This window comes from Pipistrellus hanaki (assembly GCF_964339955.1).
Source record: "Pipistrellus hanaki genome assembly, chromosome: 12".
Lineage (NCBI taxonomy): Eukaryota > Metazoa > Chordata > Mammalia > Chiroptera > Vespertilionidae > Pipistrellus > Pipistrellus hanaki.
This window is the reverse complement of record NC_140514.1, coordinates 60,187,702-60,259,790: the sequence shown is the minus strand read 5'-3', so window position 1 is coordinate 60,259,790 and position 72,089 is coordinate 60,187,702.

Genomic DNA, 72,089 nt, shown 5'->3' with positions numbered 1-72,089 from the left:
TTCTGCCTTCTGGTCCAAGTACAAGCTTTGCCCACTTTATCAAACAACTTCTTACACACTGTTATGAACTGAGGCAGCTTGAGAACTTTGTCTCTCAACTGTGTTATAGATTGTAGTACCCATTTCAGTGAAGTGTAAGGCTTTCCAAAGCTGCCCAACCTGTTTCTTTCTCTATTTCAATGGTATTCTGACTTGTATAACACACATTTACCACTCTAGAGTCCTTTAAGTAAAGAATATAGGATTCATACAGTGTTTCAGTTGATCTTAACTCGAATTAAGGATTTCCCTTATCTTAGCTACCTTTCCTACACTTAGAACCTACTTGGAGAATCTCTTTCAGCTGTTCTAAACGAGTTCTCCTCTGTTTACAGTCATTTTCTCTGAATTATCCATGTTTTCATGTAGTTTCCCATATTCTGCCTTCTGGTCCAAGTATATACTTTGCCCACTGCATCAAACAACTTCCTACACACTGTTATGAACTGAGGCAGCTCGGGAACATTGTCTCTCAACTGTGTTATAGATTGTAGTACTACATTTCAGTGAAGTGTAAGGCTTTCCAAAGCTTCCCAACCTGTTTCTTTCTCTATTTCAATGGTGTTCTGCCTTGTATACCCCACATTTACCACTGTAGAGTCCTTTAAGTAAAGAATATAGGATTCATACAGTGTTTCATGTGATCTTAACTCGAATGAAGGATTTCCCTTATCTTAGCTACCTTTTCTACACTAAGAACTGACTTGGAGAATCTCTTTCAGCTGTTCTAAACGAGTTCTCATCTTTTTACAGTCATTTTCTCTCAATTATCCATATTTTCATGTAGTTTCCTATATTCTGCCTTCTGGTCCAAGTATATGCTTTGCCCACTGCATTAAACAACTTCCTACACAGTGTTATGAACTGAGGCAGCTCGGGACCATTGTCTCTCAACTGTGTTATAGAGTGTAGTACTACATTTCAGTGAAGTGTAACGCTTTCCAAAGCTGCCGAACGTGTTCCTTTCTCTATTTCAATTGTATTCTGACTTGTATAACACACATTTACCACTCTAGAGTCCTTTAAGTAAAGAATATAGGATTCATACAGTGTTTCAGTTGATCTTAACTCGAATTAAGGATTTCCCTTATCTTAGCTACCTTTCCTACACTTAGAACTTACTTGGAGAATCTCTTTCAGCTGTTCTAAACGAGTTCTCCTCTGTTTACAGTCATTTTCTCTGAATTATCCATGTTTACATGTAGTTTCCCATATTCTGCCTTCTGGTCCAAGTATAAGCTTTGCCCACTTTATCAAACAACTTCCTACACACTGTTATGATATTAGGCAGCTTGGGAACATTGTCTCTCAACTGTGTTATAGAGTGTAGTACTCCATTTCAGTGAAGTTTAAGGCTTTCAAAAGCTGCCCAACCTGTTTCTTTCTCTATTTCAATGGTGTTCTGCCTTGTATACCCCACATTTACCACTGTAGAGTCCTTTAAGTAAAGAATATAGGATTCATACAGTGTTTCAGTTGATCTTAACTCGAATTAAGGATTTCCCTTATCTTAGCTACCTTTCCTACACTTAGAACCTACTTGGAGAATCTCTTTCAGCTGTTCTAAACGAGTTCTCCTCTGTTTACAGTCATTTTCTCTGAATTATCCATGTTTTCATGTAGTTTCCCATATTCTGCCTTCTGGTCCAAGTATATACTTTGCCCACTGCATCAAACAACTTCCTACACACTGTTATGAACTGAGGCAGCTCGGGAACATTGTCTCTCAACTGTGTTATAGATTGTAGTACTACATTTCAGTGAAGTGTAAGGCTTTCCAAAGCTGCCCAACCTGTTTCTTTCTCTATTTCAATGGTGTTCTGCCTTGTATACCCCACATTTACCACTGTAGAGTCCTTTAAGTAAAGAATATAGGATTCATACAGTGTTTCATGTGATCTTAACTCGAATGAAGGATTTCCCTTATCTTAGCTACCTTTTCTACACTAAGAACTGACTTGGAGAATCTCTTTCAGCTGTTCTAAACGAGTTCTCATCTTTTTACAGTCATTTTCTCTGAATTATCCATGTTTTCATGTAGTTTCCCATATTCTGCCTTCTGGTCCAAGTATAAGCTTTGCCCACTTTATCAAACAACTTCCTACACACTGTTATGATATTAGGCAGCTTGGGAACATTGTCTCTCAACTGTGTTATAGAGTGTAGTACTCCATTTCAGTGAAGTGTAAGGCTTTCCAAAGCTGCCCAACCTGTTTCTTTCTCTATTTCAATGGTGTTCTGCCTTGTATACCCCACATTTACCACTGTAGAGTCCTTTAAGTAAAGAATATAGGATTCATACAGTGTTTCATGTGATCTTAACTCGAATGAAGGATTTCCCTTATCTTAGCTACCTTTTCTACACTAAGAACTGACTTGGAGAATCTCTTTCAGCTGTTCTAAATGATTTCTCATCTTTTTAGAGTCATTTTCTCTCAATTATCCATATTTTCATGTAGTTTCCTATATTCTGCCTTCTGGTCCAAGTATATGCTTTGCCCACTGCATCAAACAACTTCCTACACAGTGTTATGAACTGAGGCAGCTCGGGACCATTGTCTCTCAACTGTGTTATAGAGTGTAGTACTACATTTCAGTGAAGTGTAACGCTTTCCAAAGCTGCCGAACGTGTTCCTTTCTCTATTTCAATTGTATTCTGACTTGTATAACACACATTTACCACTCTAGAGTCCTTTAAGTAAAGAATATAGGATTCATACAGTGTTTCATGTGATCTTAACTCGAATTAAGAATTTCCCTTATCTTAGCTACCTTTTCTACACTAAGAACTGACTTGGAGAATCTCTTTCAGCTGTTCTAAACGAGTTCTCATCTGTTTACAGTCATTTTCTCTGAATTATCCATGTTTTCATGTAGTTTCCTATATTCTGCCTTCTGGTCCAAGTACAAGCTTTGCCCACTTTATCAAACAACTTCTTACACACTGTTATGAACTGAGGCAGCTTGGGAACTTTGTCTCTCAACTGTGTTATAGATTGTAGTACCCATTTCAGTGAAGTGTAAGGCTTTCCAAAGCTGCCCAACCTGTTTCTTTCTCTATTTCAATGGTATTCTGACTTGTATAACACACATTTACCACTCTAGAGTCCTTTAAGTAAAGAATATAGGATTCATACAGTGTTTCAGTTGATCTTAACTCGAATTAAGGATTTCCCTTATCTTAGCTACCTTTCCTACACTTAGAACCTACTTGGAGAATCTCTTTCAGCTGTTCTAAACGAGTTCTCCTCTGTTTACAGTCATTTTCTCTGAATTATCCATGTTTTCATGTAGTTTCCCATATTCTGCCTTCTGGTCCAAGTATATACTTTGCCCACTGCATCAAACAACTTCCTACACACTGTTATGAACTGAGGCAGCTCGGGAACATTGTCTCTCAACTGTGTTATAGATTGTAGTACTACATTTCAGTGAAGTGTAAGGCTTTCCAAAGCTTCCCAACCTGTTTCTTTCTCTATTTCAATGGTGTTCTGCCTTGTATACCCCACATTTACCACTGTAGAGTCCTTTAAGTAAAGAATATAGGATTCATACAGTGTTTCATGTGATCTTAACTCGAATGAAGGATTTCCCTTATCTTAGCTACCTTTTCTACACTAAGAACTGACTTGGAGAATCTCTTTCAGCTGTTCTAAACGAGTTCTCATCTTTTTACAGTCATTTTCTCTCAATTATCCATATTTTCATGTAGTTTCCTATATTCTGCCTTCTGGTCCAAGTATATGCTTTGCCCACTGCATTAAACAACTTCCTACACAGTGTTATGAACTGAGGCAGCTCGGGACCATTGTCTCTCAACTGTGTTATAGAGTGTAGTACTACATTTCAGTGAAGTGTAACGCTTTCCAAAGCTGCCGAACGTGTTCCTTTCTCTATTTCAATTGTATTCTGACTTGTATAACACACATTTACCACTCTAGAGTCCTTTAAGTAAAGAATATAGGATTCATACAGTGTTTCAGTTGATCTTAACTCGAATTAAGGATTTCCCTTATCTTAGCTACCTTTCCTACACTTAGAACTTACTTGGAGAATCTCTTTCAGCTGTTCTAAACGAGTTCTCCTCTGTTTACAGTCATTTTCTCTGAATTATCCATGTTTACATGTAGTTTCCCATATTCTGCCTTCTGGTCCAAGTATAAGCTTTGCCCACTTTATCAAACAACTTCCTACACACTGTTATGATATTAGGCAGCTTGGGAACATTGTCTCTCAACTGTGTTATAGAGTGTAGTACTCCATTTCAGTGAAGTTTAAGGCTTTCCAAAGCTGCCCAACCTGTTTCTTTCTCTATTTCAATGGTGTTCTGCCTTGTATACCCCACATTTACCACTGTAGAGTCCTTTAAGTAAAGAATATAGGATTCATACAGTGTTTCAGTTGATCTTAACTCGAATTAAGGATTTCCCTTATCTTAGCTACCTTTCCTACACTTAGAACCTACTTGGAGAATCTCTTTCAGCTGTTCTAAACGAGTTCTCCTCTGTTTACAGTCATTTTCTCTGAATTATCCATGTTTTCATGTAGTTTCCCATATTCTGCCTTCTGGTCCAAGTATATACTTTGCCCACTGCATCAAACAACTTCCTACACACTGTTATGAACTGAGGCAGCTCGGGAACATTGTCTCTCAACTGTGTTATAGATTGTAGTACTACATTTCAGTGAAGTGTAAGGCTTTCCAAAGCTGCCCAACCTGTTTCTTTCTCTATTTCAATGGTGTTCTGCCTTGTATACCCCACATTTACCACTGTAGAGTCCTTTAAGTAAAGAATATAGGATTCATACAGTGTTTCATGTGATCTTAACTCGAATGAAGGATTTCCCTTATCTTAGCTACCTTTTCTACACTAAGAACTGACTTGGAGAATCTCTTTCAGCTGTTCTAAACGAGTTCTCATCTTTTTACAGTCATTTTCTCTCAATTATCCATATTTTCATGTAGTTTCCTATATTCTGCCTTCTGGTCCAAGTATATGCTTTGCCCACTGCATTAAACAACTTCCTACACAGTGTTATGAACTGAGGCAGCTCGGGACCATTGTCTCTCAACTGTGTTATAGAGTGTAGTACTACATTTCAGTGAAGTGTAACGCTTTCCAAACCTGCCGAACGTGTTCCTTTCTCTATTTCAATTGTATTCTGACTTGTATAACACACATTTACCACTCTAGAGTCCTTTAAGTAAAGAATATAGGATTCATACAGTGTTTCAGTTGATCTTAACTCGAATTAAGGATTTCCCTTATCTTAGCTACCTTTCCTACACTTAGAACTTACTTGGAGAATCTCTTTCAGCTGTTCTAAACGAGTTCTCCTCTGTTTACAGTCATTTTCTCTGAATTATCCATGTTTACATGTAGTTTCCCATATTCTGCCTTCTGGTCCAAGTATAAGCTTTGCCCACTTTATCAAACAACTTCCTACACACTGTTATGATATTAGGCAGCTTGGGAACATTGTCTCTCAACTGTGTTATAGAGTGTAGTACTCCATTTCAGTGAAGTTTAAGGCTTTCCAAAGCTGCCCAACCTGTTTCTTTCTCTATTTCAATGGTGTTCTGCCTTGTATACCCCACATTTACCACTGTAGAGTCCTTTAAGTAAAGAATATAGGATTCATACAGTGTTTCATGTGATCTTAACTCTAATGAAGGATTTCCCTTATCTTAGCTACCTTTTCTACACTAAGAACTGACTTGGAGAATCTCTTTCAGCTGTTCTAAACGAGTTCTCATCTTTTTACAATCATTTTCTCTCAATTATCCATATTTTCATGTAGTTTCCTATATTCTGCCTTCTGGTCCAAGTATATGCTTTGCCCACTGCATCAAACAACTTCCTACACAGTGTTATGAACTGAGGCAGCTCGGGACCATTGTCTCTCAACTGTGTTACAGAGTGTAGTACTACATTTCAGTGAAGTGTAACGCTTTCCAAAGCTGCCGAACGTGTTCCTTTCTCTATTTCAATTGTATTCTGACTTGTATAACACACCTTTACCACTCTAGAGTCCTTTAAGTAAAGAATATAGGATTCATACAGTGTTTCATGTGATCTTAACTCGAATTAAGGATTTCCCTTATCTTAGCTACCTTTTCTACACTAAGAACTGACTTGGAGAATCTCTTTCAGCTGTTCTAAACGAGTTCTCATCTGTTTACAGTCATTTTCTCTGAATTATCCATGTTTTCATGTAGTTTCCTATATTCTGCCTTCTGGTCCAAGTACAAGCTTTGCCCACTTTATCAAACAACTTCTTACACACTGTTATGAACTGAGGCAGCTTGGGAACATTGTCTCTCAACTGTGTTATAGAGTGTAGTACTACATTTCAGTGAAGTGTAAGGCTTTCCAAAGCTGCCGAACGTGTTCCTTTCTCTATTTCAATGATATTCTGACTTGTATAACACACATTTACCACTCTAGAGTCCTTTAGGGAAAGGATATAGGATTCATACAGTGTTTCATGTGATCTTAACTCGAATTAAGGATTTCCCTTATCTTAGCCACCTTTCCTACACTTAGAACTTACTTGGAGAATCTCTTTCAGCTGTTCTAAACGAGTTCTCCTCTGTTTACAGTCATTTTCTCTGAATTATCCATGTTTTCATGTAGTTTCCTATATTCTGCCTTCTGGTCCAAGTATAAGCTATGCCCACTGCATCAAACAACTTCCTACACACTGTTATGAACTGAGGCAGCTTAGGAAGTTTCTCTCTCAACTTTGTTATAGAGTGTAGTACTACATTTCAGTGAAGTGTAAGGCTTTCCAAAGCTGCCGAACGTGTTTCTTTCTCTATTTCAATGATATTCCGAATTGTATAATACACATTTACACACTCTAGAGTCCTTTAAGTAAAGAATAATGGATTCATACAGTATTTCATATGATCTTAACTCGAATGAAGGATTTCCCTTATCTTAGCTACCTTTTCTACACTAAGAAAAGACTTGGAGAATCTCTTTCAGCTGTTCTAAACGAGTTCTCATCTTTTTACAGTCATTTTCTCTGAATTATCCATATTTTCATGTAGTTTCCTATATTCTGCCTTCTGGTCCAAGTATATACTTTGCCCACTGCATCAAACAACTTCCTACACACTGTTATGAACTGAGGCAGCTCGGGAACATTGTCTCTCAACTGTGTTATAGATTGTAGTACTACATTTCAGTGAAGTGTAAGGCTTTCCAAAGCTGCCCAACCTGTTTCTTTCTCTATTTCAATGGTGTTCTGCCTTGTATACCCCACATTTACCACTGTAGAGTCCTTTAAGTAAAGAATATAGGATTCATACAGTGTTTCATGTGATCTTAACTGGAATGAAGGATTTCCCTTATCTTAGCTACCTTTTCTACACTAAGAACTGACTTGGAGAATCTCTTTCAGCTGTTCTAAACGAGTTCTCCTCTTTTTACAGTCATTTTCTCTCAATTATCCATATTTTCATGTAGTTTCCTATATTCTGCCTTCTGGTCCAAGTATAAGCTTTGCCCACTTTATCAAACAACTTCCTACACACTGTTATGATATTAGGCAGCTTGGGAACATTGTCTCTCAACTGTGTTATAGAGTGTAGTACTCCATTTCAGTGAAGTGTAAGGCTTTCCAAAGCTGCCCAACCTGTTTCTTTCTCTATTTCAATGGTGTTCTGCCTTGTATACCCCACATTTACCACTGTAGAGTCCTTTAAGTAAAGAATATAGGATTCATACAGTGTTTCATGTGATCTTAACTCGAATTAAGGATTTCCCTTATCTTAGCTACCTTTTATACACTGAGAACTGACAGGAGAATATCTTTCAGCTGTTCTAAACGAGTTCTCTCTGTTTACAGTCATTCTCTCTGAATTATCTATGTTTTCAAGTAGTTTCCTATATTCTGCCTTCTGGTCCAATTATAAGCTTTGCCCACTTTATCAAACAACTTCCTACACACTGTTATGAACTGAGGCAGCTTGGGAACATTGTCTCTCAACTGTGTTATAGAGTGTAGTACTACATTTCAGTGAAGTGTAAGGCTTTCCAAAGCTGCCGAACGTGTTCCTTTCTCTATTTCAATGATATTCTAACTTGTATAACACACATTTACCACTCTAGAGTCCTTTAGGGAAAGAATATAGGATTCATACAGTGTTTCAGTTGATCTTAACTCGAATTAAGGATTTCCCTTATCTTAGCCACCTTTCCTACACTTAGAACTTACTTGGAGAATCTCTTTCAGCTGTTCTAAACGAGTTCTCCTCTGTTTACAGTCATTTTCTCTGAATTATCCATGTTTTCATGTAGTTTCCTATATTCTGCCTTCTGGTCCAAGTATAAGCTATGCCCACTGCATCAAACAACTTCCTACACACTGTTATGAACTGAGGCAGCTTGGGAAGTTTCTCTCTCAACTTTGTTATAGAGTGTAGTACTACATTTCAGTGAAGTGTAAGGCTTTCCAAAGCTGCCGAACGTGTTCTATTCTCTATTTCAATGGTATTCTGACTTGTATAACATACATTTACCACTCTAGAGTCTTTAAGTAAAGAATATAGGATTCTACAGTGTTTCAGGTGATCTTAACTCGAATTAAGGATTTCCCTTATCTTAGCTACCTTTTCTACACTAAGAACTGACTTGGAGAATCTCTTTCAGCTGTTCTAAATGAGTTCTCATCTGTTTACAGTCATTTTCTCTGAATTATCCATGTTTTCATGTAGTTTCCTATATTCTGCCTTCTGGTCCAAGTATAAGCTTTGCCCACTTTATCAAACAACTTCCTACACACTGTTATGAACTGAGGCAGCTTGGGAACATTGTCTCTCAACTGTATTATAGAGTGTAGTACTACATTTCAGTGAAGTGTAAGGCTTTCCAAAGCTGCCGAACGTGTTTCTTTCTCTATTTCAATGATATTCTGAATTGTATAACACACATTTACCACTCTAGAGTCCTTTAAGTAAAGAATATAGGATTCATACAGTGTTTCAGTTGATCTTAACTCGAATTAAGGATTTCCCTTATCTTAGCTACCTTTCCTACACTTAGAACTTACTTGGAGAATCTCTTTCAGCTGTTCTAAACGAGTTCTCCTCTGTTTACAGTCATTTTCTCTGAATTATCCATGTTTTCATGTAGTTTCCCATATTCTGCCTTCTGGTCCAAGTATAAGCTTTGCCCACTTTATCAAACAACTTCCTACACACTGTTATGATATTAGGCAGCTTGGGAACATTGTCTCTCAACTGTGTTATAGAGTGTAGTACTCCATTTCAGTGAAGTGTAAGGCTTTCCAAAGCTGCCCAACCTGTTTCTTTCTCTATTTCAATGGTGTTCTGCCTTGTATACCCCACATTTACCACTGTAGAGTCCTTTAAGTAAAGAATATAGGATTCATACAGTGTTTCATGTGATCTTAACTCGAATGAAGGATTTCCCTTATCTTAGCTACCTTTTCTACACTAAGAACTGACTTGGAGAATCTCTTTCAGCTGTTCTAAATGATTTCTCATCTTTTTAGAGTCATTTTCTCTCAATTATCCATATTTTCATGTAGTTTCCTATATTCTGCCTTCTGGTCCAAGTATATGCTTTGCCCACTGCATCAAACAACTTCCTACACAGTGTTATGAACTGAGGCAGCTCGGGACCATTGTCTCTCAACTGTGTTATAGAGTGTAGTACTACATTTCAGTGAAGTGTAACGCTTTCCAAAGCTGCCGAACGTGTTCCTTTCTCTATTTCAATTGTATTCTGACTTGTATAACACACATTTACCACTCTAGAGTCCTTTAAGTAAAGAATATAGGATTCATACAGTGTTTCATGTGATCTTAACTCGAATTAAGAATTTCCCTTATCTTAGCTACCTTTTCTACACTAAGAACTGACTTGGAGAATCTCTTTCAGCTGTTCTAAACGAGTTCTCATCTGTTTACAGTCATTTTCTCTGAATTATCCATGTTTTCATGTAGTTTCCTATATTCTGCCTTCTGGTCCAAGTACAAGCTTTGCCCACTTTATCAAACAACTTCTTACACACTGTTATGAACTGAGGCAGCTTGGGAACTTTGTCTCTCAACTGTGTTATAGATTGTAGTACCCATTTCAGTGAAGTGTAAGGCTTTCCAAAGCTGCCCAACCTGTTTCTTTCTCTATTTCAATGGTATTCTGACTTGTATAACACACATTTACCACTCTAGAGTCCTTTAAGTAAAGAATATAGGATTCATACAGTGTTTCAGTTGATCTTAACTCGAATTAAGGATTTCCCTTATCTTAGCTACCTTTCCTACACTTAGAACCTACTTGGAGAATCTCTTTCAGCTGTTCTAAACGAGTTCTCCTCTGTTTACAGTCATTTTCTCTGAATTATCCATGTTTTCATGTAGTTTCCCATATTCTGCCTTCTGGTCCAAGTATAAGCTTTGCCCACTTTATCAAACAACTTCCTACACACTGTTATGATATTAGGCAGCTTGGGAACATTGTCTCTCAACTGTGTTATAGAGTGTAGTACTCCATTTCAGTGAAGTGTAAGGCTTTCCAAAGCTGCCCAACCTGTTTCTTTCTCTATTTCAATGGTGTTCTGCCTTGTATACCCCACATTTACCACTGTAGTGTCCTTTAAGTAAAGAATATAGGATTCATACAGTGTTTCATGTGATCTTAACTCGAATTAAGGATTTCCCTTATCTTAGCTACCTTTTCTACACTGAGAACTGACTTGGAGAATCTCTTTCAGCTGTTCTAAACGAGTTCTCATCTGTTTACAGTCATTTTCTCTGAATTATCCATGTTTTCATGTAGTTTCCTATATTCTGCCTTCTGGTCCAAGTATAAGCTTTGCCCACTTTATCAAACAACTTCCTACACACTGTAATGAACTGAGGCAGCTCGGGACCATTGTCTCTCAACTGTGTTATAGAGTGTAGTACTACATTTCAGTGAAGTGTAACGCTTTCCAAAGCTGCCGAACGTGTTCCTTTCTCTATTTCAATTGTATTCGGACTTGTATAACACACATTTACCACTCTAGAGTCCTTTAAGTAAAGAATATAGGATTCATACAGTGTTTCAGTTGATCTTAACTCGAATTAAGGATTTCCCTTATCTTAGCTACCTTTCCTACACTTAGAACTTACTTGGAGAATCTCTTTCAGCTGTTCTAAACGAGTTCTCCTCTGTTTACAGTCATTTTCTCTGAATTATCCATGTTTTCATGTAGTTTCCCATATTCTGCCTTCTGGTCCAAGTATAAGCTTTGCCCACTTTATCCAACAACTTCCTACACACTGTTATGATATTAGGCAGCTTGGGAACATTGTCTCTCAACTGTGTTATAGAGTGTAGTACTCCATTTCAGTGAAGTTTAAGGCTTTCCAAAGCTGCCCAACCTGTTTCTTTCTCTATTTCAATGGTGTTCTGCCTTGTATACCCCACATTTACCACTGTAGAGTCCTTTAAGTAAAGAATATAGGATTCATACAGTGTTTCATGTGATCTTAACTCGAATGAAGGATTTCCCTTATCTTAGCTACCTTTTCTACACTAAGAACTGACTTGGAGAATCTCTTTCAGCTGTTCTAAACGAGTTCTCATCTTTTTACAGTCATTTTCTCTGAATTATCCATGTTTTCATGTAGTTTCCTATATTCTGCCTTCTGGTCCAAGTACAAGCTTTGCCCACTTTATCAAACAACTTCTTACACACTGTTATGAACTGAGGCAGCTTGGGAACTTTGTCTCTCAACTGTGTTATAGATTGTAGTACCCATTTCAGTGAAGTGTAAGGCTTTCCAAAGCTGCCCAACCTGTTTCTTTCTCTATTTCAATGGTATTCTGACTTGTATAACACACATTTACCACTCTAGAGTCCTTTAAGTAAAGAATATAGGATTCATACAGTGTTTCAGTTGATCTTAACTCGAATTAAGGATTTCCCTTATCTTAGCTACCTTTCCTACACTTAGAACCTACTTGGAGAATCTCTTTCAGCTGTTCTAAACGAGTTCTCCTCTGTTTACAGTCATTTTCTCTGAATTATCCATGTTTTCATGTAGTTTCCCATATTCTGCCTTCTGGTCCAAGTATAAGCTTTGCCCACTTTATCAAACAACTTCCTACACACTGTTATGATATTAGGCAGCTTGGGAACATTGTCTCTCAACTGTGTTATAGAGTGTAGTACTCCATTTCAGTGAAGTGTAAGGCTTTCCAAAGCTGCCCAACCTGTTTCTTTCTCTATTTCAATGGTGTTCTGCCTTGTATACCCCACATTTACCACTGTAGTGTCCTTTAAGTAAAGAATATAGGATTCATACAGTGTTTCATGTGATCTTAACTCGAATTAAGGATTTCCCTTATCTTAGCTACCTTTTCTACACTAAGAACTGACTTGGAGAATCTCTTTCAGCTGTTCTAAACGAGTTCTCATCTGTTTACAGTCATTTTCTCTGAATTATCCATGTTTTCATGTAGTTTCCTATATTCTGCCTTCTGGTCCAAGTATAAGCTTTGCCCACTTTATCAAACAACTTCCTACACACTGTAATGAACTGAGGCAGCTCAGGACCATTGTCTCTCAAGTGTGTTATAGAGTGTAGTACTACATTTCAGTGAAGTGTAACGCTTTCCAAAGCTGCCGAACGTGTTCCTTTCTCTATTTCAATTGTATTCTGACTTGTATAACACACATTTACCACTCTAGAGTCCTTTAAGTAAAGAATATAGGATTCATACAGTGTTTCATGTGATCTTAACTCGAATTAAGGATTTCCCTTATCTTAGCTACCTTTTCTACACTAAGAACTGACTTGGAGAATCTCTTTCAGCTGTTCTAAACGAGTTCTCATCTGTTTACAGTCATTTTCTCTGAATTATCCATGTTTTCATGTAGTTTCCTATATTCTGCCTTCTGGTCCAAGTATAAGCTTTGCCCACTTTATCAAACAACTTCTTACACACTGTTATGAACTGAGGCAGCTTGGGAACTTTGTCTCTCAACTGTGTTATAGATTGTAGTACCCATTTCAGTGAAGTGTAAGGCTTTCCAAAGCTGCCCAACCTGTTTCTTTCTCTATTTCAATGGTATTCTGACTTGTATAACACACATTTACCACTCTAGAGTCCTTTAAGTAAAGAATATAGGATTCATACAGTGTTTCAGTTGATCTTAACTCGAATTAAGGATTTCCCTTATCTTAGCTACCTTTCCTACACTTAGAACCTACTTGGAGAATCTCTTTCAGCTGTTCTAAACGAGTTCTCCTCTGTTTACAGTCATTTTCTCTGAATTATCCATGTTTTCATGTAGTTTCCCATATTCTGCCTTCTGGTCCAAGTATATACTTTGCCCACTGCATCAAACAACTTCCTACACACTGTTATGAACTGAGGCAGCTCGGGAACATTGTCTCTCAACTGTGTTATAGATTGTAGTACTACATTTCAGTGAAGTGTAAGGCTTTCCAAAGCTGCCCAACCTGTTTCTTTCTCTATTTCAATGGTGTTCTGCCTTGTATACCCCACATTTACCACTGTAGAGTCCTTTAAGTAAAGAATATAGGATTCATACAGTGTTTCATGTGATCTTAACTCGAATGAAGGATTTCCCTTATCTTAGCTACCTTTTCTACACTAAGAACTGACTTGGAGAATCTCTTTCAGCTGTTCTAAACGAGTTCTCATCTTTTTACAGTCATTTTCTCTCAATTATCCATATTTTCATGTAGTTTCCTATATTCTGCCTTCTGGTCCAAGTATATGCTTTGCCCACTGCATTAAACAACTTCCTACACAGTGTTATGAACTGAGGCAGCTCGGGACCATTGTCTCTCAACTGTGTTATAGAGTGTAGTACTACATTTCAGTGAAGTGTAACGCTTTCCAAAGCTGCCGAACGTGTTCCTTTCTCTATTTCAATTGTATTCTGACTTGTATAACACACATTTACCACTCTAGAGTCCTTTAAGTAAAGAATATAGGATTCATACAGTGTTTCAGTTGATCTTAACTCGAATTAAGGATTTCCCTTATCTTAGCTACCTTTCCTACACTTAGAACTTACTTGGAGAATCTCTTTCAGCTGTTCTAAACGAGTTCTCCTCTGTTTACAGTCATTTTCTCTGAATTATCCATGTTTACATGTAGTTTCCCATATTCTGCCTTCTGGTCCAAGTATAAGCTTTGCCCACTTTATCAAACAACTTCCTACACACTGTTATGATATTAGGCAGCTTGGGAACATTGTCTCTCAACTGTGTTATAGAGTGTAGTAGTCCATTTCAGTGAAGTTTAAGGCTTTCCAAAGCTGCCCAACCTGTTTCTTTCTCTATTTCAATGGTGTTCTGCCTTGTATACCCCACATTTACCACTGTAGAGTCCTTTAAGTAAAGAATATAGGATTCATACAGTGTTTCATGTGATCTTAACTCGAATGAAGGATTTCCCTTATCTTAGCTACCTTTTCTACACTAAGAACTGACTTGGAGAATCTCTTTCAGCTGTTCTAAACGAGTTCTCATCTTTTTACAATCATTTTCTCTCAATTATCCATATTTTCATGTAGTTTCCTATATTCTGCCTTCTGGTCCAAGTATATGCTTTGCCCACTGCATCAAACAACTTCCTACACAGTGTTATGAACTGAGGCAGCTCGGGACCATTGTCTCTCAACTGTGTTACAGAGTGTAGTACTACATTTCAGTGAAGTGTAACGCTTTCCAAAGCTGCCGAACGTGTTCCTTTCTCTATTTCAATTGTATTCTGACTTGTATAACACACATTTACCACTCTAGAGTCCTTTAAGTAAAGAATATAGGATTCATACAGTGTTTCATGTGATCTTAACTCGAATTAAGGATTTCCCTTATCTTAGCTACCTTTTCTACACTAAGAACTGACTTGGAGAATCTCTTTCAGCTGTTCTAAACGAGTTCTCATCTGTTTACAGTCATTTTCTCTGAATTATCCATGTTTTCATGTAGTTTCCTATATTCTGCCTTCTGGTCCAAGTACAAGCTTTGCCCACTTTATCAAACAACTTCTTACACACTGTTATGAACTGAGGCAGCTTGGGAACATTGTCTCTCAACTGTGTTATAGAGTGTAGTACTACATTTCAGTGAAGTGTAAGGCTTTCCAAAGCTGCCGAACGTGTTCCTTTCTCTATTTCAATGATATTCTGACTTGTATAACACACATTTACCACTCTAGAGTCCTTTAGGGAAAGGATATAGGATTCATACAGTGTTTCATGTGATCTTAACTCGAATTAAGGATTTCCCTTATCTTAGCCACCTTTCCTACACTTAGAACCTACTTGGAGAATCTCAGCTGTTCTAAACGAGTTCTCCTCTGTTTACAGTCATTTTCTCTGAATTATCCATGTTTTCATGTAGTTTCCTATATTCTGCCTTCTGGTCCAAGTATAAGCTATGCCCACTGCATCAAACAACTTCCTACACACTGTTATGAACTGAGGCAGCTTGGGAAGTTTCTCTCTCAACTTTGTTATAGAGTGTAGTACTACATTTCAGTGAAGTGTAAGGCTTTCCAAAGCTGCCGAACGTGTTTCTTTCTCTATTTCAATTATATTCTGATATGTATAACACACATTTACCACTCTAGAGTCCTTTAAGTAAAGAATAATGGATTCATACAGTATTTCATATGATCTTAACTCGAATGAAGGATTTCCCTTATCTTAGCTACCTTTTCTACACTAAGAAAAGACTTGGAGAATCTCTTTCAGCTGTTCTAAACGAGTTCTCATCTTTTTACAGTCATTTTCTCTGAATTATCCATATTTTCATGTAGTTTCCTATATTCTGCCTTCTGGTCCAAGTATATACTTTGCCCACTGCATCAAACAACTTCCTACACACTGTTATGAACTGAGGCAGCTCGGGAACATTGTCTCTCAACTGTGTTATAGATTGTAGTACTACATTTCAGTGAAGTGTAAGGCTTTCCAAAGCTGCCGAACGTGTTCTATTCTCTATTTCAATGGTATTCTGACTTGTATAACATACATTTACCACTCTAGAGTCTTTAAGTAAAGAATATAGGATTCTACAGTGTTTCAGGTGATCTTAACTCGAATTAAGGATTTCCCTTATCTTAGCTACCTTTTCTACACTAAGAACTGACTTGGAGAATCTCTTTCAGCTGTTCTAAATGAGTTCTCATCTGTTTACAGTCATTTTCTCTGAATTATCCATGTTTTCATGTAGTTTCCTATATTCTGCCTTCTGGTCCAAGTATAAGCTTTGCCCACTTTATCAAACAACTTCCTACACACTGTTATGAACTGAGGCAGCTTGGGAACATTGTCTCTCAACTGTATTATAGAGTGTAGTACTACATTTCAGTGAAGTGTAAGGCTTTCCAAAGCTGCCCAACCTGTTTCTTTCTCTATTTCAATGGTATTCTGACTTGTATAACACACATTTACCACTCTAGAGTCCTTTAAGTAAAGAATATAGGATTCATACAGTGTTTCAGTTGATCTTAACTCGAATTAAGGATTTCCCTTATCTTAGCTACCTTTCCTACACTTAGAACCTACTTGGAGAATCTCTTTCAGCTGTTCTAAACGAGTTCTCCTCTGTTTACAGTCATTTTCTCTGAATTATCCATGTTTTCATGTAGTTTCCTATATTCTGCCTTCTGGTCCAAGTATAAGCTATGCCCACTGCATCAAACAACTTCCTACACACTGTTATGAACTGAGGCAGCTTGGGAAGTTTCTCTCTCAACTTTGTTATAGAGTGTAGTACTACATTTCAGTGAAGTGTAAGGCTTTCCAAAGCTGCCGAACGTGTTTCTTTCTCTATTTCAATTATATTCTGACATGTATAACACACATTTACCACTCTAGAGTCCTTTAAGTAAAGAATAATGGATTCATACAGTATTTCATATGATCTTAACTCGAATGAAGGATTTCCCTTATCTTAGCTACCTTTTCTACACTAAGAAAAGACTTGGAGAATCTCTTTCAGCTGTTCTAAACGAGTTCTCATCTTTTTACAGTCATTTTCTCTGAATTATCCATATTTTCATGTATTTTCCTATATTCTGCCTTCTGGTCCAAGTATATACTTTGCCCACTGCATCAAACAACTTCCTACACACTGTTATGAACTGAGGCAGCTCGGGAACATTGTCTCTCAACTGTGTTATAGATTGTAGTACTACATTTCAGTGAAGTGTAAGGCTTTCCAAAGCTGCCGAACGTGTTCTATTCTCTATTTCAATGGTATTCTGACTTGTATAACATACATTTACCACTCTAGAGTCTTTAAGTAAAGAATATAGGATTCTACAGTGTTTCAGGTGATCTTAACTCGAATTAAGGATTTCCCTTATCTTAGCTACCTTTTCTACACTAAGAACTGACTTGGAGAATCTCTTTCAGCTGTTCTAAATGAGTTCTCATCTGTTTACAGTCATTTTCTCTGAATTATCCATGTTTTCATGTAGTTTCCTATATTCTGCCTTCTGGTCCAAGTATAAGCTTTGCCCACTTTATCAAACAACTTCCTACACACTGTTATGAACTGAGGCAGCTTGGGAACATTGTCTCTCAACTGTATTATAGAGTGTAGTACTACATTTCAGTGAAGTGTAAGGCTTTCCAAAGCTGCCCAACCTGTTTCTTTCTCTATTTCAATGGTATTCTGACTTGTATAACACACATTTACCACTCTAGAGTCCTTTAAGTAAAGAATATAGGATTCATACAGTGTTTCAGTTGATCTTAACTCGAATTAAGGATTTCCCTTATCTTAGCTACCTTTCCTACACTTAGAACCTACTTGGAGAATCTCTTTCAGCTGTTCTAAACGAGTTCTCCTCTGTTTACAGTCATTTTCTCTGAATTATCCATGTTTTCATGTAGTTTCCCATATTCTGCCTTCTGGTCCAAGTATATACTTTGCCCACTGCATCAAACAACTTCCTACACACTGTTATGAACTGAGGCAGCTCGGGAACATTGTCTCTCAACTGTGTTATAGATTGTAGTACTACATTTCAGTGAAGTGTAAGGCTTTCCAAAGCTGCCCAACCTGTTTCTTTCTCTATTTCAATGGTGTTCTGCCTTGTATACCCCACATTTACCACTGTAGAGTCCTTTAAGTAAAGAATATAGGATTCATACAGTGTTTCATGTGATCTTAACTCGAATGAAGGATTTCCCTTATCTTAGCTACCTTTTCTACACTAAGAACTGACTTGGAGAATCTCTTTCAGCAGTTCTAAACGAGTTCTCATCTTTTTACAGTCATTTTCTCTCAATTATCCATATTTTCATGTAGTTTCCTATATTCTGCCTTCTGGTCCAAGTATATGCTTTGCCCACTGCATTAAACAACTTCCTACACAGTGTTATGAACTGAGGCAGCTCGGGACCATTGTCTCTCAACTGTGTTATAGATTGTAGTACTACATTTCAGTGAAGTGTAACGCTTTCCAAAGCTGCCGAACGTGTTCCTTTCTCTATTTCAGTTGTATTCTGACTTGTATAACACACATTTACCACTCTAGAGTCCTTTAAGTAAAGAATATAGGATTCATACAGTGTTTCAGTTGATCTTAACTCGAATTAAGGATTTCCCTTATCTTAGCTACCTTTCCTACACTTAGAACTTACTTGGAGAATCTCTTTCAGCTGTTCTAAACGAGTTCTCCTCTGTTTACAGTCATTTTCTCTGAATTATCCATGTTTTCATGTAGTTTCCCATATTCTGCCTTCTGGTCCAAGTATAAGCTTTGCCCACTTTATCAAACAACTTCCTACACACTGTTATGATATTAGGCAGCTTGGGAACATTGTCTCTCAACTGTGTTATAGAGTGTAGTACTCCATTTCAGTGAAGTTTAAGGCTTTCCAAAGCTGCCCAACCTGTTTCTTTCTCTATTTCAATGGTGTTCTGCCTTGTATACCCCACATTTACCACTGTAGAGTCCTTTAAGTAAAGAATATAGGATTCATACAGTGTTTCATGTGATCTTAACTCGAATGAAGGATTTCCCTTATCTTAGCTACCTTTTCTACACTAAGAACTGACTTGGAGAATCTCTTTCAGCTGTTCTAAACGAGTTCTCATCTTTTTACAATCATTTTCTCTCAATTATCCATATTTTCATGTAGTTTCCTATATTCTGCCTTCTGGTCCAAGTATATGCTTTGCCCACTGCATCAAACAACTTCCTACACAGTGTTATGAACTGAGGCAGCTCGGGACCATTGTCTCTCAACTGTGTTACAGAGTGTAGTACTACATTTCAGTGAAGTGTAACGCTTTCCAAAGCTGCCGAACGTGTTCCTTTCTCTATTTCAATTGTATTCTGACTTGTATAACACACATTTACCACTCTAGAGTCCTTTAAGTAAAGAATATAGGATTCGTACAGTGTTTCATGTGATCTTAACTCGAATTAAGGATTTCCCTTATCTTAGCTACCTTTTCTACACTAAGAACTGACTTGGAGAATCTCTTTCAGCTTTTCTAAACGAGTTCTCATCTGTTTACAGTCATTTTCTCTGAATTATCCATGTTTTCATGTAGTTTCCCATATTCTGCCTTCTGGTCCAAGTATAAGCTTTGCCCACTTTATCAAACAACTTCCTACACACTGTTATGATATTAGGCAGCTTGGGAACATTGTCTCTCAACTGTGTTATAGAGTGTAGTACTCCATTTCAGTGAAGTGTAAGGCTTTCCAAAGCTGCCCAACCTGTTTCTTTCTCTATTTCAATGGTGTTCTGCCTTGTATACCCCACATTTACCACTGTAGTGTCCTTTAAGTAAAGAATATAGGATTCATACAGTGTTTCATGTGATCTTAACTCGAATTAAGGATTTCCCTTATCTTAGCTACCTTTTCTACACTGAGAACTGACTTGGAGAATATCTTTCAGCTGTTCTAAACGATTTCTCTCTGTTTACAGTCATTCTCTCTGAATTATCTATGTTTTCAAGTAGTTTCCTGTATTCTGCCTTCTGGTCCAAGTATAAGCTCTGCCCACTTTATCAAACAACTTCCTACACACGGTTATGAACTGAGGCAGCTTGGGAACATTGTCTCTCAACTGTGTTATAGAGTGTAGTACTACATTTCAGTGAAGTGTAAGGCTTTCCAAAGCTGCCGAACGTGTTCCTTTCTCTATTTCAATGATATTCTGACTTGTATAACACACATTTACCACTCTAGAGTCCTTTAGGGAAAGGATATAGGATTCATACAGTGTTTCATGTGATCTTAACTCGAATTAAGGATTTCCCTTATCTTAGCCACCTTTCCTACACTTAGAACTTACTTGGAGAATCTCTTTCAGCTGTTCTAAACGAGTTCTCCTCTGTTTACAGTCATTTTCTCTGAATTATCCATGTTTTCATGTAGTTTCCTATATTCTGCCTTCTGGTCCAAGTATAAGCTATGCCCACTGCATCAAACAACTTCCTACACACTGTTATGAACTGAGGCAGCTCGGGACCATTGTCTCTCAACTGTGTTATAGAGTGTAGTACTACATTTCAGTGAAGTGTAACGCTTTCCAAAGCTACCGAACGTGTTCTTTTCTCTATTTCAATTGTATTCTGACTTGTATAACACACATTTACCACTCTAGAGTCCTTTAAGTAAAGAATATAGGATTCATACAGTGTTTCATGTGATCTTAACTCGAATTAAGGATTTCCCTTATCTTAGCTACCTTTTCTACACTAAGAACTGACTTGGAGAATCTCTTTCAGCTGTTCTAAACGAGTTCTCATCTGTTTACAGTCATTTTCTCTGAATTATCCATGTTTTCATGTAGTTTCCTATATTCTGCCTTCTGGTCCAAGTATAAGCTTTGCCCACTTTATCAAACAACTTCCTACACACTGTAATGAACTGAGGCAGCTCGGGACCATTGTCTCTCAACTGTGTTATAGAGTGTAGTACTACATTTCAGTGAAGTGTAACGCTTTCCAAAGCTGCCGAACGTGTTCCTTTCTCTATTTCAATTGTATTCTGACTTGTATAACACACATTTACCACTCTAGAGTCCTTTAAGTAAAGAATATAGGATTCATACAGTGTTTCATGTGATCTTAACTCGAATTAAGGATTTCCCTTATCTTAGCTACCTTTTCTACACTAAGAACTGACTTGGAGAATCTCTTTCAGCTGTTCTAAACGAGTTCTCATCTGTTTACAGTCATTTTCTCTGAATTATCCATGTTTTCATGTATTTTCCTATATTCTGCCTTCTGGTCCAAGTATAAGCTTTGCCCACTTTATCAAACAACTTCTTACACACTGTTATGAACTGAGGCAGCTTGGGAACTTTGTCTCTCAACTGTGTTATAGATTGTAGTACCCATTTCAGTGAAGTGTAAGGCTTTCCAAAGCTGCCCAACCTGTTTCTTTCTCTATTTCAATGGTATTCTGACTTGTATAACACACATTTACCACTCTAGAGTCCTTTAAGTAAAGAATATAGGATTCATACAGTGTTTCAGTTGATCTTAACTCGAATTAAGGATTTCCCTTATCTTAGCTACCTTTCCTACACTTAGAACCTACTTGGAGAATCTCTTTCAGCTGTTCTAAACGAGTTCTCCTCTGTTTACAGTCATTTTCTCTGAATTATCCATGTTTTCATGTAGTTTCCCATATTCTGCCTTCTGGTCCAAGTATATACTTTGCCCACTGCATCAAACAACTTCCTACACACTGTTATGAACTGAGGCAGCTCGGGAACATTGTCTCTCAACTGTGTTATAGATTGTAGTACTACATTTCAGTGAAGTGTAAGGCTTTCCAAAGCTGCCCAACCTGTTTCTTTCTCTATTTCAATGGTGTTCTGCCTTGTATACCCCACATTTACCACTGTAGAGTCCTTTAAGTAAAGAATATAGGATTCATACAGTGTTTCATGTGATCTTAACTCGAATGAAGGATTTCCCTTATCTTAGCTACCTTTTCTACACTAAGAACTGACTTGGAGAATCTCTTTCAGCTGTTCTAAACGAGTTCTCATCTTTTTACAGTCATTTTCTCTCAATTATCCATATTTTCATGTAATTTCCTATATTCTGCCTTCTGGTCCAAGTATATGCTTTGCCCACTGCATTAAACAACTTCCTACACAGTGTTATGAACTGAGGCAGCTCGGGACCATTGTCTCTCAACTGTGTTATAGAGTGTAGTACTACATTTCAGTGAAGTGTAACGCTTTCCAAAGCTGCCGAACGTGTTCCTTTCTCTATTTCAATTGTATTCTGACTTGTATAACACACATTTACCACTCTAGAGTCCTTTAAGTAAAGAATATAGGATTCATACAGTGTTTCAGTTGATCTTAACTCGAATTAAGGATTTCCCTTATCTTAGCTACCTTTCCTACACTTAGAACTTACTTGGAGAATCTCTTTCAGCTGTTCTAAACGAGTTCTCCTCTGTTTACAGTCATTTTCTCTGAATTATCCATGTTTTCATGTAGTTTCCCATATTCTGCCTTCTGGTCCAAGTATAAGCTTTGCCCACTTTATCAAACAACTTCCTACACACTCTTATGATATTAGGCAGCTTGGGAACATTGTCTCTCAACTGTGTTATAGAGTGTAGTACTCCATTTCAGTGAAGTTTAAGGCTTTCCAAAGCTGCCCAACCTGTTTCTTTCTCTATTTCAATGGTGTTCTGCCTTGTATACCCCACATTTACCACTGTAGAGTCCTTTAAGTAAAGAATATAGGATTCATACAGTGTTTCATGTGATCTTAACTCGAATGAAGGATTTCCCTTATCTTAGCTACCTTTTCTACACTAAGAACTGACTTGGAGAATCTCTTTCAGCTGTTCTAAACGAGTTCTCATCTTTTTACAATCATTTTCTCTCAATTATCCATATTTTCATGTAGTTTCCTATATTCTGCCTTCTGGTCCAAGTATATGCTTTGCCCACTGCATCAAACAACTTCCTACACAGTGTTATGAACTGAGGCAGCTCGGGACCATTGTCTCTCAACTGTGTTTCAGAGTGTAGTACTACATTTCAGTGAAGTGTAACGCTTTCCAAAGCTGCCGAACGTGTTCCTTTCTCTATTTCAATTGTATTATGACTTGTATAACACACATTTACCACTCTAGAGTCCTTTAAGTAAAGAATATAGGATTCATACAGTGTTTCATGTGATCTTAACTCGAATTAAGGATTTCCCTTATCTTAGCTACCTTTTCTACACTAAGAACTGACTTGGAGAATCTCTTTCAGCTGTTCTAAACGAGTTCTCATCTGTTTACAGTCATTTTCTCTGAATTATCCATGTTTTCATGTAGTTTCCTATATTCTGCCTTCTGGTCCAAGTATAAGCTTTGCCCACTTTATCAAACAACTTCTTACACACTGTTATGAACTGAGGCAACTTGGGAACTTTGTCTCTCAACTGTGTTATAGATTGTAGTACCCATTTCAGTGAAGTGTAAGGCTTTCCAAAGCTGCCCAACCTGTTTCTTTCTCTATTTCAATGGTATTCTGACTTGTATAACACACATTTACCACTCTAGAGTCCTTTAAGTAAAGAATATAGGATTCATACAGTGTTTCAGTTGATCTTAACTCGAATTAAGGATTTCCCTTATCTTAGCTACCTTTCCTACACTTAGAACTTACTTGGAGAATCTCTTTCAGCTGTTCTAAACGAGTTCTCCTCTGTTTACAGTCATTTTCTCTGAATTATCCATGTTTTCATGTAGTTTCCCATATTCTGCCTTCTGGTCCAAGTATAAGCTTTGCCCACTTTATCAAACAACTTCCTACACACTGTTATGATATTAGGCAGCTTGGGAACATTGTCTCTCAACTGTGTTATAGAGTGTAGTACTCCATTTCAGTGAAGTTTAAGGCTTTCCAAAGCTGCCCAACCTGTTTCTTTCTCTATTTCAATGGTGTTCTGCCTTGTATACCCCACATTTACCACTGTAGAGTCCTTTAAGTAAAGAATATAGGATTCATACAGTGTTTCATGTGATCTTAACTCGAATGAAGGATTTCCCTTATCTTAGCTACCTTTTCTACACTAAGAACTGACTTGGAGAATCTCTTTCAGCTGTTCTAAACGAGTTCTCATCTTTTTACAATCATTTTCTCTCAATTATCCATATTTTCATGTAGTTTCCTATATTCTGCCTTCTGGTCCAAGTATATGCTTTGCCCACTGCATCAAACAACTTCCTACACAGTGTTATGAACTGAGGCAGCTCGGGACCATTGTCTCTCAACTGTGTTACAGAGTGTAGTACTACATTTCAGTGAAGTGTAACGCTTTCCAAAGCTGCCGAACGTGTTCCTTTCTCTATTTCAATTGTATTCTGACTTGTATAACACACATTTACCACTCTAGAGTCCTTTAAGTAAAGAATATAGGATTCATACAGTGTTTCATGTGATCTTAACTCGAATTAAGGATTTCCCTTATCTTAGCTACCTTTTCTACACTAAGAACTGACTTGGAGAATCTCTTTCAGCTGTTCTAAACGAGTTCTCATCTGTTTACAGTCATTTTCTCTGAATTATCCATGTTTTCATGTAGTTTCCCATATTCTGCCTTCTGGTCCAAGTATAAGCTTTGCCCACTTTATCAAACAACTTCCTACACACTGTTATGATATTAGGCAGCTTGGGAACATTGTCTCTCAACTGTGTTATAGAGTGTAGTACTCCATTTCAGTGAAGTGTAAGGCTTTCCAAAGCTGCCCAACCTGTTTCTTTCTCTATTTCAATGGTGTTCTGCCTTGTATACCCCACATTTACCACTGTAGTGTCCTTTAAGTAAAGAATATAGGATTCATACAGTGTTTCATGTGATCTTAACTCGAATTAAGGATTTCCCTTATCTTAGCTACCTTTTCTACACTAAGAACTGACTTGGAGAATCTCTTTCAGCTGTTCTAAACGAGTTCTCATCTGTTTACAGTCATTTTCTCTGAATTATCCATGTTTTCATGTAGTTTCCTATATTCTGCCTTCTGGTCCAAGTATAAGCTTTGCCCACTTTATCAAACAACTTCCTACACACTGTAATGAACTGAGGCAGCTCGGGACCATTGTCTCTCAACTGTGTTATAGAGTGTAGTACTACATTTCAGTGAAGTGTAACGCTTTCCAAAGCTGCCGAACGTGTTCCTTTCTCTATTTCAATTGTATTCTGACTTGTATAACACACATTTACCACTCTAGAGTCCTTTAAGTAAAGAATATAGGATTCATACAGTGTTTCAGTTGATCTTAACTCGAATTAAGGATTTCCCTTATCTTAGCTACCTTTCCTACACTTAGAACTTACTTGGAGAATCTCTTTCAGCTGTTCTAAACGAGTTCTCCTCTGTTTACAGTCATTTTCTCTGAATTATCCATGTTTTCATGTAGTTTCCCATATTCTGCCTTCTGGTCCAAGTATAAGCTTTGCCCACTTTATCAAACAACTTCCTACACACTGTTATGATATTAGGCAGCTTGGGAACATTGTCTCTCAACTGTGTTATAGAGTGTAGTACTCCATTTCAGTGAAGTTTAAGGCTTTCCAAAGCTGCCCAACCTGTTTCTTTCTCTATTTCAATGGTGTTCTGCCTTGTATACCCCACATTTACCACTGTAGAGTCCTTTAAGTAAAGAATATAGGATTCATACAGTGTTTCATGTGATCTTAACTCGAATGAAGGATTTCCCTTATCTTAGCTACCTTTTCTACACTAAGAACTGACTTGGAGAATCTCTTTCAGCTGTTCTAAACGAGTTCTCATCTTTTTACAATCATTTTCTCTCAATTATCCATATTTTCATGTAGTTTCCTATATTCTGCCTTCTGGTCCAAGTATATGCTTTGCCCACTGCATCAAACAACTTCCTACACAGTGTTATGAACTGAGGCAGCTCGGGACCATTGTCTCTCAACTGTGTTACAGAGTGTAGTACTACATTTCAGTGAAGTGTAACGCTTTCCAAAGCTGCCGAACGTGTTCCTTTCTCTATTTCAATTGTATTCTGACTTGTATAACACACATTTACCACTCTAGAGTCCTTTAAGTAAAGAATATAGGATTCATACAGTGTTTCATGTGATCTTAACTCGAATTAAGGATTTCCCTTATCTTAGCTACCTTTTCTACACTAAGAACTGACTTGGAGAATCTCTTTCAGCTGTTCTAAACGAGTTCTCATCTGTTTACAGTCATTTTCTCTGAATTATCCATGTTTTCATGTAGTTTCCTATATTCTGCCTTCTGGTCCAAGTACAAGCTTTCCCACTTTATCAAACAACTTCTTACACACTGTTATGAACTGAGGCAGCTTGGGAACTTTGTCTCTCAACTGTGTTATAGATTGTAGTACCCATTTCAGTGAAGTGTAAGGCTTTCCAAAGCTGCCCAACCTGTTTCTTTCTCTATTTCAATGGTATTCTGACTTGTATAACACACATTTACCACTCTAGAGTCCTTTAAGTAAAGAATATAGGATTCATACAGTGTTTCATGTGATCTTAACTCGAATTAAGGATTTCCCTTATCTTAGCTACCTTTTCTACACTAAGAACTGACTTGGAGAATCTCTTTCAGCTGTTCTAAACGAGTTCTCATCTGTTTACAGTCATTTTCTCTGAATTATCCATGTTTTCAAGTAGTTTCCTATATTCTGCCTTCTGGTCCAAGTACAAGCTTTGCCCACTTTATCAAACAACTTCTTACACACTGTTATGAACTGAGGCAACTTGGGAACTTTGTCTCTCAACTGTGTTATAGATTGTAGTACCCATTTCAGTGAAGTGTAAGGCTTTCCAAAGCTGCCCAACCTGTTTCTTTCTCTATTTCAATGGTATTCTGACTTGTATAACACACATTTACCACTCTAGAGTCCTTTAAGTAAAGAATATAGGATTCATACAGTGTTTCAGTTGATCTTAACTCGAATTAAGGATTTCCCTTATCTTAGCTACCTTTCCTACACTTAGAACTTACTTGGAGAATCTCTTTCAGCTGTTCTAAACGAGTTCTCCTCTGTTTACAGTCATTTTCTCTGAATTATCCATGTTTTCATGTAGTTTCCCATATTCTGCCTTCTGGTCCAAGTATAAGCTTTGCCCACTTTATCAAACAACTTCCTACACACTGTTATGATATTAGGCAGCTTGGGAACATTGTCTCTCAACTGTGTTATAGAGTGTAGTACTCCATTTCAGTGAAGTTTAAGGCTTTCCAAAGCTGCCCAACCTGTTTCTTTCTCTATTTCAATGGTGTTCTGCCTTGTATACCCCACATTTACCACTGTAGAGTCCTTTAAGTAAAGAATATAGGATTCATACAGTGTTTCATGTGATCTTAACTCGAATGAAGGATTTCCCTTATCTTAGCTACCTTTTCTACACTAAGAACTGACTTGGAGAATCTCTTTCAGCTGTTCTAAACGAGTTCTCATCTTTTTACAATCATTTTCTCTCAATTATCCATATTTTCATGTAGTTTCCTATATTCTGCCTTCTGGTCCAAGTATATGCTTTGCCCACTGCATCAAACAACTTCCTACACAGTGTTATGAACTGAGGCAGCTCGGGACCATTGTCTCTCAACTGTGTTACAGAGTGTAGTACTACATTTCAGTGAAGTGTAACGCTTTCCAAAGCTGCCGAACGTGTTCCTTTCTCTATTTCAATTGTATTCTGACTTGTATAACACACATTTACCACTCTAGAGTCCTTTAAGTAAAGAATATAGGATTCATACAGTGTTTCATGTGATCTTAACTCGAATTAAGGATTTCCCTTATCTTAGCTACCTTTTCTACACTAAGAACTGACTTGGAGAATCTCTTTCAGCTGTTCTAAACGAGTTCTCATCTGTTTACAGTCATTTTCTCTGAATTATCCATGTTTTCATGTAGTTTCCCATATTCTGCCTTCTGGTCCAAGTATAAGCTTTGCCCACTTTATCAAACAACTTCCTACACACTGTTATGATATTAGGCAGCTTGGGAACATTGTCTCTCAACTGTGTTATAGAGTGTAGTACTCCATTTCAGTGAAGTGTAAGGCTTTCCAAAGCTGCCCAACCTGTTTCTTTCTCTATTTCAATGGTGTTCTGCCTTGTATACCCCACATTTACCACTGTAGTGTCCTTTAAGTAAAGAATATAGGATTCATACAGTGTTTCATGTGATCTTAACTCGAATTAAGGATTTCCCTTATCTTAGCTACCTTTTCTACACTAAGAACTGACTTGGAGAATCTCTTTCAGCTGTTCTAAACGAGTTCTCATCTGTTTACAGTCATTTTCTCTGAATTATCCATGTTTTCATGTAGTTTCCTCTATTCTGCCTTCTGGTCCAAGTATAAGCTTTGCCCACTTTATCAAACAACTTCCTACACACTGTAATGAACTGAGGCAGCTCGGGACCATTGTCTCTCAACTGTGTTATAGAGTGTAGTACTACATTTCAGTGAAGTGTAACGCTTTCCAAAGCTGCCGAACGTGTTCCTTTCTCTATTTCAATTGTATTCTGACTTGTATAACACACATTTACCACTCTAGAGTCCTTTAAGTAAAGAATATAGGATTCATACAGTGTTTCAGTTGATCTTAACTCGAATTAAGGATTTCCCTTATCTTAGCTACCTTTCCTACACTTAGAACTTACTTGGAGAATCTCTTTCAGCTGTTCTAAACGAGTTCTCCTCTGTTTACAGTCATTTTCTCTGAATTATCCATGTTTTCATGTAGTTTCCCATATTCTGCCTTCTGGTCCAAGTATAAGCTTTGCCCACTTTATCAAACAACTTCCTACACACTGTTATGATATTAGGCAGCTTGGGAACATTGTCTCTCAACTGTGTTATAGAGTGTAGTACTCCATTTCAGTGAAGTTTAAGGCTTTCCAAAGCTGCCCAACCTGTTTCTTTCTCTATTTCAATGGTGTTCTGCCTTGTATACCCCACATTTACCACTGTAGAGTCCTTTAAGTAAAGAATATAGGATTCATACAGTGTTTCATGTGATCTTAACTCGAATGAAGGATTTCCCTTATCTTAGCTACCTTTTCTACACTAAGAACTGACTTGGAGAATCTCTTTCAGCTGTTCTAAACGAGTTCTCATCTTTTTACAATCATTTTCTCTCAATTATCCATATTTTCATGTAGTTTCCTATATTCTGCCTTCTGGTCCAAGTATATGCTTTGCCCACTGCATCAAACAACTTCCTACACAGTGTTATGAACTGAGGCAGCTCGGGACCATTGTCTCTCAACTGTGTTACAGAGTGTAGTACTACATTTCAGTGAAGTGTAACGCTTTCCAAAGCTGCCGAACGTGTTCCTTTCTCTATTTCAATTGTATTCTGACTTGTATAACACACATTTACCACTCTAGAGTCCTTTAAGTAAAGAATATAGGATTCATACAGTGTTTCATGTGATCTTAACTCGAATTAAGGATTTCCCTTATCTTAGCTACCTTTTCTACACTAAGAACTGACTTGGAGAATCTCTTTCAGCTGTTCTAAACGAGTTCTCATCTGTTTACAGTCATTTTCTCTGAATTATCCATGTTTTCATGTAGTTTCCTATATTCTGCCTTCTGGTCCAAGTACAAGCTTTGCCCACTTTATCAAACAACTTCTTACACACTGTTATGAACTGAGGCAGCTTGGGAACTTTGTCTCTCAACTGTGTTATAGATTGTAGTACCCATTTCAGTGAAGTGTAAGGCTTTCCAAAGCTGCCCAACCTGTTTCTTTCTCTATTTCAATGGTATTCTGACTTGTATAACACACATTTACCACTCTAGAGTCCTTTAAGTAAAGAATATAGGATTCATACAGTGTTTCAGTTGATCTTAACTCGAATTAAGGATTTCCCTTATCTTAGCTACCTTTCCTACACTTAGAACCTACTTGGAGAATCTCTTTCAGCTGTTCTAAACGAGTTCTCCTCTGTTTACAGTCATTTTCTCTGAATTATCCATGTTTTCATGTAGTTTCCCATATTCTGCCTTCTGGTCCAAGTATAAGCTTTGCCCACTTTATCAAACAACTTCCTACACACTGTTATGATATTAGGCAGCTTGGGAACATTGTCTCTCAACTGTGTTATAGAGTGTAGTACTCCATTTCAGTGAAGTGTAAGGCTTTCCAAAGCTGCCCAACCTGTTTCTTTCTCTATTTCAATGGTGTTCTGCCTTGTATACCCCACATTTACCACTGTAGTGTCCTTTAAGTAAAGAATATAGGATTCATACAGTGTTTCATGTGATCTTAACTCGAATGAAGGATTTCCCTTATCTTAGCTACCTTTTCTACACTAAGAACTGACTTGGAGAATCTCTTTCAGCTGTTCTAAACGAGTTCTCATCTGTTTACAGTCATTTTCTCTGAATTATCCATGTTTTCATGTAGTTTCCTATATTCTGCCTTCTGGTCCAAGTATAAGCTTTGCCCACTTTATCAAACAACTTCCTACACACTGTAATGAACTGAGGCAGCTCGGGACCATTGTCTCTCAACTGTGTTATAGAGTGTAGTACTACATTTCAGTGAAGTGTAACGCTTTCCAAAGCTGCCGAACGTGTTCCTTTCTCTATTTCAATTGTATTCTGACTTGTATAACACACATTTACCACTCTAGAGTCCTTTAAGTAAAGAATATAGGATTCATACAGTGTTTCAGTTGATCTTAACTCGAATTAAGGATTTCCCTTATCTTAGCTACCTTTCCTACACTTAGAACCTACTTGGAGAATCTCTTTCAGCTGTTCTAAACGAGTTCTCCTCTGTTTACAGTCATTTTCTCTGAATTATCCATGTTTTCATGTAGTTTCCCATATTCTGCCTTCTGGTCCAAGTATATACTTTGCCCACTGCATCAAACAACTTCCTACACACTGTTATGAACTGAGGCAGCTCGGGAACATTGTCTCTCAACTGTGTTATAGATTGTAGTACTACATTTCAGTGAAGTGTAAGGCTTTCCAAAGCTGCCCAACCTGTTTCTTTCTCTATTTCAATGGTGTTCTGCCTTGTATACCCCACATTTACCACTGTAGAGTCCTTTAAGTAAAGAATATAGGATTCATACAGTGTTTCATGTGATCTTAACTCGAATGAAGGATTTCCCTTATCTTAGCTACCTTTTCTACACTAAGAACTGACTTGGAGAATCTCTTTCAGCTGTTCTAAACGAGTTCTCATCTTTTTACAGTCATTTTCTCTCAATTATCCATATTTTCATGTAGTTTCCTATATTCTGCCTTCTGGTCCAAGTATATGCTTTGCCCACTGCATTAAACAACTTCCTACACAGTGTTATGAACTGAGGCAGCTCGGGACCATTGTCTCTCAACTGTGTTATAGAGTGTAGTACTACATTTCAGTGAAGTGTAACGCTTTCCAAAGCTGCCGAACGTGTTCCTTTCTCTATTTCAATTGTATTCTGACTTGTATAACACACATTTACCACTCTAGAGTCCTTTAAGTAAAGAATATAGGATTCATACAGTGTTTCAGTTGATCTTAACTCGAATTAAGGATTTCCCTTATCTTAGCTACCTTTCCTACACTTAGAACTTACTTGGAGAATCTCTTTCAGCTGTTCTAAACGAGTTCTCCTCTGTTTACAGTCATTTTCTCTGAATTATCCATGTTTACATGTAGTTTCCCATATTCTGCCTTCTGGTCCAAGTATAAGCTTTGCCCACTTTATCAAACAACTTCCTACACACTGTTATGATATTAGGCAGCTTGGGAACATTGTCTCTCAACTGTGTTATAGAGTGTAGTACTCCATTTCAGTGAAGTTTAAGGCTTTCCAAAGCTGCCCAACCTGTTTCTTTCTCTATTTCAATGGTGTTCTGCCTTGTATACCCCACATTTACCACTGTAGAGTCCTTTAAGTAAAGAATATAGGATTCATACAGTGTTTCAGTTGATCTTAACTCGAATTAAGGATTTCCCTTATCTTAGCTACCTTTCCTACACTTAGAACCTACTTGGAGAATCTCTTTCAGCTGTTCTAAACGAGTTCTCCTTTGTTTACAGTCATTTTCTCTGAATTATCCATGTTTTCATGTAGTTTCCCATATTCTGCCTTCTGGTCCAAGTATATACTTTGCCCACTGCATCAAACAACTTCCTACACACTGTTATGAACTGAGGCAGCTTGGGAACATTGTCTCTCAACTGTGTTATAGATTGTAGTACTACATTTCAGTGAAGTGTAAGGCTTTCCAAAGCTGCCCAACCTGTTTCTTTCTCTATTTCAATGGTGTTCTGCCTTGTATACCCCACATTTACCACTGTAGAGTCCTTTAAGTAAAGAATATAGGATTCATACAGTGTTTCATGTGATCTTAACTCGAATGAAGGATTTCCCTTATCTTAGCTACCTTTTCTACACTAAGAACTGACTTGGAGAATCTCTTTCAGCTGTTCTAAACGAGTTCTCATCTTTTTACAGTCATTTTCTCTCAATTATCCATATTTTCATGTAGTTTCCTATATTCTGCCTTCTGGTCCAAGTATATGCTTTGCCCACTGCATTAAACAACTTCCTACACAGTGTTATGAACTGAGGCAGCTCGGGACCATTGTCTCTCAACTGTGTTATAGAGTGTAGTACTACATTTCAGTGAAGTGTAACGCTTTCCAAACCTGCCGAACGTGTTCCTTTCTCTATTTCAATTGTATTCTGACTTGTATAACACACATTTACCACTCTAGAGTCCTTTAAGTAAAGAATATAGGATTCATACAGTGTTTCAGTTGATCTTAACTCGAATTAAGGATTTCCCTTATCTTAGCTACCTTTCCTACACTTAGAACTTACTTGGAGAATCTCTTTCAGCTGTTCTAAACGAGTTCTCCTCTGTTTACAGTCATTTTCTCTGAATTATCCATGTTTACATGTAGTTTCCCATATTCTGCCTTCTGGTCCAAGTATAAGCTTTGCCCACTTTATCAAACAACTTCCTACACACTGTTATGATATTAGGCAGCTTGGGAACATTGTCTCTCAACTGTGTTATAGAGTGTAGTACTCCATTTCAGTGAAGTTTAAGGCTTTCCAAAGCTGCCCAACCTGTTTCTTTCTCTATTTCAATGGTGTTCTGCCTTGTATACCCCACATTTACCACTGTAGAGTCCTTTAAGTAAAGAATATAGGATTCATACAGTGTTTCATGTGATCTTAACTCGAATGAAGGATTTCCCTTATCTTAGCTACCTTTTCTACACTAAGAACTGACTTGGAGAATCTCTTTCAGCTGTTCTAAACGAGTTCTCATCTTTTTACAATCATTTTCTCTCAATTATCCATATTTTCATGTAGTTTCCTATATTCTGCCTTCTGGTCCAAGTATATGCTTTGCCCACTGCATCAAACAACTTCCTACACAGTGTTATGAACTGAGGCAGCTCGGGACCATTGTCTCTCAACTGTGTTACAGAGTGTAGTACTACATTTCAGTGAAGTGTAACGCTTTCCAAAGCTGCCGAACGTGTTCCTTTCTCTATTTCAATTGTATTCTGACTTGTATAACACACATTTACCACTCTAGAGTCCTTTAAGTAAAGAATATAGGATTCATACAGTGTTTCATGTGATCTTAACTCGAATTAAGGATTTCCCTTATCTTACCTACCTTTTCTACACTAAGAACTGACTTGGAGAATCTCTTTCAGCTGTTCTAAATGAGTTCTCATCTGTTTACAGTCATTTTCTCTGAATTATCCATGTTTTCATGTAGTTTCCTATATTCTGCCTTCTGGTCCAAGTACAAGCTTTGCCCACTTTATCAAACAACTTCTTACACACTGTTATGAACTGAGGCAGCTTGGGAACATTGTCTCTCAACTGTGTTATAGAGTGTAGTACTACATTTCAGTGAAGTGTAAGGCTTTCCAAAGCTGCCGAACGTGTTCCTTTCTCTATTTCAATGATATTCTGACTTGTATAACACACATTTACCACTCTAGAGTCCTTTAGGGAAAGGATATAGGATTCATACAGTGTTTCATGTGATCTTAACTCGAATTAAGGATTTCCCTTATCTTAGCCACCTTTCCTACACTTAGAACTTACTTGGAGAATCTCTTTCAGCTGTTCTAAACGAGTTCTCCTCTGTTTACAGTCATTTTCTCTGAATTATCCATGTTTTCATGTAGTTTCCTATATTCTGCCTTCTGGTCCAAGTATAAGCTATGCCCACTGCATCAAACAACTTCCTACACACTGTTATGAACTGAGGCAGCTTAGGAAGTTTCTCTCTCAACTTTGTTATAGAGTGTAGTACTACATTTCAGTGAAGTGTAAGGCTTTCCAAAGCTGCCGAACGTGTTTCTTTCTCTATTTCAATGATATTCCGAATTGTATAACACACATTTACACACTCTAGAGTCCTTTAAGTAAAGCATAATGGATTCATACAGTATTTCATATGATCTTAACTCGAATGAAGGATTTCCCTTATCTTAGCTACCTTTTCTACACTAAGAAAAGACTTGGAGAATCTCTTTCAGCTGTTCTAAACGAGTTCTCATCTTTTTACAGTCATTTTCTCTGAATTATCCATATTTTCATGTAGTTTCCTATATTCTGCCTTCTGGTCCAAGTATATACTTTGCCCACTGCATCAAACAACTTCCTACACAATGTTATGAACTGAGGCAGCTCGGGAACATTGTCTCTCAACTGTGTTATAGATTGTAGTACTACATTTCAGTGAAGTGTAAGGCTTTCCAAAGCTGCCCAACCTGTTTCTTTCTCTATTTCAATGGTGTTCTGCCTTGTATACCCCACATTTACCACTGTAGAGTCCTTTAAGTAAAGAATATAGGATTCATACAGTTTTTCATGTGATCTTAACTCGAATGAAGGATTTCCCTTATCTTAGCTACCTTTTCTACACTAAGAACTGACTTGGAGAATCTCTTTCAGCTGTTCTAAACGAGTTCTCCTCTTTTTACAGTCATTTTCTCTCAATTATCCATATTTTCATGTAGTTTCCTATATTCTGCCTTCTGGTCCAAGTATATGCTTTGCCCACTGCATCAAACAACTTCCTACACAGTGTTATGAACTGAGGCAGCTCGGGACCATTGTCTCTCAACTGTGTTATAGAGTGTAGTACTACATTTCAGTGAAGTGTAACGCTTTCCAAAGCTGCCGAACGTGTTCCTTTCTCTATTTCAATTGTATTCTGACTTGTATAACACACATTTACCACTCTAGAGTCCTTTTAGTAAAGAATATAGGATTCATACAGTGTTTCATGTGATCTTAACTCGAATTAAGGATTTCCCTTATCTTAGCTACCTTTTCTACACTAAGAACTGACTTGGAGAATCTCTTTCAGCTGTTCTAAACGAGTTCTCATCTGTTTACAGTCATTTTCTCTGAATTATCCATGTTTTCATGTAGTTTCCTATATTCTGCCTTCTGGTCCAAGTATAAGCTTTGCCCACTTTATCAAACAACTTCTTACACACTGTTATGAACTGAGGCAGCTTGGGAACTTTGTCTCTCAACTGTGTTATAGATTGTAGTACCCATTTCAGTGAAGTGTAAGGCTTTCCAAAGCTGCCCAACCTGTTTCTTTCTCTATTTCAATGGTATTCTGACTTGTATAACACACATTTACCACTCTAGAGTCCTTTAAGTAAAGAATATAGGATTCACACAGTGTTTCAGTTGATCTTAACTCGAATTAAGGATTTCCCTTATCTTAGCTACCTTTCCTACACTTAGAACCTACTTGGAGAATCTCTTTCAGCTGTTCTAAACGAGTTCTCCTCTGTTTACAGTCATTTTCTCTGAATTATCCATGTTTTCATGTAGTTTCCCATATTCTGCCTTCTGGTCCAAGTATAAGCTTTGCCCACTTTATCAAACAACTTCCTACACACTGTTATGATATTAGGCAGCTTGGGAACATTGTCTCTCAACTGTGTTATAGAGTGTAGTACTCCATTTCAGTGAAGTGTAAGGCTTTCCAAAGCTGCCCAACCTGTTTCTTTCTCTATTTCAATGGTGTTCTGCCTTGTATACCCCACATTTACCACTGTAGAGTCCTTTAAGTAAAGAATATAGGATTCATACAGTGTTTCATGTGATCTTAACTCGAATTAAGGATTTCCCTTATCTTAGCTACCTTTTATACACTGAGAACTGACAGGAGAATATCTTTCAGCTGTTCTAAACGAGTTCTCTCTGTTTACAGTCATTCTCTCTGAATTATCTATGTTTTCAAGTAGTTTCCTATATTCTGCCTTCTGGTCCAATTATAAGCTTTGCCCACTTTATCAAACAACTTCCTACACACTGTTATGAACTGAGGCAGCTTGGGAACATTGTCTCTCAACTGTGTTATAGAGTGTAGTACTACATTTCAGTGAAGTGTAAGGCTTTCCAAAGCTGCCGAACGTGTTCCTTTCTCTATTTCAATGATATTCTAACTTGTATAACACACATTTACCACTCTAGAGTCCTTTAGGGAAAGAATATAGGATTCATACAGTGTTTCAGTTGATCTTAACTCGAATTAAGGATTTCCCTTATCTTAGCCACCTTTCCTACACTTAGAACTTACTTGGAGAATCTCTTTCAGCTGTTCTAAACGAGTTCTCCTCTGTTTACAGTCATTTTCTCTGAATTATCCATGTTTTCATGTAGTTTCCTATATTCTGCCTTCTGGTCCAAGTATAAGCTATGCCCACTGCATCAAACAACTTCCTACACACTGTTATGAACTGAGGCAGCTTGGGAAGTTTCTCTCTCAACTTTGTTATAGAGTGTAGTACTACATTTCAGTGAAGTGTAAGGCTTTCCAAAGCTGCCGAACGTGTTCTATTCTCTATTTCAATGGTATTCTGACTTGTATAACATACATTTACCACTCTAGAGTCTTTAAGTAAAGAATATAGGATTCTACAGTGTTTCAGGTGATCTTAACTCGAATTAAGGATTTCCCTTATCTTAGCTACCTTTTCTACACTAAGAACTGACTTGGAGAATCTCTTTCAGCAGTTCTAAATGAGTTCTCATCTGTTTACAGTCATTTTCTCTGAATTATCCATGTTTTCATGTAGTTTCCTATATTCTGCCTTCTGGTCCAAGTATAAGCTTTGCCCACTTTATCAAACAACTTCCTACACACTGTTATGAACTGAGGCAGCTTGGGAACATTGTCTCTCAACTGTATTATAGAGTGTAGTACTACATTTCAGTGAAGTGTAAGGCTTTCCAAAGCTGCCGAACGTGTTTCTTTCTCTATTTAAATGATATTCTGAATTGTATAACACACATTTACCACTCTAGAGTCCTTTAAGTAAAGAATATAGGATTCATACAGTGTTTCAGTTGATCTTAACTCGAATTAAGGATTTCCCTTATCTTAGCTACCTTTCCTACACTTAGAACTTACTTGGAGAATCTCTTTCAGCTGTTCTAAACGAGTTCTCCTCTGTTTACAGTCATTTTCTCTGAATTATCCATGTTTTCATGTAGTTTCCCATATTCTGCCTTCTGGTCCAAGTATAAGCTTTGCCCACTTTATCAAACAACTTCCTACACACTGTTATGATATTAGGCAGCTTGGGAACATTGTCTCTCAACTGTGTTATAGAGTGTAGTACTCCATTTCAGTGAAGTGTAAGGCTTTCCAAAGCTGCCCAACCTGTTTCTTTCTCTATTTCAATGGTGTTCTGCCTTGTATACCCCACATTTACCACTGTAGAGTCCTTTAAGTAAAGAATATAGGATTCATACAGTGTTTCATGTGATCTTAACTCGAATGAAGGATTTCCCTTATCTTAGCTACCTTTTCTACACTAAGAACTGACTTGGAGAATCTCTTTCAGCTGTTCTAAATGATTTCTCATCTTTTTAGAGTCATTTTCTCTCAATTATCCATATTTTCATGTAGTTTCCTATATTCTGCCTTCTGGTCCAAGTATATGCTTTGCCCACTGCATCAAACAACTTCCTACACAGTGTTATGAACTGAGGCAGCTCGGGACCATTGTCTCTCAACTGTGTTATAGAGTGTAGTACTACATTTCAGTGAAGTGTAACGCTTTCCAAAGCTGCCGAACGTGTTCCTTTCTCTATTTCAATTGTATTCTGACTTGTATAACACACATTTACCACTCTAGAGTCCTTTAAGTAAAGAATATAGGATTCATACAGTGTTTCATGTGATCTTAACTCGAATTAAGGATTTCCCTTATCTTAGCTACCTTTTCTACACTAAGAACTGACTTGGAGAATCTCTTTCAGCTGTTCTAAACGAGTTCTCATCTGTTTACAGTCATTTTCTCTGAATTATCCATGTTTTCATGTAGTTTCCTATATTCTGCCTTCTGGTCCAAGTACAAGCTTTGCCCACTTTATCAAACAACTTCTTACACACTGTTATGAACTGAGGCAGCTTGGGAACTTTGTCTCTCAACTGTGTTATAGATTGTAGTACCCATTTCAGTGAAGTGTAAGGCTTTCCAAAGCTGCCCAACCTGTTTCTTTCTCTATTTCAATGGTATTCTGACTTGTATAACACACATTTACCACTCTAGAGTCCTTTAAGTAAAGAATATAGGATTCATACAGTGTTTCAGTTGATCTTAACTCGAATTAAGGATTTCCCTTATCTTAGCTACCTTTCCTACACTTAGAACCTACTTGGAGAATCTCTTTCAGCTGTTCTAAACGAGTTCTCCTCTGTTTACAGTCATTTTCTCTGAATTATCCATGTTTTCATGTAGTTTCCCATATTCTGCCTTCTGGTCCAAGTATAAGCTTTGCCCACTTTATCAAACAACTTCCTACACACTGTTATGATATTAGGCAGCTTGGGAACATTGTCTCTCAACTGTGTTATAGAGTGTAGTACTCCATTTCAGTGAAGTGTAAGGCTTTCCAAAGCTGCCCAACCTGTTTCTTTCTCTATTTCAATGGTGTTCTGCCTTGTATACCCCACATTTACCACTGTAGTGTCCTTTAAGTAAAGAATATAGGATTCATACAGTGTTTCATGTGATCTTAACTCGAATTAAGGATTTCCCTTATCTTAGCTACCTTTTCTACACTGAGAACTGACTTGGAGAATCTCTTTCAGCTGTTCTAAACGAGTTCTCATCTGTTTACAGTCATTTTCTCTGAATTATCCATGTTTTCATGTAGTTTCCTATATTCTGCCTTCTGGTCCAAGTATAAGCTTTGCCCACTTTATCAAACAACTTCCTACACACTGTAATGAACTGAGGCAGCTCGGGACCATTGTCTCTCAACTGTGTTATAGAGTGTAGTACCACATTTCAGTGAAGTGTAACGCTTTCCAAAGCTGCCGAACGTGTTCCTTTCTCTATTTCAATTGTATTCTGACTTGTATAACACACATTTACCACTCTAGAGTCCTTTAAGTAAAGAATATAGGATTCATACAGTGTTTCAGTTGATCTTAACTCGAATTAAGGATTTCCCTTATCTTAGCTACCTTTCCTACACTTAGAACTTACTTGGAGAATCTCTTTCAGCTGTTCTAAACGAGTTCTCCTCTGTTTACAGTCATTTTCTCTGAATTATCCATGTTTTCATGTAGTTTCCCATATTCTGCCTTCTGGTCCAAGTATAAGCTTTGCCCACTTTATCCAACAACTTCCTACACACTGTTATGATATTAGGCAGCTTGGGAACATTGTCTCTCAACTGTGTTATAGAGTGTAGTACTCCATTTCAGTGAAGTTTAAGGCTTTCCAAAGCTGCCCAACCTGTTTCTTTCTCTATTTCAATGGTGTTCTGCCTTGTATACCCCACATTTACCACTGTAGAGTCCTTTAAGTAAAGAATATAGGATTCATACAGTGTTTCATGTGATCTTAACTCGAATGAAGGATTTCCCTTATCTTAGCTACCTTTTCTACACTAAGAACTGACTTGGAGAATCTCTTTCAGCTGTTCTAAACGAGTTCTCATCTTTTTACAATCATTTTCTCTCAATTATCCATATTTTCATGTAGTTTCCTATATTCTGCCTTCTGGTCCAAGTATATGCTTTGCCCACTGCATCAAACAACTTCCTACACAGTGTTATGAACTGAGGCAGCTCGGGACCATTGTCTCTCAACTGTGTTACAGAGTGTAGTACTACATTTCAGTGAAGTGTAACGCTTTCCAAAGCTGCCGAACGTGTTCCTTTCTCTATTTCAATTGTATTCTGACTTGTATAACACACATTTACCACTCTAGAGTCCTTTAAGTAAAGAATATAGGATTCATACAGTGTTTCATGTGATCTTAACTCGAATTAAGGATTTCCCTTATCTTAGCTACCTTTTCTACACTAAGAACTGACTTGGAGAATCTCTTTCAGCTGTTCTAAACGAGTTCTCATCTGTTTACAGTCATTTTCTCTGAATTATCCATGTTTTCATGTAGTTTACTATATTCTGCCTTCTGGTCCAAGTACAAGCTTTGCCCACTTTATCAAACAACTTCTTACACACTGTTATGAACTGAGGCAGCTTGGGAACTTTGTCTCTCAACTGTGTTATAGATTGTAGTACCCATTTCAGTGAAGTGTAAGGCTTTCCAAAGCTGCCCAACCTGTTTCTTTCTCTATTTCAATGGTATTCTGACTTGTATAACACACATTTACCACTCTAGAGTCCTTTAAGTAAAGAATATAGGATTCATACAGTGTTTCAGTTGATCTTAACTCGAATTAAGGATTTCCCTTATCTTAGCTACCTTTCCTACACTTAGAACCTACTTGGAGAATCTCTTTCAGCTGTTCTAAACGAGTTCTCCTCTGTTTACAGTCATTTTCTCTGAATTATCCATGTTTTCATGTAGTTTCCCATATTCTGCCTTCTGGTCCAAGTATAAGCTTTGCCCACTTTATCAAACAACTTCCTACACACTGTTATGATATTAGGCAGCTTGGGAACATTGTCTCTCAACTGTGTTATAGAGTGTAGTACTCCATTTCAGTGAAGTGTAAGGCTTTCCAAAGCTGCCCAACCTGTTTCTTTCTCTATTTCAATGGTGTTCTGCCTTGTATACCCCACATTTACCACTGTAGTGTCCTTTAAGTAAAGAATATAGGATTCATACAGTGTTTCATGTGATCTTAACTCGAATTAAGGATTTCCCTTATCTTAGCTACCTTTTCTACACTAAGAACTGACTTGGAGAATCTCTTTCAGCTGTTCTAAACGAGTTCTCATCTGTTTACAGTCATTTTCTCTGAATTATCCATGTTTTCATGTAGTTTCCTATATTCTGCCTTCTGGTCCAAGTATAAGCTTTGCCCACTTTATCAAACAACTTCCTACACACTGTAATGAACTGAGGCAGCTCAGGACCATTGTCTCTCAACTGTGTTATAGAGTGTAGTACTACATTTCAGTGAAGTGTAACGCTTTCCAAAGCTGCCGAACGTGTTCCTTTCTCTATTTCAATTGTATTCTGACTTGTATAACACACATTTACCACTCTAGAGTCCTTTAAGAAAAGAATATAGGATTCATACAGTGTTTCATGTGATCTTAACTCGAATTAAGGATTTCCCTTATCTTAGCTACCTTTTCTACACTAAGAACTGACTTGGAGAATCTCTTTCAGCTGTTCTAAACGAGTTCTCATCTGTTTACAGTCATTTTCTCTGAATTATCCATGTTTTCATGTAGTTTCCTATATTCTGCCTTCTGGTCCAAGTATAAGCTTTGCCCACTTTATCAAACAACTTCTTACACACTGTTATGAACTGAGGCAGCTTGGGAACTTTGTCTCTCAACTGTGTTATAGATTGTAGTACCCATTTCAGTGAAGTGTAAGGCTTTCCAAAGCTGCCCAACCTGTTTCTTTCTCTATTTCAATGGTATTCTGACTTGTATAACACACATTTACCACTCTAGAGTCCTTTAAGTAAAGAATATAGGATTCATACAGTGTTTCAGTTGATCTTAACTCGAATTAAGGATTTCCCTTATCTTAGCTACCTTTCCTACACTTAGAACCTACTTGGAGAATCTCTTTCAGCTGTTCTAAACGAGTTCTCCTCTGTTTACAGTCATTTTCTCTGAATTATCCATGTTTTCATGTAGTTTCCCATATTCTGCCTTCTGGTCCAAGTATATACTTTGCCCACTGCATCAAACAACTTCCTACACACTGTTATGAACTGAGGCAGCTCGGGAACATTGTCTCTCAACTGTGTTATAGATTGTAGTACTACATTTCAGTGAAGTGTAAGGCTTTCCAAAGCTGCCCAACCTGTTTCTTTCTCTATTTCAATGGTGTTCTGCCTTGTATACCCCACATTTACCACTGTAGAGTCATTTACGTAAAGAATATAGGATTCATACAGTGTTTCATGTGATCTTAACTCGAATGAAGGATTTCCCTTATCTTAGCTACCTTTTCTACACTAAGAACTGACTTGGAGAATCTCTTTCAGCTGTTCTAAACGAGTTCTCATCTTTTTACAGTCATTTTCTCTCAATTATCCATATTTTCATGTAGTTTCCTATATTCTGCCTTCTGGTCCAAGTATATGCTTTGCCCACTGCATTAAACAACTTCCTACACAGTGTTATGAACTGAGGCAGCTCGGGACCATTGTCTCTCAACTGTGTTATAGAGTGTAGTACTACATTTCAGTGAAGTGTAACGCTTTCCAAAGCTGCCGAACGTGTTCCTTTCTCTATTTCAATTGTATTCTGACTTGTATAACACACATTTACCACTCTAGAGTCCTTTAAGTAAAGAATATAGGATTCATACAGTGTTTCAGTTGATCTTAACTCGAATTAAGGATTTCCCTTATCTTAGCTACCTTTCCTACACTTAGAACTTACTTGGAGAATCTCTTTCAGCTGTTCTAAACGAGTTCTCCTCTGTTTACAGTCATTTTCTCTGAATTATCCATGTTTACATGTAGTTTCCCATATTCTGCCTTCTGGTCCAAGTATAAGCTTTGCCCACTTTATCAAACAACTTCCTACACACTGTTATGATATTAGGCAGCTTGGGAACATTGTCTCTCAACTGTGTTATAGAGTGTAGTACTCCATTTCAGTGAAGTTTAAGGCTTTCCAAAGCTGCCCAACCTGTTTCTTTCTCTATTTCAATGGTGTTCTGCCTTGTATACCCCACATTTACCACTGTAGAGTCCTTTAAGTAAAGAATATAGGATTCATACAGTGTTTCATGTGATCTTAACTCGAATGAAGGATTTCCCTTATCTTAGCTACCTTTTCTACACTAAGAACTGACTTGGAGAATCTCTTTCAGCTGTTCTAAACGAGTTCTCATCTTTTTACAATCATTTTCTCTCAATTATCCATATTTTCATGTAGTTTCCTATATTCTGCCTTCTGGTCCAAGTATATGCTTTGCCCACTGCATCAAACAACTTCCTACACAGTGTTATGAACTGAGGCAGCTCGGGACCATTGTCTCTCAACTGTGTTACAGAGTGTAGTACTACATTTCAGTGAAGTGTAACGCTTTCCAAAGCTGCCGAACGTGTTCCTTTCTCTATTTCAATTGTATTCTGACTTGTATAACACACATTTACCACTCTAGAGTCCTTTAAGTAAAGAATATAGGATTCATACAGTGTTTCATGTGATCTTAACTCGAATTAAGGATTTCCCTTATCTTAGCTACCTTTTCTACACTAAGAACTGACTTGGAGAATCTCTTTCAGCTGTTCTAAACGAGTTCTCATCTGTTTACAGTCATTTTCTCTGAATTATCCATGTTTTCATGTAGTTTCCTATATTCTGCCTTCTGGTCCAAGTACAAGCTTTGCCCACTTTATCAAACAACTTCTTACACACTGTTATGAACTGAGGCAGCTTGGGAACATTGTCTCTCAACTGTGTTATAGAGTGTAGTACTACATTTCAGTGAAGTGTAAGGCTTTCCAAAGCTGCCGAACGTGTTCCTTTCTCTATTTCAATGATATTCTGACTTGTATAACACACATTTACCACTCTAGAGTCCTTTAGGGAAAGGATATAGGATTCATACAGTGTTTCATGTGATCTTAACTCGAATTAAGGATTTCCCTTATCTTAGCCACCTTTCCTACACTTAGAACCTACTTGGAGAATCTCTTTCAGCTGTTCTAAACGAGTTCTCCTCTGTTTACAGTCATTTTCTCTGAATTATCCATGTTTTCATGTAGTTTCCTATATTCTGCCTTCTGGTCCAAGTATAAGCTATGCCCACTGCATCAAACAACTTCCTACACACTGTTATGAACTGAGGCAGCTTGGGAAGTTTCTCTCTCAACTTTGTTATAGAGTGTAGTACTACATTTCAGTGAAGTGTAAGGCTTTCCAAAGCTGCCGAACGTGTTTCTTTCTCTATTTCAATTATATTCTGACATGTATAACACACATTTACCACTCTAGAGTCCTTTAAGTAAAGAATAATGGATTCATACAGTATTTCATATGATCTTAACTCGAATGAAGGATTTCCCTTATCTTAGCTACCTTTTCTACACTAAGAAAAGACTTGGAGAATCTCTTTCAGCTGTTCTAAACGAGTTCTCATCTTTTTACAGTCATTTTCTCTGAATTATCCATATTTTCATGTAGTTTCCTATATTCTGCCTTCTGGTCCAAGTATATACTTTGCCCACTGCATCAAACAACTTCCTACACACTGTTATGAACTGAGGCAGCTCGGGAACATTGTCTCTCAACTGTGTTATAGATTGTAGTACTACATTTCAGTGAAGTGTAAGGCTTTCCAAAGCTGCCGAACGTGTTCTATTCTCTATTTCAATGGTATTCTGACTTGTATAACATAAATTTACCACTCTAGAGTCTTTAAGTAAAGAATATAGGATTCTACAGTGTTTCAGGTGATCTTAACTCGAATTAAGGATTTCCCTTATCTTAGCTACCTTTTCTACACTGAGAACTGACTTGGAGAATCTCTTTCAGCTGTTCTAAACGAGTTCTCATCTGTTTACAGTCATTTTCTCTGAATTATCCATGTTTTCATGTAGTTTCCTATATTCTGCCTTCTGGTCCAAGTATAAGCTTTGCCCACTTTATCAAACAACTTCCTACACACTGTTATGAACTGAGGCAGCTTGGGAACATTGTCTCTCAACTGTATTATAGAGTGTAGTACTACATTTCAGTGAAGTGTAAGGCTTTCCAAAGCTGCCGAACGTGTTTCTTTCTCTATTTCAATGATATTCTGAATTGTATAACACACATTTACCACTCTAGAGTCCTTTAAGTAAAGAATATAGGATTCATACAGTGTTTCAGTTGATCTTAACTCGAATTAAGGATTTCCCTTATCTTAGCTACCTTTCCTACACTTAGAACTTACTTGGAGAATCTCTTTCAGCTGTTCTAAACGAGTTCTCCTCTGTTTACAGTCATTTTCTCTGAATTATCCATGTTTTCATGTAGTTTCCCATATTCTGCCTTCTGGTCCAAGTATAAGCTTTGCCCACTTTATCAAACAACTTCCTACACACTGTTATGATATTAGGCAGCTTGGGAACATTGTCTCTCAACTGTGTTATAGAGTGTTGTACTCCATTTCAGTGAAGTGTAAGGCTTTCCAAAGCTGCCCAACCTGTTTCTTTCTCTATTTCAATGGTGTTCTGCCTTGTATACCCCACATTTACCACTGTAGTGTCCTTTAAGTAAAGAATATAGGATTCATACAGTGTTTCATGTGATCTTAACTCGAATTAAGGATTTCCCTTATCTTAGCTACCTTTTCTACACTAAGAACTGACTTGGAGAATCTCTTTCAGCTGTTCTAAACGAGTTCTCATCTGTTTACAGTCATTTTCTCTGAATTATCCATGTTTTCATGTAGTTTCCTATATTCTGCCTTCTGGTCCAAGTATAAGCTTTGCCCACTTTATCAAACAACTTCCTACACACTGTAATGAACTGAGGCAGCTCAGGACCATTGTCTCTCAACTGTGTTATAGAGTGTAGTACTACATTTCAGTGAAGTGTAACGCTTTCCAAAGCTGCCGAACGTGTTCCTTTCTCTATTTCAATTGTATTCTGACTTGTATAACACACATTTACCACTCTAGAGTCCTTTAAGTAAAGAATATAGGATTCATACAGTGTTTCATGTGATCTTAACTCGAATTAAGGATTTCCCTTATCTTAGCTACCTTTTCTACACTAAGAACTGACTTGGAGAATCTCTTTCAGCTGTTCTAAACGAGTTCTCATCTGTTTACAGTCATTTTCTCTGAATTATCCATGTTTTCATGTAGTTTCCTATATTCTGCCTTCTGGTCCAAGTATAAGCTTTGCCCACTTTATCAAACAACTTCTTACACACTGTTATGAACTGAGGCAGCTTGGGAACTTTGTCTCTCAACTGTGTTATAGATTGTAGTACCCATTTCAGTGAAGTGTAAGGCTTTCCAAAGCTGCCCAACCTGTTTCTTTCTCTATTTCAATGGTATTCTGACTTGTATAACACACATTTACCACTCTAGAGTCCTTTAAGTAAAGAATATAGGATTCATACAGTGTTTCAGTTGATCTTAACTCGAATTAAGGATTTCCCTTATCTTAGCTACCTTTCCTACACTTAGAACCTACTTGGAGAATCTCTTTCAGCTGTTCTAAACGAGTTCTCCTCTGTTTACAGTCATTTTCTCTGAATTATCCATGTTTTCATGTAGTTTCCCATATTCTGCCTTCTGGTCCAAGTATATACTTTGCCCACTGCATCAAACAACTTCCTACACACTGTTATGAACTGAGGCAGCTCGGGAACATTGTCTCTCAACTGTGTTATAGATTGTAGTACTACATTTCAGTGAAGTGTAAGGCTTTCCAAAGCTGCCCAACCTGTTTCTTTCTCTATTTCAATGGTGTTCTGCCTTGTATACCCCACATTTACCACTGTAGAGTCATTTACGTAAAGAATATAGGATTCATACAGTGTTTCATGTGATCTTAACTCGAATGAAGGATTTCCCTTATCTTAGCTACCTTTTCTACACTAAGAACTGACTTGGAGAATCTCTTTCAGCTGTTCTAAACGAGTTCTCATCTTTTTACAGTCATTTTCTCTCAATTATCCATATTTTCATGTAGTTTCCTATATTCTGCCTTCTGGTCCAAGTATATGCTTTGCCCACTGCATTAAACAACTTCCTACACAGTGTTATGAACTGAGGCAGCTCGGGACCATTGTCTCTCAACTGTGTTATAGAGTGTAGTACTACATTTCAGTGAAGTGTAACGCTTTCCAAAGCTGCCGAACGTGTTCCTTTCTCTATTTCAATTGTATTCTGACTTGTATAACACACATTTACCACTCTAGAGTCCTTTAAGTAAAGAATATAGGATTCATACAGTGTTTCAGTTGATCTTAACTCGAATTAAGGATTTCCCTTATCTTAGCTACCTTTCCTACACTTAGAACTTACTTGGAGAATCTCTTTCAGCTGTTCTAAACGAGTTCTCCTCTGTTTACAGTCATTTTCTCTGAATTATCCATGTTTACATGTAGTTTCCCATATTCTGCCTTCTGGTCCAAGTATAAGCTTTGCCCACTTTATCAAACAACTTCCTACACACTGTTATGATATTAGGCAGCTTGGGAACATTGTCTCTCAACTGTGTTATAGAGTGTAGTACTCCATTTCAGTGAAGTTTAAGGCTTTCCAAAGCTGCCCAACCTGTTTCTTTCTCTATTTCAATGGTGTTCTGCCTTGTATACCCCACATTTACCACTGTAGAGTCCTTTAAGTAAAGAATATAGGATTCATACAGTGTTTCATGTGATCTTAACTCGAATGAAGGATTTCCCTTATCTTAGCTACCTTTTCTACACTAAGAACTGACTTGGAGAATCTCTTTCAGCTGTTCTAAACGAGTTCTCATCTTTTTACAATCATTTTCTCTCAATTATCCATATTTTCATGTAGTTTCCTATATTCTGCCTTCTGGTCCAAGTATATGCTTTGCCCACTGCATCAAACAACTTCCTACACAGTGTTATGAACTGAGGCAGCTCGGGACCATTGTCTCTCAACTGTGTTACAGAGTGTAGTACTACATTTCAGTGAAGTGTAACGCTTTCCAAAGCTGCCGAACGTGTTCCTTTCTCTATTTCAATTGTATTCTGACTTGTATAACACACATTTACCACTCTAGAGTCCTTTAAGTAAAGAATATAGGATTCATACAGTGTTTCATGTGATCTTAACTCGAATTAAGGATTTCCCTTATCTTAGCTACCTTTTCTACACTAAGAACTGACTTGGAGAATCTCTTTCAGCTGTTCTAAACGAGTTCTCATCTGTTTACAGTCATTTTCTCTGAATTATCCATGTTTTCATGTAGTTTCCTATATTCTGCCTTCTGGTCCAAGTACAAGCTTTGCCCACTTTATCAAACAACTTCTTACACACTGTTATGAACTGAGGCAGCTTGGGAACATTGTCTCTCAACTGTGTTATAGAGTGTAGTACTACATTTCAGTGAAGTGTAAGGCTTTCCAAAGCTGCCGAACGTGTTCCTTTCTCTATTTCAATGATATTCTGACTTGTATAACACACATTTACCACTCTAGAGTCCTTTAGGGAAAGGATATAGGATTCATACAGTGTTTCATGTGATCTTAACTCGAATTAAGGATTTCCCTTATCTTAGCCACCTTTCCTACACTTAGAACCTACTTGGAGAATCTCTTTCAGCTGTTCTAAACGAGTTCTCCTCTGTTTACAGTCATTTTCTCTGAATTATCCATGTTTTCATGTAGTTTCCTATATTCTGCCTTCTGGTCCAAGTATAAGCTATGCCCACTGCATCAAACAACTTCCTACACACTGTTATGAACTGAGGCAGCTTGGGAAGTTTCTCTCTCAACTTTGTTATAGAGTGTAGTACTACATTTCAGTGAAGTGTAAGGCTTTCCAAAGCTGCCGAACGTGTTTCTTTCTCTATTTCAATTATATTCTGACATGTATAACACACATTTACCACTCTAGAGTCCTTTAAGTAAAGAATAATGGATTCATACAGTATTTCATATGATCTTAACTCGAATGAAGGATTTCCCTTATCTTAGCTACCTTTTCTACACTAAGAAAAGACTTGGAGAATCTCTTTCAGCTGTTCTAAACGAGTTCTCATCTTTTTACAGTCATTTTCTCTGAATTATCCATATTTTCATGTAGTTTCCTATATTCTGCCTTCTGGTCCAAGTATATACTTTGCCCACTGCATCAAACAACTTCCTACACACTGTTATGAACTGAGGCAGCTCGGGAACATTGTCTCTCAACTGTGTTATAGATTGTAGTACTACATTTCAGTGAAGTGTAAGGCTTTCCAAAGCTGCCGAACGTGTTCTATTCTCTATTTCAATGGTATTCTGACTTGTATAACATAAATTTACCACTCTAGAGTCTTTAAGTAAAGAATATAGGATTCTACAGTGTTTCAGGTGATCTTAACTCGAATTAAGGATTTCCCTTATCTTAGCTACCTTTTCTACACTGAGAACTGACTTGGAGAATCTCTTTCAGCTGTTCTAAACGAGTTCTCATCTGTTTACAGTCATTTTCTCTGAATTATCCATGTTTTCATGTAGTTTCCTATATTCTGCCTTCTGGTCCAAGTATAAGCTTTGCCCACTTTATCAAACAACTTCCTACACACTGTTATGAACTGAGGCAGCTTGGGAACATTGTCTCTCAACTGTATTATAGAGTGTAGTACTACATTTCAGTGAAGTGTAAGGCTTTCCAAAGCTGCCGAACGTGTTTCTTTCTCTATTTCAATGATATTCTGAATTGTATAACACACATTTACCACTCTAGAGTCCTTTAAGTAAAGAATATAGGATTCATACAGTGTTTCAGTTGATCTTAACTCGAATTAAGGATTTCCCTTATCTTAGCTACCTTTCCTACACTTAGAACTTACTTGGAGAATCTCTTTCAGCTGTTCTAAACGAGTTCTCCTCTGTTTACAGTCATTTTCTCTGAATTATCCATGTTTTCATGTAGTTTCCCATATTCTGCCTTCTGGTCCAAGTATAAGCTTTGCCCACTTTATCAAACAACTTCCTACACACTGTTATGATATTAGGCAGCTTGGGAACATTGTCTCTCAACTGTGTTATAGAGTGTTGTACTCCATTTCAGTGAAGTGTAAGGCTTTCCAAAGCTGCCCAACCTGTTTCTTTCTCTATTTCAATGGTGTTCTGCCTTGTATACCCCACATTTACCACTGTAGAGTCCTTTAAGTAAAGAATATAGGATTCATACAGTGTTTCATGTGATCTTAACTCGAATGAAGGATTTCCCTTATCTTAGCTACCTTTTCTACACTAAGAACTGACTTGGAGAATCTCTTTCAGCTGTTCTAAACGATTTCTCATCTTTTTAGAGTCATTTTCTCTCAATTATCCATATTTTCATGTAGTTTCCTATATTCTGCCTTCTGGTCCAAGTATATGCTTTGCCCACTGCATCAAACAACTTCCTACACAGTGTTATGAACTGAGGCAGCTCGGGACCATTGTCTCTCAACTGTGTTATAGAGTGTAGTACTACATTTCAGTGAAGTGTAACGCTTTCCAAAGCTGCCGAACGTGTTCCTTTCTCTATTTCAATTGTATTCTTACTTGTATAACACACATTTACCACTCTAGAGTCCTTTAAGTAAAGAATATAGGATTCATACAGTGTTTCATGTGATCTTAACTCGAATTAAGGATTTCCCTTATCTTAGCTACCTTTTCTACACTAAGAACTGACTTGGAGAATCTCCTTCAGCTGTTCTAAACGAGTTCTCATCTGTTTACAGTCATTTTCTCTGAATTATCCATGTTTTCATGTAGTTTCCTATATTCTGCCTTCTGGTCCAAGTATATGCTTTGCCCACTGCATCAAACAACTTCCTACACAGTGTTATGAACTGAGGCAGCTCGGGACCATTGTCTCTCAACTGTGTTACAGAGTGTAGTACTACATTTCAGTGAAGTGTAACGCTTTCCAAAGCTGCCGAACGTGTTCCTTTCTCTATTTCAATTGTATTCTGACTTGTATAACACACATTTACCACTCTAGAGTCCTTTAAGTAAAGAATATAGGATTCATACAGTGTTTCATGTGATCTTAACTCGAATTAAGGATTTCCCTTATCTTAGCTACCTTTTCTACACTAAGAACTGACTTGGAGAATCTCTTTCAGCTGTTCTAAACGAGTTCTCATTTTTTTACAGTCATTTTCTCTGAATTATCCATGTTTTCATGTAGTTTCCTATATTCTGCCTTCTGGTCCAAGTACAAGCTTTGCCCACTTTATCAAACAACTTCTTACACACTGTTATGAACTGAGGCAGCTTGGGAACATTGTCTCTCAACTGTGTTATAGAGTGTAGTACTACATTTCAGTGAAGTGTAAGGCTTTCCAAAGCTGCCGAACGTGTTCCTTTCTCTATTTCAATGATATTCTGACTTGTATAACACACATTTACCACTCTAGAGTCCTTTAGGGAAAGGATATAGGATTCATACAGTGTTTCATGTGATCTTAACTCGAATTAAGGATTTCCCTTATCTTAGCCACCTTTCCTACACTTAGAACCTACTTGGAGAATCTCTTTCAGCTGTTCTAAACGAGTTCTCCTCTGTTTACAGTCATTTTCTCTGAATTATCCATGTTTTCATGTAGTTTCCTATATTCTGCCTTCTGGTCCAAGTATAAGCTATGCCCACTGCATCAAACAACTTCCTACACACTGTTATGAACTGAGGCAGCTTGGGAAGTTTCTCTCTCAACTTTGTTATAGAGTGTAGTACTACATTTCAGTGAAGTGTAAGGCTTTCCAAAGCTGCCGAACGTGTTTCTTTCTCTATTTCAATTATATTCTGACATGTATAACACACATTTACCACTCTAGAGTCCTTTAAGTAAAGAATAATGGATTCATACAGTATTTCATATGATCTTAACTCGAATTAAGGATTTCCCTTATCTTAGCTACCTTTTCTACACTAAGAAAAGACTTGGAGAATCTCTTTCAGCTGTTCTAAACGAGTTCTCATCTTTTTACAGTCATTTTCTCTGAATTATCCATATTTTCATGTAGTTTCCTATATTCTGCCTTCTGGTCCAAGTATATACTTTGCCCACTGCATCAAACAACTTCCTACACACTGTTATGAACTGAGGCAGCTCGGGAACATTGTCTCTCAACTGTGTTATAGATTGTAGTACTACATTTCAGTGAAGTGTAAGGCTTTCCAAAGCTGCCGAACGTGTTCTATTCTCTATTTCAATGGTATTCTGACTTGTATAACATAAATTTACCACTCTAGAGTCTTTAAGTAAAGAATATAGGATTCTACAGTGTTTCAGGTGATCTTAACTCGAATTAAGGATTTCCCTTATCTTAGCTACCTTTTCTACACTGAGAACTGACTTGGAGAATCTCTTTCAGCTGTTCTAAACGAGTTCTCATCTGTTTACAGTCATTTTCTCTGAATTATCCATGTTTTCATGTAGTTTCCTATATTCTGCCTTCTGGTCCAAGTATAAGCTTTGCCCACTTTATCAAACAACTTCCTACACACTGTTATGAACTGAGGCAGCTTGGGAACATTGTCTCTCAACTGTATTATAGAGTGTAGTACTACATTTCAGTGAAGTGTAAGGCTTTCCAAAGCTGCCGAACGTGTTTCTTTCTCTATTTCAATGATATTCTGAATTGTATAACACACATTTACCACTCTAGAGTTCTTTAAGTAAAGAATATAGGATTCATACAGTGTTTCAGTTGATCTTAACTCGAATTAAGGATTTCCCTTATCTTAGCTACCTTTCCTACACTTAGAACTTACTTGGAGAATCTCTTTCAGCTGTTCTAAACGAGTTCTCCTCTGTTTACAGTCATTTTCTCTGAATTATCCATGTTTTCATGTAGTTTCCCATATTCTGCCTTCTGGTCCAAGTATAAGCTTTGCCCACTTTATCAAACAACTTCCTACACACTGTTATGATATTAGGCAGCTTGGGAACATTGTCTCTCAAGTGTGTTATAGAGTGTTGTACTCCATTTCAGTGAAGTGTAAGGCTTTCCAAAGCTGCCCAACCTGTTTCTTTCTCTATTTCAATGGTGTTCTGCCTTGTATACCCCACATTTACCACTGTAGAGTCCTTTAAGTAAAGAATATAGGATTCATACAGTGTTTCATGTGATCTTAACTCGAATGAAGGATTTCCCTTATCTTAGCTACCTTTTCTACACTAAGAACTGACTTGGAGAATCTCTTTCAGCTGTTCTAAACGATTTCTCATCTTTTTAGAGTCATTTTCTCTCAATTATCCATATTTTCATGTAGTTTCCTATATTCTGCCTTCTGGTCCAAGTATATGCTTTGCCCACTGCATCAAACAACTTCCTACACAGTGTTATGAACTGAGGCAGCTCGGGACCATTGTCTCTCAACTGTGTTATAGAGTGTAGTACTACATTTCAGTGAAGTGTAACGCTTTCCAAAGCTGCCGAACGTGTTCCTTTCTCTATTTCAATTGTATTCTTACTTGTATAACACACATTTACCACTCTAGAGTCCTTTAAGTAAAGAATATAGGATTCATACAGTGTTTCATGTGATCTTAACTCGAATTAAGGATTTCCCTTATCTTAGCTACCTTTTCTACACTAAGAACTGACTTGGAGAATCTCCTTCAGCTGTTCTAAACGAGTTCTCATCTGTTTACAGTCATTTTCTCTGAATTATCCATGTTTTCATGTAGTTTCCTATATTCTGCCTTCTGGTCCAAGTATATGCTTTGCACACTTTATCAAACAACTTCTTACACACTGTTATGAACTGAGGCAGCTTGGGAACTTTGTCTCTCAACTGTGTTATAGATTGTAGTACCCATTTCAGTGAAGTGTAAGGCTTTCCAAAGCTGCCCAACCTGTTTCTTTCTCTATTTCAATGGTATTCTGACTTGTATAACACACATTTACCACTCTAGAGTCCTTTAAGTAAAGAATATAGGATTCATACAGTGTTTCAGTTGATCTTAACTCGAATTAAGGATTTCCCTTATCTTAGCTACCTTTCCTACACTTAGAACCTACTTGGAGAATCTCTATCAGCTGTTCTAAACGAGTTCTCCTCTGTTTACAGTCATTTTCTCTGAATTATCCATGTTTTCATGTAGTTTCCCATATTCTGCCTTCTGGTCCAAGTATAATCTTTGCCCACTTTATCAAACAACTTCCTACACACTGTTATGATATTAGGCAGCTTGGGAACATTGTCTCTCAACTGTGTTATAGAGTGTAGTACTCCATTTCAGTGAAGTGTAAGGCTTTCCAAAGCTGCCCAACCTGTTTCTTTCTCTATTTCAATGGTGTTCTGCCTTGTATACCCCACATTTACCACTGTAGAGTCCTTTAAGTAAAGAATATAGGATTCATACAGTGTTTCATGTGATCTTAACTCGAATTAAGGATTTCCCTTATCTTAGCTACCTTTTATACACTGAGAACTGACTTGGAGAATATCTTTCAGCTGTTCTAAACGAGTTCTCTCTGTTTACAGTCATTCTCTCTGAATTATCCATGTTTTCAAGTAGTTTCCTATATTCTGCCTTCTGGTCCAATTATAAGCTTTGCCCACTTTATCAAACAACTTCCTACACACTGTTATGAACTGAGGCAGCTTGGGAACATTGTCTCTCAACTGTGTTATAGAGTGTAGTACTACATTTCAGTGAAGTGTAAGGCTTTCCAAAGCTGCCGAACGTGTTCCTTTCTCTATTTCAATGATATTCTGACTTGTATAACACACATTTACCACTCTAGAGTCCTTTAGGGAAAGAATATAGGATTCATACAGTGTTTCATGTGATCTTAACTCGAATTAAGGATTTCCCTTATCTTAGCCACCTTTCCTACACTTAGAACTTACTTGGAGAATCTCTTTCAGCTGTTCTAAACGAGTTCTCCTCTGTTTACAGTCATTTTCTCTGAATTATCCATGTTTTCATGTAGTTTCCTATATTCTGCCTTCTGGTCCAAGTATAAGCTATGCCCACTGCATCAAACAACTTCCTACACACTGTTATGAACTGAGGCAGCTTGGGAAGTTTCTCTCTCAACTTTGTTATAGAGTGTAGTACTACATTTCAGTGAAGTGTAAGGCTTTCCAAAGCTGCCGAACGTGTTTCTTTCTCTATTTCAATTATATTCTGACATGTATAACACACATTTACCACTCTAGAGTCCTTTAAGTAAAGAATAAAGGATTCATACAGTATTTCATATGATCTTAACTCGAATGAAGGATTTCCCTTATCTTAGCTACCTTTTCTACACTAAGAACTGACTTGGGGAATCTCTTTCAGCTGTTCTAAACGAGTTCTCATCTTTTTACAGTCATTTTCTCTCAATTATCCATATTTTCATGTAGTTTCCTATATTCTGCCTTCTGGTCCAAGTATATGCTTTGCCCACTGCATCAAACAACTTCCTACACACTGTTATGAACTGAGGCAGCTCGGGACCATTGTCTCTCAACTGTGTTATAGAGTGTAGTACTACATTTCAGTGAAGTGTAACGCTTTCCAAAGCTGCCGAACGTGTTCCTTTCTCTATTTCAATTGTATTCTGACTTGTATAACACACATTTACCACTCTAGAGTCCTTTAAGTAAAGAATATAGGATTCATACAATGTTTCATGTGATCTTAACTCGAATTAAGGATTTCCCTTATCTTAGCTACCTTTTCTACACTAAGAACTGACTTGGAGAATCTCTTTCAGCTGTTCTAAACGAGTTCTCATCTGTTTACAGTCATTTTCTCTGAATTATCCATGTTTTCATGTAGTTTCCCATATTCTGCCTTCTGGTCCAAGTATAAGCTTTGCCCACTTTATCAAACAACTTCCTACACACTGTTATGAACTGAGGCAGCTTGGGAACATTGTCTCTCAACTGTGTTATAGAGTGTAGTACTACATTTCAGTGAAGTGTAAGGCTTTCCAAAGCTGCCGAACGTGTTTCTTTCTCTATTTCAATGGTATTCTGACTTGTATAACACACATTTACCACTCTAGAGTCCTTTAAGTAAAGAATATAGGATAGATACAGTGTTTCATGTGATCTTAAATCAATTTAGGATTTCCCATATCTTAGCTACGTTTTCTATACTAAGAACTGACTTGGAGAATCTCTTTCAGCTGTTCTAAATGAGTTCTCATCTTTTTAAAGTCATTTTCTCTCAATTATCCATATTTTCATGTAGTTTCCTATATTCTGCCTTCTGGTCCAAGTATATGCTTTGCCCACTGCATCAAACAACTTCCTACACACTGTTATGATATTAGGCAGCTTGGGAACTTTGTCTCTCAACTGTGTTATACATTGTAGTACCCATTTCAGTGAAGTGTAAGGCTTTCCAAAGCTGCCCAACCTGTTTCTTTCTCTATTTCAATGGTATTCTGACTTGTATAACACACATTTACCACTCTAGAGTCCTTTAAGTAAAGAATATAGGATTCATACAGTGTTTCAGTTGATCTTAACTCGAATTAAGGATTTCCCTTATCTTAGCTACCTTTCCTACACTTAGAACTTACTTGGAGAATCTCTTTCAGCTGTTCTAAACGAGTTCTCCTCTGTTTACAGTCATTTTCTCTGAATTATCCATGTTTTCATGTAGTTTCCCATATTCTGCCTTCTGGTCCAAGTATAAGCTTTGCCCACTTTATCAAACAACTTCCTACACACTGTTATGATATTAGGCAGCTTGGGAACACTGTCTCTCAACTGTGTTATAGAGTGTAGTACTCCATTTCAGTGAAGTGTAAGGCTTTCCAAAGCTGCCCAACCTGTTTCTTTCTCTATTTCAATGGTGTTCTGCCTTGTATACCCCACATTTACCACTGTAGAGTCCTTTAAGTAAAGAATATAGGATTCATACAGTGTTTCATGTGATCTTAACTCGAATGAAGGATTTCCCTTATCTTAGCTACCTTTTCTACACTAAGAACTGACTTGGAGAATCTCTTTCAGCTGTTCTAAACGAGTTCTCATCTGTTTACAGTCATTTTCTCTGAATTATCCATGTTTTCATGTAGTTTCCTATATTCTGCCTTCTGGTCCAAGTATAAGCTTTGCCCACTTTATCAAACAACTTCTTACACACTGTTATGAACTGAGGCAGCTTGGGAACTTTGTCTCTCAACTGTGTTATAGATTGTAGTACCCATTTCAGTGAAGTGTAAGGCTTTCCAAAGCTGCCCAACCTGTTTCTTTCTCTATTTCAATGGTATTCTGACTTGTATAACACACATTTACCACTCTAGAGTCCTTTAAGTAAAGAATATAGGATTCATACAGTGTTTCAGTTGATCTTAACTCGAATTAAGGATTTCCCTTATCTTAGCTACCTTTCCTACACTTAGAACCTACTTGGAGAATCTCTTTCAGCTGTTGTAAACGAGTTCTCCTCTGTTTACAGTCATTTTCTCTGAATTATCCATGTTTTCATGTAGTTTCCCATATTCTGCCTTCTGGTCCAAGTATAAGCTTTGCCCACTTTATCAAACAACTTCCTACACACTGTTATGATATTAGGCAGCTTGGGAACATTGTCTCTCAACTGTGTTATAGAGTGTAGTACTCCATTTCAGTGAAGTGTAAGGCTTTCCAAAGCTGCCCAACCTGTTTCTTTCTCTATTTCAATGGTGTTCTGCCTTGTATACCCCACATTTACCACTGTAGAGTCCTTTAAGTAAAGAATATAGGATTCATACAGTGTTTCATGTGATCTTAACTCGAATGAAGGATTTCCCTTATCTTAGCTACCTTTTATACACTGAGAACTGACTTGGAGAATATCTTTCAGCTGTTCTAAACGAGTTCTCTCTGTTTACAGTCATTCTCTCTGAATTATCCATGTTTTCAAGTAGTTTCCTATATTCTGCCTTCTGGTCCAATTATAAGCTTTGCCCACTTTATCAAACAACTTCCTACACACTGTTATGAACTGAGGCAGCTTGGGAACATTGTCTCTCAACTGTGTTATAGAGTGTAGTACTACATTTCAGTGAAGTGTAAGGCTTTCCAAAGCTGCCGAACGTGTTTCTTTCTCTATTTCAATGGTATTCTGACTTGTATAACACACATTTACCACTCTAGAGTCCTTTAAGTAAAGAATATAGGATAGATACAGTGTTTCATGTGATCTTAACTCAATTTAGGATTTCCCATATCTTAGCTACGTTTTCTATACTAAGAACTGACTTGGAGAATCTCTTTCAGCTGTTCTAAATGAGTTCTCATCTTTTTAAAGTCATTTTCTCTCAATTATCCATATTTTCATGTAGTTTCCTATATTCTGCCTTCTGGTCCAAGTATATGCTTTGCCCACTGCATCAAACAACTTCCTGCACACTGTTATGAACTGAGGCAGCTCGGGACCATTGTCTCTCAACTGTGTTATAGAGTGTAGTACTACATTTCAGTGAAGTGTAACGCTTTCCAAAGCTGCCGAACTTGTTCCTTTCTCTATTTCAATTGTATTCTGACTTGTATAACACACATTTACCACTCTAGAGTCCTTTAAGTAAAGAATATAGGATTCATACAGTGTTTCATGTGATCTTAACTCGAATTAAGGATTTCCCTTATCTTAGCTACCTTTTCTACACTAAGAACTGACTTGGAGAATCTCTTTCAGCTGTTCTAAACGAGTTCTCATCTGTTTTCAGTCATTTTCTCTGAATTATCCATGTTTTCATTTAGTTTCCTATATTCTGCCTTCTGGTCCAAGTATAAGCTTTGCCCACTTTATCAAACAACTTCTTACACACTGTTATGAACTGAGGCAGCTTGGGAACTTTGTCTCTCAACTGTGTTATAGATTGTAGTACCCATTTCAGTGAAGTGTAAGGCTTTCCAAAGCTGCCCAACCTGTTTCTTTCTCTATTTCAATGGTATTCTGACTTGTATAACACACATTTACCACTCTAGAGTCCTTTAAGTAAAGAATATAGGATTCATACAGTGTTTCAGTTGATCTTAACTCGAATTAAGGATTTCCCTTATCTTAGCTACCTTTCCTACACTTAGAACCTACTTGGAGAATCTCTTTCAGCTGTTCTAAACGAGTTCTCCTCTGTTTACAGTCATTTTCTCTGAATTATCCATGTTTTCATGTAGTTTCCCATATTCTGCCTTCTGGTCCAAGTATAAGCTTTGCCCACTTTATCAAACAACTTCCTACACACTGTTATGATATTAGGCAGCTTGGGAACACTGTCTCTCAACTGTGTTATAGAGTGTAGTACTCCATTTCAGTGAAGTGTAAGGCTTTCCAAAGCTGCCCAACCTGTTTCTTTCTCTATTTCAATGGTGTTCTGCCTTGTATACCCCACATTTACCACTGTAGAGTCCTTTAAGTAAAGAATATAGGATTCATACAGTGTTTCAGTTGATCTTAACTCGAATTAAGGATTTCCCTTATCTTAGCTACCTTTCCTACACTTAGAACTTACTTGGAGAATCTCTTTCAGCTGTTCTAAACGAGTTCTCTCTGTTTACAGTCATTCTCTCTGAATTATCTATGTTTTCAAGTAGTTTCCTATATTCTGCCTTCTGGTCCAATTATAAGCTTTGCCCACTTTATCAAACAACTTCCTACACACTGTTATGAACTGAGGCAGCTTGGGAACATTGTCTCTCAACTGTGTTATAGAGTGTAGTACTACATTTCAGTGAAGTGTAAGGCTTTCCAAAGCTGCCGAACGTGTTTCTTTCTCTATTTCAATGGTATTCTGACTTGTATAACACACATTTACCACTCTAGAGTCCTTTAAGTAAAGAATATAGGATAGATACAGTGTTTCATGTGATCTTAACTCAATTTAGGATTTCCCATATCTTAGCTATGTTTTCTATACTAAGAACTGACTTGGAGAATCTCTTTCAGCTGTTCTAAATGAGTTCTCATCTTTTTAAAGTCATTTTCTCTCAATTATCCATAGTTTCATGTAGTTTCCTATATTCTGCCTTCTGGTCCAAGTATATGCTTTGCCCACTGCATCAAACAACTTCCTACACAGTGTTATGAACTGAGGCAGCTCGGGACCATTGTCTCTCAACTGTGTTATAGAGTGTAGTACTACATTTCAGTGAAGTGTAACGCTTTCCAAAGCTGCCGAACGTGTTCCTTTCTCTATTTCAATTGTATTCTGACTTGTATAACACACATTTACCACTCTAGAGTCCTTTAAGTAAAGAATATAGGATTCATACAGTGTTTCATGTGATCTTAACTCGAATTAAGGATTTCCCTTATCTTAGCTACCTTTTCTACACTAAGAACTGACTTGGAGAATCTCTTTCAGCTGTTCTAAACGAGTTCTCATCTGTTTACAGTCATTTTCTCTGAATTATCCATGTTTTCATTTAGTTTCCTATATTCTGCCTTCTGGTCCAAGTATAAGCTTTGCCCACTTTATCAAACAACTTCTTACACACTGGTATGAACTGAGGCAGCTTGGGAACTTTGTCTCTCAACTGTGTTATAGATTGTAGTACCCATTTCAGTGAAGTGTAAGGCTTTCCAAAGCTGCCCAACCTGTTTCTTTCTCTATTTCAATGGTATTCTGACTTGTATAACACACATTTACCACTCTAGAGTCCTTTAAGTAAAGAATATAGGATTCATACAGTGTTTCAGTTGATCTTAACTCGAATTAAGGATTTCCCTTATCTTAGCTACCTTTCCTACACTTAGAACCTACTTGGAGAATCTCTTTCAGCTGTTGTAAACGAGTTCTCCTCTGTTTACAGTCATTTTCTCTGAATTATCCATGTTTTCATGTAGTTTCCCATATTCTGCCTTCTGGTCCAAGTATAAGCTTTGCCCACTTTATCAAACAACTTCCTACACACTGTTATGATATTAGGCAGCTTGGGAACACTGTCTCTCAACTGTGTTATAGAGTGTAGTACTCCATTTCAGTGAAGTGTAAGGCTTTCCAAAGCTGCCCAACCTGTTTCTTTCTCTATTTCAATGGTGTTCTGCCTTGTATACCCCACATTTACCACTGTAGAGTCCTTTAAGTAAAGAATATAGGATTCATACAGTGTTTCATGTGATCTTAACTCGAATGAAGGATTTCCGTTATCTTAGCTACCTTTTCTACACTAAGAACTGACTTGGAGAATCTCTTTCAGCTGTTCTAAACGAGTTCTCATCTGTTTACAGTCATTTTCTCTGAATTATCCATGTTTTCATGTAGTTTCCTATATTCTGCCTTCTGGTCCAAGTATAAGCTTTGCCCACTTTATCAAACAACTTCTTACACACTGTTATGAACTGAGGCAGCTTGGGAACTTTGTCTTTCAACTGTGTTATAGATTGTAGTACCCATTTCAGTGAAGTGTAAGGCTTTCCAAAGCTGCCCAACCTGTTTCTTTCTCTATTTCAATGGTATTCTGACTTGTATAACACACATTTACCACTCTAGAGTCCTTTAAGTAAAGAATATAGGATTCATACAGTGTTTCAGTTGATCTTAACTGGAATTAAGGATTTCCCTTATCTTAGCTACCTTTCCTACACTTAGAACCTACTTGGAGAATCTCTTTCAGCTGTTGTAAACGAGTTCTCCTCTGTTTACAGTCATTTTCTCTGAATTATCCATGTTTTCATGTAGTTTCCCATATTCTGCCTTCTGGTCCAAGTATAAGCTTTGCCCACTTTATCAAACAACTTCCTACACACTGTTATGATATTAAGCAGCTTGGGAACATTGTCTCTCAACTGTGTTATAGAGTGTAGTACTCCATTTCAGTGAAGTGTAAGGCTTTCCAAAGCTGCCCAACCTGTTTCTTTCTCTATTTCAATGGTGTTCTGCCTTGTATACCCCACATTTACCACTGTAGAGTCCTTTAAGTAAAGAATATAGGATTCATACAGTGTTTCAGTTGATCTTAACTCGAATTAAGGATTTCCCTTATCTTAGCTACCTTTCCTACACTTAGAACTTACTTGGAGAATCTCTTTCAGCTGTTCTAAACGAGTTCTCTCTGTTTACAGTCATTCTCTCTGAATTATCTATGTTTTCAAGTAGTTTCCTATATTCTGCCTTCTGGTCCAATTATAAGCTTTGCCCACTTTATCAAACAACTTCCTACACACTGTTATGAACTGAGGCAGCTTGGGAACATTGTCTCTCAACTGTGTTATAGAGTGTAGTACTACATTTCAGTGAAGTGTAAGGCTTTCCAAAGCTGCCGAACGTGTTTCTTTCTCTATTTCAATGGTATTCTGACTTGTATAACACACATTTACCACTCTAGAGTCCTTTAAGTAAAGAATATAGGATAGATACAGTGTTTCATGTGATCTTAACTCAATTTAGGATTTCCCATATCTTAGCTATGTTTTCTATACTAAGAACTGACTTGGAGAATCTCTTTCAGCTGTTCTAAATGAGTTCTCATCTTTTTAAAGTCATTTTCTCTCAATTATCCATAGTTTCATGTAGTTTCCTATATTCTGCCTTCTGGTCCAAGTATATGCTTTGCCCACTGCATCAAACAACTTCCTACACAGTGTTATGAACTGAGGCAGCTCGGGACCATTGTCTCTCAACTGTGTTATAGAGTGTAGTACTACATTTCAGTGAAGTGTAACGCTTTCCAAAGCTGCCGAACGTGTTCCTTTCTCTATTTCAATTGTATTCTGACTTGTATAACACACATTTACCACTCTAGAGTCCTTTAAGTAAAGAATATAGGATTCATACAGTGTTTCATGTGATCTTAACTCGAATTAAGGATTTCCCTTATCTTAGCTACCTTTTCTACACTAAGAACTGACTTGGAGAATCTCTTTCAGCTGTTCTAAACGAGTTCTCATCTGTTTACAGTCATTTTCTCTGAATTATCCATGTTTTCATTTAGTTTCCTATATTCTGCCTTCTGGTCCAAGTATAAGCTTTGCCCACTTTATCAAACAACTTCTTACACACTGTTATGAACTGAGGCAGCTTGGGAACTTTGTCTCTCAACTGTGTTATAGATTGTAGTACCCATTTCAGTGAAGTGTAAGGCTTTCCAAAGCTGCCCAACCTGTTTCTTTCTCTATTTCAATGGTATTCTGACTTGTATAACACACATTTACCACTCTAGAGTCCTTTAAGTAAAGAATATAGGATTCATACAGTGTTTCAGTTGATCTTAACTCGAATTAAGGATTTCCCTTATCTTAGCTACCTTTCCTACACTTAGAACCTACTTGGAGAATCTCTTTCAGCTGTTGTAAACGAGTTCTCCTCTGTTTACAGTCATTTTCTCTGAATTATCCATGTTTTCATGTAGTTTCCCATATTCTGCCTTCTGGTCCAAGTATAAGCTTTGCCCACTTTATCAAACAACTTCCTACACACTGTTATGATATTAGGCAGCTTGGGAACATTGTCTCTCAACTGTGTTATAGATTGTAGTACCCATTTCAGTGAAGTGTAAGGCTTTCCAAAGCTGCCCAACCTGTTTCTTTCTCTATTTCAATGGTATTCTGACTTGTATAACACACATTTACCACTCTAGAGTCCTTTAAGTAAAGAATATAGGATTCATACAGTGTTTCAGTTGATCTTAACTCGAATTAAGGATTTCCCTTATCTTAGCTACCTTTCCTACACTTAGAACCTACTTGGAGAATCTCTTTCAGCTGTTGTAAACGAGTTCTCCTCTGTTTACAGTCATTTTCTCTGAATTATCCATGTTTTCATGTAGTTTCCCATATTCTGCCTTCTGGTCCAAGTATAAGCTTTGCCCACTTTATCAAACAACTTCCTACACACTGTTATGATATTAGGCAGCTTGGGAACACTGTCTCTCAACTGTGTTATAGAGTGTAGTACTCCATTTCAGTGAAGTGTAAGGCTTTCCAAAGCTGCCCAACCTGTTTCTTTCTCTATTTCAATGGTGTTCTGCCTTGTATACCCCACATTTACCACTGTAGAGTCCTTTAAGTAAAGAATATAGGATTCATACAGTGTTTCATGTGATCTTAACTCGAATGAAGGATTTCCGTTATCTTAGCTACCTTTTCTACACTAAGAACTGACTTGGAGAATCTCTTTCAGCTGTTCTAAACGAGTTCTCATCTGTTTACAGTCATTTTCTCTGAATTATCCATGTTTTCATGTAGTTTCCTATATTCTGCCTTCTGGTCCAAGTATAAGCTTTGCCCACTTTATCAAACAACTTCTTACACACTGTTATGAACTGAGGCAGCTTGGGAACTTTGTCTTTCAACTGTGTTATAGATTGTAGTACCCATTTCAGTGAAGTGTAAGGCTTTCCAAAGCTGCCCAACCTGTTTCTTTCTCTATTTCAATGGTATTCTGACTTGTATAACACACATTTACCACTCTAGAGTCCTTTAAGTAAAGAATATAGGATTCATACAGTGTTTCAGTTGATCTTAACTCGAATTAAGGATTTCCCTTATCTTAGCTACCTTTCCTACACTTAGAACCTACTTGGAGAATCTCTTTCAGCTGTTGTAAACGAGTTCTCCTCTGTTTACAGTCATTTTCTCTGAATTATCCATGTTTTCATGTAGTTTCCCATATTCTGCCTTCTGGTCCAAGTATAAGCTTTGCCCACTTTATCAAACAACTTCCTACACACTGTTATGATATTAAGCAGCTTGGGAACATTGTCTCTCAACTGTGTTATAGAGTGTAGTACTCCATTTCAGTGAAGTGTAAGGCTTTCCAAAGCTGCCCAACCTGTTTCTTTCTCTATTTCAATGGTGTTCTGCCTTGTATACCCCACATTTACCACTGTAGAGTCCTTTAAGTAAAGAATATAGGATTCATACAGTGTTTCAGTTGATCTTAACTCGAATTAAGGATTTCCCTTATCTTAGCTACCTTTCCTACACTTAGAACTTACTTGGAGAATCTCTTTCAGCTGTTCTAAACGAGTTCTCTCTGTTTACAGTCATTCTCTCTGAATTATCTATGTTTTCAAGTAGTTTCCTATATTCTGCCTTCTGGTCCAATTATAAGCTTTGCCCACTTTATCAAACAACTTCCTACACACTGTTATGAACTGAGGCAGCTTGGGAACATTGTCTCTCAACTGTGTTATAGAGTGTAGTACTACATTTCAGTGAAGTGTAAGGCTTTCCAAAGCTGCCGAACGTGTTTCTTTCTCTATTTCAATGGTATTCTGACTTGTATAACACACATTTACCACTCTAGAGTCCTTTAAGTAAAGAATATAGGATAGATACAGTGTTTCATGTGATCTTAACTCAATTTAGGATTTCCCATATCTTAGCTACGTTTTCTATACTAAGAACTGACTTGGAGAATCTCTTTCAGCTGTTCTAAACGAGTTCTCATCTTTTTAAAGTCATTTTCTCTCAATTATCCATAGTTTCATGTAGTTTCCTATATTCTGCCTTCTGGTCCAAGTATATGCTTTGCCCACTGCATCAAACAACTTCCTACACAGTGTTATGAACTGAGGCAGCTCGGGACCATTGTCTCTCAACTGTGTTATAGAGTGTAGTACTACATTTCAGTGAAGTGTAACGCTTTCCAAAGCTGCCGAACGTGTTCCTTTCTCTATTTCAATTGTATTCTGACTTGTATAACACACATTTACCACTCTAGAGTCCTTTAAGTAAAGAATATAGGATTCATACAGTGTTTCATGTGATCTTAACTCGAATTAAGGATTTCCCTTATCTTAGCTACCTTTTCTACACTAAGAACTGACTTGGAGAATCTCTTTCAGCTGTTCTAAACGAGTTCTCATCTGTTTACAGTCATTTTCTCTGAATTATCCATGTTTTCATGTAGTTTCCTATATTCTGCCTTCTGGTCCAAGTATAAGCTTTGCCCACTTTATCAAACAACTTTTTACACACTGTTATGAACTGAGGCAGCTTGGGAACTTTGTCTCTCAACTGTGTTATAGATTGTAGTACCCATTTCAGTGAAGTGTAAGGCTTTCCAAAGCTGCCCAACCTGTTTCTTTCTCTATTTCAATGGTATTCTGACTTGTATAACACACATTTACCACTCTAGAGTCCTTTAAGTAAAGAATATAGGATTCATACAGTGTTTCAGTTGATCTTAACTCGAATTAAGGATTTCCCTTATCTTAGCTACCTTTCCTACACTTAGAACCTACTTGGAGAATATCTTTCAGCTGTTGTAAACGAGTTCTCCTCTGTTTAGTCATTTTCTCTGAATTATCCATGTTTTCATGTAGTTTCCCATATTCTGCCTTCTGGTCCAAGTATAAGCTTTGCCCACTTTATCAAACAACTTCCTACACACTGTTATGATATTAGGCAGCTTGGGAACATTGTCTCTCAACTGTGTTATAGAGTGTAGTACTCCATTTCAGTGAAGTGTAAGGCTTTCCAAAGCTGCCCAACCTGTTTCTTTCTCTATTTCAATGGTGTTCTGCCTTGTATACCCCACATTTACCACTGTAGAGTCCTTTAAGTAAAGAATATAGGATTCATACAGTGTTTCATGTGATCTTAACTCGAATTAAGAATTTCCCTTATCTTAGCTACCTTTTATACACTGAGAACTGACTTGGAGAATATCTTTCAGCTGTTCTAAACGAGTTCTCTCTGTTTACAGTCATTCTCTCTGAATTATCTATGTTTTCAAGTAGTTTCCTATATTCTGCCTTCTGGTCCAATTATAAGCTTTGCCCACTTTATCAAACAACTTCCTACACACTGTTATGAACTGAGGCAGCTTGGGAACATTGTCTCTCAACTGTGTTATAGAGTGTAGTACTACATTTCAGTGAAGTGTAAGGCTTTCCAAAGCTGCCGAACGTGTTTCTTTCTCTATTTCAATGGTATTCTGACTTGTATAACACACATTTACCACTCTAGAGTCCTTTAAGTAAAGAATATAGGATAGATACAGTGTTTCATGTGATCTTAACTCAATTTAGGATTTCCCATATCTTAGCTACGTTTTCTATACTAAGAACTGACTTGGAGAATCTCTTTCAGCTGTTCTAAACGAGTTCTCATCTTTTTAAAGTCATTTTCTCTCAATTATCCATAGTTTCATGTAGTTTCCTATATTCTGCCTTCTGGTCCAAGTATATGCTTTGCCCACTGCATCAAACAACTTCCTACACAGTGTTATGAACTGAGGCAGCTCGGGACCATTGTCTCTCAACTGTGTTATAGAGTGTAGTACTACATTTCAGTGAAGTGTAACGCTTTCCAAAGCTTCCGAACGTGTTCCTTTCTCTATTTCAATTGTATTCTGACTTGTATAACACACATTTACCACTCTAGAGTCCTTTAAGTAAAGAATATAGGATTCATACAGTGTTTCATGTGATCTTAACTCGAATTAAGGATTTCCCTTATCTTAGCTACCTTTTCTACACTAAGAACTGACTTGGAGAATCTCTTTCAGCTGTTCTAAACGAGTTCTCATCTGTTTACAGTCATTTTCTCTGAATTATCCATGTTTTCATTTAGTTTCCTATATTCTGCCTTCTGGTCCAAGTATAAGCTTTGCCCACTTTATCAAACAACTTCTTACACACTGTTATGAACTGAGGCAGCTTGGGAACTTTGTCTCTCAACTGTGTTATAGATTGTAGTACCCATTTCAGTGAAGTGTAAGGCTTTCCAAAGCTGCCCAACCTGTTTCTTTCTCTATTTCAATGGTATTCTGACTTGTATAACACACATTTACCACTCTAGAGTCCTTTAAGTAAAGAATATAGGATTCATACAGTGTTTCAGTTGATCTTAACTCGAATTAAGGATTTCCCTTATCTTAGCTACCTTTCCTACACTTAGAACCTACTTGGAGAATCTCTTTCAGCTGTTGTAAACGAGTTCTCCTCTGTTTACAGTCATTTTCTCTGAATTATCCATGTTTTCATGTAGTTTCCCATATTCTGCCTTCTGGTCCAAGTATAAGCTTTGCCCACTTTATCAAACAACTTCCTACACACTGTTATGATATTAGGCAGCTTGGGAACATTGTCTCTCAACTGTGTTATAGATTGTAGTACCCATTTCAGTGAAGTGTAAGGCTTTCCAAAGCTGCCCAACCTGTTTCTTTCTCTATTTCAATGGTATTCTGACTTGTATAACACACATTTACCACTCTAGAGTCCTTTAAGTAAAGAATATAGGATTCATACAGTGTTTCAGTTGATCTTAACTCGAATTAAGGATTTCCCTTATCTTAGCTACCTTTCCTACACTTAGAACCTACTTGGAGAATCTCTTTCAGCTGTTGTAAACGAGTTCTCCTCTGTTTACAGTCATTTTCTCTGAATTATCCATGTTTTCATGTAGTTTCCCATATTCTGCCTTCTGGTCCAAGTATAAGCTTTGCCCACTTTATCAAACAACTTCCTACACACTGTTATGATATTAGGCAGCTTGGGAACACTGTCTCTCAACTGTGTTATAGAGTGTAGTACTCCATTTCAGTGAAGTGTAAGGCTTTCCAAAGCTGCCCAACCTGTTTCTTTCTCTATTTCAATGGTGTTCTGCCTTGTATACCCCACATTTACCACTGTAGAGTCCTTTAAGTAAAGAATATAGGATTCATACAGTGTTTCATGTGATCTTAACTCGAATGAAGGATTTCCGTTATCTTAGCTACCTTTTCTACACTAAGAACTGACTTGGAGAATCTCTTTCAGCTGTTCTAAACGAGTTCTCATCTGTTTACAGTCATTTTCTCTGAATTATCCATGTTTTCATGTAGTTTCCTATATTCTGCCTTCTGGTCCAAGTATAAGCTTTGCCCACTTTATCAAACAACTTCTTACACACTGTTATGAACTGAGGCAGCTTGGGAACTTTGTCTTTCAACTGTGTTATAGATTGTAGTACCCATTTCAGTGAAGTGTAAGGCTTTCCAAAGCTGCCCAACCTGTTTCTTTCTCTATTTCAATGGTATTCTGACTTGTATAACACACATTTACCACTCTAGAGTCCTTTAAGTAAAGAATATAGGATTCATACAGTGTTTCAGTTGATCTTAACTCGAATTAAGGATTTCCCTTATCTTAGCTACCTTTCCTACACTTAGAACCTACTTGGAGAATCTCTTTCAGCTGTTGTAAACGAGTTCTCCTCTGTTTACAGTCATTTTCTCTGAATTATCCATGTTTTCATGTAGTTTCCCATATTCTGCCTTCTGGTCCAAGTATAAGCTTTGCCCACTTTATCAAACAACTTCCTACACACTGTTATGATATTAAGCAGCTTGGGAACATTGTCTCTCAACTGTGTTATAGAGTGTAGTACTCCATTTCAGTGAAGTGTAAGGCTTTCCAAAGCTGCCCAACCTGTTTCTTTCTCTATTTCAATGGTGTTCTGCCTTGTATACCCCACATTTACCACTGTAGAGTCCTTTAAGTAAAGAATATAGGATTCATACAGTGTTTCAGTTGATCTTAACTCGAATTAAGGATTTCCCTTATCTTAGCTACCTTTCCTACACTTAGAACTTACTTGGAGAATCTCTTTCAGCTGTTCTAAACGAGTTCTCTCTGTTTACAGTCATTCTCTCTGAATTATCTATGTTTTCAAGTAGTTTCCTATATTCTGCCTTCTGGTCCAATTATAAGCTTTGCCCACTTTATCAAACAACTTCCTACACACTGTTATGAACTGAGGCAGCTTGGGAACATTGTCTCTCAACTGTGTTATAGAGTGTAGTACTACATTTCAGTGAAGTGTAAGGCTTTCCAAAGCTGCCGAACGTGTTTCTTTCTCTATTTCAATGGTATTCTGACTTGTATAACACACATTTACCACTCTAGAGTCCTTTAAGTAAAGAATATAGGATAGATACAGTGTTTCATGTGATCTTAACTCAATTTAGGATTTCCCATATCTTAGCTACGTTTTCTATACTAAGAACTGACTTGGAGAATCTCTTTCAGCTGTTCTAAACGAGTTCTCATCTTTTTAAAGTCATTTTCTCTCAATTATCCATAGTTTCATGTAGTTTCCTATATTCTGCCTTCTGGTCCAAGTATATGCTTTGCCCACTGCATCAAACAACTTCCTACACAGTGTTATGAACTGAGGCAGCTCGGGACCATTGTCTCTCAACTGTGTTATAGAGTGTAGTACTACATTTCAGTGAAGTGTAACGCTTTCCAAAGCTGCCGAACGTGTTCCTTTCTCTATTTCAATTGTATTCTGACTTGTATAACACACATTTACCACTCTAGAGTCCTTTAAGTAAAGAATATAGGATTCATACAGTGTTTCATGTGATCTTAACTCGAATTAAGGATTTCCCTTATCTTAGCTACCTTTTCTACACTAAGAACTGACTTGGAGAATCTCTTTCAGCTGTTCTAAACGAGTTCTCATCTGTTTACAGTCATTTTCTCTGAATTATCCATGTTTTCATGTAGTTTCCTATATTCTGCCTTCTGGTCCAAGTATAAGCTTTGCCCACTTTATCAAACAACTTTTTACACACTGTTATGAACTGAGGCAGCTTGGGAACTTTGTCTCTCAACTGTGTTATAGATTGTAGTACCCATTTCAGTGAAGTGTAAGGCTTTCCAAAGCTGCCCAACCTGTTTCTTTCTCTATTTCAATGGTATTCTGACTTGTATAACACACATTTACCACTCTAGAGTCCTTTAAGTAAAGAATATAGGATTCATACAGTGTTTCAGTTGATCTTAACTCGAATTAAGGATTTCCCTTATCTTAGCTACCTTTCCTACACTTAGAACCTACTTAGAGAATATCTTTCAGCTGTTGTAAACGAGTTCTCCTCTGTTTAGTCATTTTCTCTGAATTATCCATGTTTTCATGTAGTTTCCCATATTCTGCCTTCTGGTCCAAGTATAAGCTTTGCCCACTTTATCAAACAACTTCCTACACACTGTTATGATATTAGGCAGCTTGGGAACATTGTCTCTCAACTGTGTTATAGAGTGTAGTACTCCATTTCAGTGAAGTGTAAGGCTTTCCAAAGCTGCCCAACCTGTTTCTTTCTCTATTTCAATGGTGTTCTGCCTTGTATACCCCACATTTACCACTGTAGAGTCCTTTAAGTAAAGAATATAGGATTCATACAGTGTTTCATGTGATCTTAACTCGAATTAAGAATTTCCCTTATCTTAGCTACCTTTTATACACTGAGAACTGACTTGGAGAATATCTTTCAGCTGTTCTAAACGAGTTCTCTCTGTTTACAGTCATTCTCTCTGAATTATCTATGTTTTCAAGTAGTTTCCTATATTCTGCCTTCTGGTCCAATTATAAGCTTTGCCCACTTTATCAAACAACTTCCTACACACTGTTATGAACTGAGGCAGCTTGGGAACATTGTCTCTCAACTGTGTTATAGAGTGTAGTACTACATTTCAGTGAAGTGTAAGGCTTTCCAAAGCTGCCGAACGTGTTTCTTTCTCTATTTCAATGGTATTCTGACTTGTATAACACACATTTACCACTCTAGAGTCCTTTAAGTAAAGAATATAGGATAGATACAGTGTTTCATGTGATCTTAACTCAATTTAGGATTTCCCATATCTTAGCTACGTTTTCTATACTAAGAACTGACTTGGAGAATCTCTTTCAGCTGTTCTAAACGAGTTCTCATCTTTTTAAAGTCATTTTCTCTCAATTATCCATAGTTTCATGTAGTTTCCTATATTCTGCCTTCTGGTCCAAGTATATGCTTTGCCCACTGCATCAAACAACTTCCTACACAGTGTTATGAACTGAGGCAGCTCGGGACCATTGTCTCTCAACTGTGTTATAGAGTGTAGTACTACATTTCAGTGAAGTGTAACGCTTTCCAAAGCTTCCGAACGTGTTCCTTTCTCTATTTCAATGGTATTCTGACTTGTATAACACACATTTACCACTCTAGAGTCCTTTAAGTAAAGAATATAGGATTCATACAGTGTTTCATGT